The sequence below is a fragment of the Pseudonaja textilis genome, chromosome 16 (assembly GCF_049901715.1).
Source record: "Pseudonaja textilis isolate UNSWEBS1 chromosome 16, rPseTex1.2, whole genome shotgun sequence".
Lineage (NCBI taxonomy): Eukaryota > Metazoa > Chordata > Lepidosauria > Squamata > Elapidae > Pseudonaja > Pseudonaja textilis.
Genome location: NC_142005.1, coordinates 9,360,344 through 9,421,456, shown reverse-complemented (window position 1 = coordinate 9,421,456; position 61,113 = coordinate 9,360,344). Strand labels below are relative to the sequence as shown.

Sequence of the window (61,113 nt, the reverse complement as noted above, 5' to 3'; positions counted from 1 at the left end):
AGCAATGAATAGATAGGGTACCTATAATTTATTTTTAACACCTTTCTCATTAACATTAATTTCAGCTCGATCCTGCCCTTGACCTGCCCATATTAGTGTCCCTTTGACTCATAAAAAAGATTAGTTAATCTGGTAATAATTTGGCATCAGGACAAGGCAGCAGTTTGTTCAGTTTTGGTGAGAATTTGCACACTAACATTGCTTCACCCGCAACTGAATTTAAAATGAATCACAAATCCGATGAACGTGTGTACAGTCAGGATGAAGCAAACGTGTTGTTCTCCATCTAGGATGCTGGGTTGGTATTGTTCCCTTTATGACAACAAGTTATTCCTACCAGTTCTTTGGTTTCCCCCAAATTTTTAATCCCCCCTGTTTAATTTTTTTTTAAAAAAAATTAGGTCTAAAAATTAATTTAGCTAAACCAGGAAAGAGACAACTAAATCCATTCAATGTAAGAAATTGTTCATAGAGGCATGTCAATCACCCAGGCCAATGGCAACTGGGCGCAACTGGAGCAAACTTTTGAATCATTCCGATGCTCATTCAAGTAATTTCAGCAGAATAGAATAGAGATGGAAGGGACCTTGGAGGTCTTCTAGTCCAACCCTGTACCATTTTAGACAAGTGGCTGCCAGTCTCTTCTTAAAAACTTCCATTGAGGGAGCACCCCATAACTTCTGAAGACAAGCAGTTCTACTGGTTAATTGTTCTCACTGTTAGGAAGTTTCTCCTTAGTTCCAGGTTGCTTTGGAAAATAAGTGGTCAGAGCAAAATTATCTAGGAAGAGAGTTAAAGAGTTGTTGGAATGTACCAACGGAACATCAGCAACGAAACCTCTCAGATTAACAAAGTGTAGTCCAGTTGCCATGATTCAATCTTTTGACACATTCACAGAGGTAATGATATTCTCTGGCTTACCCACCCACCCACCCACACACACACACCCCAAAAATATCTTGCAAATATGTATGCCGATCTCTTACATATCTGACTACATTTGGAAAGGTAGCAAGTTCTCCCTCTGTGAAAGTTTTCAAGAAGCAGTTGGTTGGCTCCGATCCCAGGTATTCTTTCGCCAAATCTCCTATGTTTTGCAGGTGCGCGCAAAATGCTTCCAAATCCAGTCCTCTCTGTTCTGAGGACTACAGTATCATAAATCAGTCCAGAGACCAATTAATGTCATATTCTGCTGTTCTCATTCAGTTTGTTGCATCTGATCTTTCCACTTGGTTATATTGTGATTCACCCTCATTTTCCTTCTCTACACTTGCCCCTCCCTTCTGAGACCTTTATAAAATATAATTAGCATGGTCAGTTTCTTCTGGGACAAAATACTTCATTTGCAACAAAACCAGTTTCTCCCAATATATTGGGGACCAAATCTGCAGAGTGTTCTCTTCCTCCTTTTAATCGGGAAGACGGTTTCAAGATGGTTTCCTGCTTAAATTCCACCAGCTTGGAGACTTATCAACAGTGAACATCTATACCACCAAAAAAACTTGCGCTAAAAGGATGAGGGGGGGAAGCATTTGATAGAGTAGAAATTAGACAGTGATCATGGCTTAGCTGTTTGGCCAGCAAACTTGGACAGTTGAAGTTCGTTCAAGAAACAGTGGTTTGGCTAACCATGGTTCAATCCATGGTGTTAACCTGGCCAGGTATTTGCATTTTGATAGGCCTGATCCAGAAGTCGTTTTTCTTTTCGCTGCTCTCGCGCTTGCAATCTGCTTAGCTTCCTTCCAAGAAATTTTAATATCCAATAAGGGATTCCTTTGATTATTTATCGGTTAGGATAAACAATACAGATAGCCCCCTGCCCCAAATCTTTTTCCTGCATTGAGTTTGTTTGTTGGTTTGTTTCGTTGCTAAGGAGGAAATGGGTGGATGGATGAAAAGAGGGAGGGAGGAAGGAAGAAGAAAGATTGAAATAGGAGATAATATCTATAATTAGGGTTGAACCGTGGAGTGCTATCTGAACCTGGCTGTTTGCTTGCAGACATCTCATTAACCTACTAGGTAACATCATCAGTGTGAGGGAGTGTGGGGTTTGCTCCCTGTTTATCTACAGTAGCTTATCCTACCAGTGTTGATGGAGGTGTGGTACTTTTTTTCTTGCTAGTTCCTCGATCAGTTTTCTGCTTGTTTGACTGGTATTAATCCTTGCTTATCTGGGTGTTGCCTGCTGGAGAGAATATGTTTGGTTCTTGTTGTTTTCTCCTTAGTTTATGTTTTAATTCTCTCTTTTGAACGGTATGTAAATGTAGTTTATCTCTATGTGTCTATTGATGGCTGGTTTTTTTTTTTTCTGAATGAAGAAGAATCCTTTCGTGTTTTGGGGATTTAATTTGGCCTAGGATGAAAGATAGTCTACCGAAGCCTTTAAGAGCTTCGGTTCCTGAAATCAAGATGGAATTGAACAATTGCTTTCTTTAAGATTGGGGATAGTCATAGAGAAGGAGGACAGTAGCTGCCATTGAAAGCAATCATTTCATTCTTTGCAAATGACAATGGTGAGTCAAAAGATAAAAGGAGTTCTTGATGGACATGTTCTGTAACTTGTTGACATTTGAATGTGGAAAGATGCCTGGCTTGTGAGCAACTTCCTTTCGATGTCAAGAGAAATCTCATATCCAGCTGGATATCTCCCAGACGCTATCTTTTGAGAGATACACCATCTCCACTCCAACCAGATGAACCATTTATGGTGAGAAGATGGAGGGAAGTAGACCAGGAGACCTCAAATACAGAGGTTTCCATATTTCCTTTTTCTTCCAGATCTTCTTCTTCTTCTTCTTCTTCTTCTTCTTCTTCTTCTTCTTCTTCTTCTTCTTCTTCTTCTTCTTCTTCTTCTTCTTCTTCTTCTTCTTCTTCTTCTTCTTCTTCCTCCTCCTCCTCCTCCTCCTCCTCCTCCTCCTCCTCCTCCTCCTCCTCCTCCTCCTCCTCCTCCTCTTTTATCACTTTAGTTATATCACTAGTTTTCTTCCAGGTACCAAACATTAAATCTAAATAGTCTATTAGGATGGGATGGAAATCTGCGTAGCTAGTTACCAACTTTTGAAAAGTATGAGCAGTGGGTTTATTTTTGTATCTGTTTCTGGCTGGGATTTATCTGTACATCATTCTAAAAGGGGTCTGAGCTGTTTAGAGAAAATGCAGAAATAAAAAGTTCAATCTCACTTCGAGTTTGTGAAAATAATTCTCACAGAACGCCGAAAAGATCTATCTTTTCCTGATAATGATAGCATAAAGAGATGGACATTGCAACCTTCTTCGCAAGCTCTTTCCCTGGGAATATTTTGGAAGGTCTATATTTCATCTCCCACACCCTCTCAAAATTGGTTCGGCTCCTCCAAAAATAGCGAAACACGTCAGCCTTTAAATCAGGTTTAGCAGCTAACTCAGCTAATAAGGTTCACCAAATTCCAGGAAATTCTTTAATATTTTCATAACTTTGAGTGGGATGGAGAATTAACTCTCATCCTGTTGCCTCTCTGTGTTTTTTTTTCCTAAAGAGCTTTTCATTTTTAAAAAGCAGCTTAGAAAAGAAAGATTGTTTTAAAAAAAGGGAAAAAAACCAGAAAGTGCAAAAGAAAAAAGAAAAAAATTAGAAAACGTAAGGATGTAGCAAAGAAAAGAAATACATTTGTTTTGTATGTCCAATATTATATATATTTCCACGCCATTTTGTAATGTCTCATTTTTAAATCCAGCCTCAGTTTTGCCATATAATACTTAACAGAATAACAGAGTTGGAAAGGGACCTTGGAGGTCATCTAGCAGGGGACTCTCAGGGAGCTCAAGCAGGGGACTCTTGTTCTTGTTCCATAACCTCTTTTAAACAGAATCTATTTAGAGTGAAAAATTAATTTCTGGGCCCATTGTTTTTAAAAATATCCGAAGTTCAAATATTTTCCTTCCTTTGTTCTGTATTTTACACTAATAGGATGAACGATCAGAAATACCAGCATGATTTAAAACAAAAAACACGCCAGCAAGTTAAAATTACCACCCATTATCGAATTAAATCACGTTGCGACTTTTCTGCACGTACTTTTCTCCCTCTGGAGCACAAAAACGCGTTCTTGCGAGGACATTTGCATTTTAAACTTCCTTCCTTTATTCAGTTGTTTCATCCTCACCTTATTATCTATGCTAATACATCTTAATGAGTGATCTTCTGAAAATGCTCCAGAAATTATAGGAGTAACAATACGCTTTTTTCATTGCTACTGCTAAAGAAATTCCTTTTTGTCTCCCCCGCTCCTTTTCATTTAATCATTTGCATTTATTATTATTTTTGGCCTATTAAATTTTCCTGGGGGGCGGGTGGAAAAGTTGGCAGATCAGCTGTTCGTTTTGACTCCAGGGGAAAATGATTGCAATTGTTTTACATGGAACTTTTAATGGTTGCCAGCTAATTAAATAACAAAGGGTGTTTCATATCCCCCCCTTAGGCTCCCAAGGAAGACATATAAGGACGCTAAACATATTTCACTAAAAAAAAAGATTCCTTCTTTCTGCGCTGAAGCTGGTAAGTCTGTTTGACTCATTTCTTTAACAACAACAAAAAAATCTTCTTTACGGGGCTTTCTACTCTTCGCCTTTTCTCTATCTATCCATTTAGACGGCTTTTTTTTTTTTTAACAAGTTTTTCCCAGGAATGTGTTCAATCTTTTGGAGAGCAAAGCAAATTTATTAAGCAAGCGTTGGTTGTCCTCCTTCCTTCTCTATTTCGAGGCTTTACCTCCAGTTGTGAAATATTTTTCTCCCGTCTGTGCTTCTTTTGGAAAATTAAAATGTCTGGAGACTTTGCTATCATTCATCGTAGGATGGATTCACTGCATCTTCATTTAAATATTTCTTTTTATAACAGATCCTTTAATTCACCCAAGGTGGGTACGGTTAGGATTGTAGCTCCAAAAAAAAAAAACCCACTCCACGAGGAATAAAACTCTTTGATTTTAAGAGGAATGTAATTCACAGATAAATAAAGCTACATTGACGAACCCAGCCTTGTAGAGGGTAGCACCTAACAATTCTCATATAGAACATAGAATCATAGTGGTGGAAGGGACCTCCGGAAGCATCCGATCTGGAGACCACCAAGAGATCCAGACTGGGAATTCCAATTTTAATTGTAAGTTAAAAGAAGTAGAAGGAAAAAAGGAGACAGAGGGGGAAAAACCTTCTGCCAGGAAAAATGGACAGTTGTGTCTGTGAGACGAGTAATCAAACGCAGCTATGCTTGATGTCCTTAGAATAGTTTAGATTACTGTAGGATCATTATATCCCTTTTAAATATTACCTTTGAACATTAATCCAGTTGGAAACTTTTGAATATAGGGGGCTTGAAGGACACGGACAATAGCTGGAAAACAGCCCGGTAAATGATGGTTGTAATGGAAATAAATCTGTGAACTGTTTGAACAAATGACTGACTTTTGTAAAAATTCAATATTCAGGTAGTAAATATACAACTGTTAGCCTGATTTGTCAAGACGTGGAGAGAGAGAGAGAGACAGAGAGATAGATAGAGATATATCTACAATTTCACTCTATGTTCAAGTTACCCAAATTGGCGCATCTATAAATAAATGAACCTAGATATAGATATGTGCAATGTAAGTTTATTTATTTATAGATGGGCCAATTTGGGTGACCTGGACATAGAGTAAAACTATAATACATGTGCAAAGCCATTGAAACATCTCAGAATTCCTAGGAGGTGGAATCTAATTGTCCACAGGTTTTCTAAACAACTTTTGAAGGCTTTTCTCTTTCCACGGATGCTTGGAAACTGGTTCGGGTTGTTTTCCAACATCTGGTAAGTTGGCAACATTTTTTTAAAAAAAAAATGTTTCTCAATTAGAATTACCCCTCCCTTCCTTCAAGGATTTCATGAAAACACGTGTGGTTTCCAAAAGCTCATATGCCTTTTTTGGAGTTGTTGCCAAGAAACATGCCCAACTGGCTCAATCTATGAATTCTTGGGTCGTAGTAAGACAAAATGAAAAAAAAAAATTAATTAAATTAACTTGCTTCTTCTAGTCAGTTTAGGAGCGCCACGTTCCAAGTCTTTGTTTTGCCTTCTTGGCCCTCCAAGACAAAAAGTTGGAAAGGAAGAGTGACCAGCAGAACAAAGATCTCTAGGACAACAAAACACCCCAAAGCAATTGACCAAGCCAGGGATAGGGCTGCCTCTTTAGCCGAGAAGGAGAAGAGAGAACTAAAAATAATTCCTGACAGTTGGAACAATTAATCAATGGAACGACTGGCCTCCTGAAGTTGTGAATGCTCCAACGTTGTTCTTAAGAAGTGATTGGACAACCATTTGTGTGAAATGGTAGAGTCTATTCTATTCTACTCTACTCTACTCTACTCTACTCTACTCTACTCTACTCTACTCTACTCTACTCTACTCTACTCTAACTCTAATGCTATTCTATTCTTTATTCCAGTATTCTATTCTATTTTCTTAAAAAATCTATTCTATTTTCTATTCTATTTTATTCTACTCTACTCTACTCTATTCTACTCTACTCTACTCTAACTCTAATGCTATTCTATTCTTTATTCCAGTATTCTATTCTATTTTCTTAAAAAATCTATTCTATTTTCTATTCTATTCTATTCTATTCTATTCTATTCTATTCTATTCTACTCTACTCTACTCTACTCTACTCTACTCTACTCTACTCTACCCTACTCTACTCTACTCTACTCTACTTTATTCTACTCTACTCTACTCTAACTCTAATGCTATTCTATTCTTTATTCCAGTATTCTATTTTCTTAAAAAATCTATTCTATTTTCTATTCTACTCTACTCTACTCTACTCTACTCTACTCTACTCTACTCTACTCTACTCTACTCTACTCTACTCTACTCTACTCTACTCTGACTGAGTTTTTCCTAGTGCAGAATTTGTGAGATACCCCTATTTCCTGGAAAAAGTGGTAGCCACTGACCTATTTCTCAAACAGCAACTTGAAATCTTGTAGGCGTGATTGGGAGAAGGCAGTAAGGAGATCTGACCAGGTCAAATTAAGGTTGCTGAGGAAGAGATCCATCAACCACATTTGCATAACTAATTTGCTTATTGAATGAACCAAACATGGGCGGACTTGACACAATCATACACTCGTGCTCTTAACACCTCTGGATCGCCCACGAAACACATACCTGAACGGAGAGGTGCCCTCTGTTTCCTCATGCTAAGTCAGGAGAGAGATTAAGTCAGTGGCTTTCAACCTTTCTGCACCACAACCCCCATTAAATACCTTTTGTGGCCACAGATCATGGCCACGGACCTGCCCCCGAGACATAAGATTTAAATCATAACATCTTGTCATGCCTTTAAGAACTCCTTATGATAACAACATGGCCCTCTGAGGGTCCGTGGCACACAAGTAGAGAACCATTGCTCTAAGCCATGGGAGAGACCTCTTGGAGATGAGGTAGGTCTAGGGTTCTCATCTGCCATGGTCTCCAGTTGGCTTTTCTCCATCAGGATTTGACCACGCTCTATTCCCGTCCTTCCATCTCTTTGATCCAAAGGGTTTGTGGGTGGTGCCCAGAAAGGAAAGGAAATAGATGAACAATATGAAGCTCACTTGATATGAAATCCTGTCTTTTCAGGTCTATCCCTGCTTCCAGGAACATGAACTTCTACACTCAACCAGAATCCATTGACTCTTCTTATCTTCCATACTATCTCTCGTGTTATCCACCGTGTAATGCTTCTTGCTATCCCCAGTATGGTTATGGCACTGGGACCAGCTACGGTGACCCAGGCAATGGTTATAACTATGGTTATCAGCCATATGGCTATGGTTATGGGGGTTTAAATACATGTTCCACATCACCTTGTAGTTATGGTTACCGATACACCCGCAGAGGAAGCTGCTACGAACCTTGGAACTACCGGATGGGCTACGGAGCCAGGCGCAACTTCCCATCCAGGAGATATGATAGCCCCAACCCCTGGTAAACTCCAGGTGGAGCTTCCAGAAGATTGCAGATACAGCGACCATCACAGGTGGCTACAGAGGACCTGGTGTTTCTGAAAAGCTGAAGACAAGCAGCTCCCTCGTCCCTTTTTAGATGTTGAAGTGTGGCTTCTCCAACTTGGGGACAATGGGTTGTGAGTCAACCATGATGGGAATTGTAGTCTCAGTTTATCTAAAAGGCATCAAACTTGAAAAGGCTTAGTTCTTCTGATTGCCCAAAATGGCCCTGGTTCTTTCCCAGGATGAAAGGTGACCCAACCCCATGTCCCATTTTCGTCCATCTCTGTGGCCGCCGCATGTTTTCAAGACCGTATCTTTTCGCGAGAAGAATATGGCTTGGAGGAACAGGTCACATTTCACGCCACCTTCTTAACAATATCCAACAAGCTTAGTGAGGAACCAGGCACTCTTGCTGTAATCTTCTCCTGCAATAAAATCTCAACATCGAACCATCTCCTCTATTATTATCTTATTTATTGTGCATTGTTTTAATGACAACACTCTAGCGGGGATGTGGATCAGAGGGATAAACATTCATTGAAGCTCTGGACCGATCCCTCCCACCAACTGATGGGAAATTCCAGATCCCGTTGTCCTTTAGAAAGGCATGATTAAAAAAAAAACCTGGTTTCTACTTTGGCTTTTGGATGGTCGGGAGTTTCACCTGGAGAAGAAGAGAAATGATAAACCCCAGAAGCTTCTTAATTTTTTTCTATTCCATCTTAATGGGATTTTTCGGCAAGGTTTAAATGGGGGTGGCCGTATGACTTCCCCAAATAAATAAATAAAGGGAAGGAATGGCTTTGTAGGGGTTGGTATGGATCTTTGTTCAGACTGCCTTAAATCTACAACATATTTTACTTTGTTTTTATTAATTTGTCAAATTTAGATCTCTCGCAGAGCTATTCTGGATGCTTCTTCAATTTAACACCCTCTAGGGAGAATGCATGGTATGACCCATGTATATCTTTTTATATATATATATATATATATATATATATATATATATATATATATATATATATATATATATATATATATATATATATATATATGTTGAACATTGGAGTTTTCAAGAAGGGAGAAGTTATCCAATCTCAGTTAGGGAGAAGTTTTCCAATCCTTTCCTTGTAGCCTGCACAACACACCTCATATCTGCAAAGAACCACCTGTAAGGAGCCCTCAACATGTAATTACACAACCTACTTTACTCTGACTCATATCAGTAGTGACAGAAAGCCAACATGTTAGGTGGAAGCATACAGTAGTCCACTCCCCATGAGACATATACTCACGACAACCCCCAAATTACCGTGTAGGTTTGTTGAGTGGCAGAAAAACAGTGAGATAAGATAGGTCAATGCCTACTTTTGATCTTGTCTAATCTGATTCTATCTCAAGTGGCAGGAAAAGGCATCTCCCAGTTTTTCCAGCGGTGGTGCCAAAGATCTGAACCTCAAGCTTTCTTGTACATCACCAAAGAAAATCTCCGCAGCCGAACTGTGAAATTGCAACCAGATCAAAAACCGAGATGGCTAATGTGTCATTCGGTTAATTAACATCACAGAGCTATTTACTTTAAATATAACAGGATCTACGAGAATCTGCATATTGTGTAGGAGATAAGTAGCTTAAGGTTGGTCATGAGCCTCTTCTTATTTCAAATGAAGGCAAGCTGGACCCAAACAGAAGTTGAAGGACATAGAATAACTTCTGCCTACCTCCAAAAGTGTAAATGGATGACCTCGAATTCTCCCTGCTCCGATTCAACAACCCCATAACTCACATCCCAGCCCCCCCAAGATCTAGACAATTGTGCAGCTCAGTGATTTAGGATCCATATTTGATCCCAGTGTCCATCAGAGGGATGTTGAAGATGGGAATGTGTCCTGTTGAGCCTCCTTGAGTTGAGCCACAACGGCCTCCTGAAAGAGAAGACCATTTTTTGATTCCGTGTAGAGTAGACTACTGTTGGGAACAGAGATGGTTCAAAGACCATTTTTGGACTCAGTGTAGAGTAGACTACTGTTGGGAACAGAGATGGTTCAAAGACCATTTTTGGACTCAGTGTAGAGTAGACTACTGTTGGGAACAGAGATGGTTCAAAGACCATTTTTGGACTCCGTGTAGAGTAGACTACTGTTGGGAACAGAGATGGTTCAAAGACCATTTTTGGACTCAGTGTAGAGTAGACTACTGTTGGGAACAGAGATGGTTCAAAGACCATTTTTGGACTCAGTGTAGAGTAGACTACTGTTGGGAACAGAGATGGTTCAAAGACCATTTTTGGACTCAGTGTAGAGTAGACTATTGTTGGGAACAGAGATGGTTCAAATCATGCCAACGGAAGGTGCAAGAACGAACACCAGAGAAAAATGGGACATGGTACAAGGAAAATACCTTCAGAGTACCCACTTCTTGAACTACAGAAGTTGAAACAATTGGAAATCAAGAGTTTTCATGTTGGTTTCATGCCATATGCTAAGCTTTCATGTGTGTTTGAGGTGGGCCATGATAAGAAACCCGGTGCTATTTTAGGTGGCTGGTGAAGTTTCATTTTTTTTGTCCATACAGGGTTTTTTTTTTCCTTGCCTACATTCCAGAGGTGGTATTCAGCTGGTTCAGACCAGTTCTGGAGAACCGGTAGTGGAAATCTGTAGTAGTTCGAAGAATTGGCTAATACAACCTCTGACTGGCCCTGCCAACCCCATCTATTCTCCACCTCCCATTGAGTCCCAGCTGATCGGCTGGTTCTTCTTTGGTTGCCCTGCACAGGAGATCGGAGCTGGAAAGCAGGTTAGCGGGGGTGTAGAGGGAATGGAGATTTTGCAATATCCTCCCCCTGCCACGCCCACCAAGCCATGCCCATAGAACCGGTGGTAAAATTTGGAATCCCACCTCTGCTACATTCCAATTTGGCATTGGAGAAACATAGAAGATGAGAGATGTTCTTCAACTATAGATGTGTGTGCCAACCCAAAGATTAAAAAACAACAACCACGGAGCACGGAATTCGAATGCAAAAGAAACTTTAATCCAGAGAAATAGAGATACAGAAAAAAACAGTTTCAGTTTAAGATGATGAATACAAGATAGTTGTAGATATTTAAGCAAGGATATAGCTTGCCATGCTGGAAGAGACCTCAAAGAATCTTCTAGCACTCTGTTTCCTACAAGGCCCAGCCATATCCCTTCTGGAGATACGTACAAGGAAGGTGTTAAGATATTCCCCCTTAGTTAGTTCTCCAGGAACATCTATTGATCAAAGCAGACATCCTGCTACTGACCATAGAGGTAGAATTCTTAGCATGCTATCCCTAATTATATGTCAACTAGTTTAAGATCATTGAAAGCCAGGTCCAATCAACATAAGCGATGGAACTATCTATTGCTTGTCTTGAAAGTTGCGTGGTGTCTTCTCCATTTTTATTTTATTCGTTGCATCCTGTTGAGATTCTAAAGCGCCATCTCAGAAACTGCTGCTGGATCTGAAGGCTCTTCCTGAAGGGCAACCATAGAAAAACAAAGCCAGGAGACCAATAATCAGTCTTGGAGTTGTAGCAAGGAGAGGCACAGCGGGAACCTTGGAAAGGAGGTCACATCTGAAGCCAGGAGATCAATAATAGTAGCAAGGATAATAATAGATGATAGGGCAGCATCTGGAGCTACAAGCTGGAGGTCCCCACCTGTTCATGAAGGGAGGAGACCAACAGCAAGGAGGACAACCAGAGTCCATGGAGAGAGGAGGACATCTTAGACTGTGGCATCGAGGCTTACAGATGGGGCTGTAACAGGGGTTACAAGAACCACATGTGGAACAAGAAGGGTAGCAGGAGCTGCGGTCTTGAGATCCCCGTCTGGACATGGATGGAGAACCCCAACGGCAGCAAGGAGAGCAGGGTTTACAAGGGCCCCATTTGCACCAGGGAGGACAACACCCGGAGAAGGGATTTAGAGATCCCCGCTTCTTCATGAAGGGAGGAGACCAGCAGCAAGGAGGACAACAGCAGCCCGAGGCCATGGAGGGAGGAGGACATCTTAGACTGTGGCATCGAGGCTTACAGATGGGGCTGTAACAGGGGTTACAAGAACCACATGTGGACCTAGGAGGGTAGCAGGAGCTGTAGTCTTCAGATCCCCGTCTGGACACGGATGGAGAACCCCAACGGCAGCAAGGAGAGCACGGTTTACAAGGGCCCCATTTGCACCAGGGAGGACAACACCCGGAGAAGGGATTTAGAGATCCCCACTTCTTCATGAAGGGAGGAGACCAACAGCAAGGAGGACAACAGCAGCCCGAGTTCATGGAGGGAGGAGGACATCTTAGACTGTGGCATCGAGGCTTACAGATGGGGCTGTAACAGGGGTTACAAGAACCACATGTGGACCTAGGAGGGTAGCAGGAGCTGTAGTCTTCAGATCCCCGTCTGGACACGGATGGAGAACCCCAACGGCAGCAAGGATCGTAGGGATTACAAGGGTACCATTTGGACGAAGGAGGAAAGTATCTGCAGGAGGAGGTAGAATCTTGAGATCCCCGTCTGGACATGGATGGAGAACCCCAACGGCAGCAAGGATCGTAGGGATTACAAGGGCCACCTCTGGACCAAGGCGGACAATAGCTGGAGCTAGAACTTTTAGGTACCCGACTGCCCATGGAGGGAGGAGCAGATCTTGACCGGCCAGGCTGGGACCTACAAAGGGGGCTGTAGCAGGGATTACAAGAGCCACGTCCTAACCAGGGAGAAGAACAGCTGGGATCTGGGCAAGAAGGAGACCAACAGTGACTTTTGATATAGGAGGGATGACATCTGGACTGTGATCCACTGCTGGCACTTATGTGAGGACCCCAGCAGTCAGAGCTACAGCTGTAGGAAGGAGAATGCTGTCTGGTCTTATGATATAAAACGAAGCTCATGGGATCATTGGCGTAGAAATATTCAGAGGGGGAATTGTCGTCATTTTCATAGTTGATGTCCCAGCTGTCTAGGTCCAAGTATTGCTGAGGTGTGTAGAAGTTCATCTTGAGAGGATCAAGGTAGGTCTGAAAAGAAGGACACCGAATGAGGGGAAGCCTAGAGTCAGAAAAGCTTACTCAGAAGTGGATACGCCATCCAGATTACAGCTCTCCAAAGAAATCAGAGAAGACTTACCTGGACCATAGACAATGGACAGTATGAAGAGATCTCTGGAACCTCTCAGGATTTCACTGACCTTTTATAGAAATCCTCGGTGCTGGAAGGGAGCCTGGACAACTCATACATAGGAAGCCCAACATTACCACTGATTTATTTCAAGGAACTTTAATTCCCTTGATATCTTCAAAAAGTAATTTTGGCTCGTCAGAACACACCCTCATGCTGTTTAATTGTTAGGAATTAAGAGTTGCAGCTGCTCTGAGGATTCTCATGTGAGCCTTATGAGGTGGTGGATGAGCCGAACAAGACGTTGACTCAAAGCCATAGGGTGACCTACGGAATGACAAGATGCTATTGAGGGTAGGGAATGCATACCTAGAGCTACCACTGCAATCCATGTGTGTTCATCCAGATGCTTGCAATGGTCTACGAAGAAGACTTTGTGTGATGACCCAAAGCGGGGTGGCACAAAGGCAACACAGTCAGATAATCAGTAGGAGTCCTTTTATTAGCTCCAACTTTCCCCCCCAATGTCCTGGTTACCTTCTGGCTGGAGAAAAACTCTCCCAGGAACAGCTGTTGGCTGCAGAGATTCGAACCCAAAACGTGGTCAACAAAAACTGTAACTGTACGTCCAATCAAGGCAAGATGAGGTAATTAATCCGGCAGGTCAAGAGAAGGAATTCCAGATGTGAAGGAACGGCAGTAATTCAACATGGTTGGGAGGATGCCAGGAATGTAGATAATCAAAGTCAACACAATGTAAACTCACGTTTGTTCCCAGAAAATGCCGCACTCAGCTTGCATCTCTTTTAAACTCTCGTTCCCAGCTGTGGCTAATGAAGGGAATCAGGGCCCTTTCCTCCCCTGTAAGCCATGCAACCCCGTTGCTCCCTTCTCCGTTCCTCCCTGCGTGCCCTAGGATGAACCCTACCAACCCGGTTATTCTCTGTACATGGATCCTGCTAACAATTGGTTGAACATTTGTTCTTCTGACAATTTCTGGGCACCTTCAGAGTGACTTCATCCAACTTGTGGTCCTCACAATGTTGGATCGTGACCAGCCTGAAGAAATCTTGTTTTCCATGGTTTTGGGCTTCCTCATTTTCTAATGAATCTCATTTCTATGTCGGCGCAGAGCAAAGCGCCAGGGAAGACCAAGGGAAGAATTTTGCAAAATGCATGGCACACCCCTTGCAAACAGTTTTCCCGACATAATCATGTTTGGGATATTTTATTATTATTATTATTATTATTATTATTATTATTATTATTATTATTATTATTATTATTATTATCATCATTATTATTATTGCTGCTGTTGTTGTTATTTCCATTCACTTTCCTCCCCCGATGACATTTTGCGACTGGACCACTGCCTTTACCACTTTTGAAAGAGCAAAAATAGTGTAGCTTAGTTGCATTTAATTAAGCAATTAGTTACTCATTAAAACTGAACCAGCCTGATTTCTTCCCAAATCTCAGAACTTGGGTGGAGGGCATCTTCCGTTTTACTTTTATTTATCTTTATTATATCTTTAATTTCTAATTTGTTAGACAAAAGACTCTGACTTGCCTGCCAGTGGAAGTTTATATTTTATCCTAAGCTTATGATTATAACAATCCAGAAAACTATTTATAATCGTAACCTAACTTTCTCCATTATAATTTTTTTTTTTTGGGGGGGTGTGTGAAAAAAGTCACATTCTCTCCTAAATATTACCCATTTCTCACCTTTATGTCGACCACGTGTCCTGTGCATGATGGATTTTGCCAGTTTTTCAAAAACTAAAAGATGGTATCCATTTCCTGACTTTTCTTTCGTTACACAAAGTCCCTTTTTGGTGTCCGTTGACTTATTTGGAGCCCCATCACCCCAAAACATCTCAAGATGTTTCACCATTGAGGTTCCTCTTGGAAAAAAAAAACAGGAGTATATTCCTTCTCCCTGTATCTGTTTTTATTCATTTAGGAATTTTAGCCCATGCCATTAAAAAAAAAAGGCCTTTCTTTAATTAACCAGCACCCTAGGGTTCTCCCGGCCTAAAGCAAGACCTACAATGTTGTGATAAACCCAGATTTTAATTACAGTTTGTCGCACCTTCTGCTTTTTGGGGGGAAAATGACAGGTGACACCTGCTTCTTACCAAAGAGCCAAGGTGCTGTATTCTTCTTTGAAGAACGTCAGCATTTGATTCTCAATTTATTTAATTATTTTTATCCAGGAGGGATCTTGACTAATTGCCACCTCTCAAAGGCAAGCCCATTTGACTTAATCATGCTATGTAAGAGATCACAGCTCTAGCTCCAAAGACCATATTATTTTGTTAATAGTTGGGTTGCTGCTTTGGTACATTCCTATCGGGTTACGCCATAGACAGGTACGTCTCTACCACAATCCTGTCTAAACTATGCATGGATCAGGGTTAGAAGGGTGTTGGGCCTTCTTGGTGGCTTTATGAAGAAGACTTTCAATCCAAAGGAAAGATGGAGAAGAAATACACTGGTCCCTCAGGAGTCTTCAACGTTGGGCAAGGCTACACATTACACTGAAAGTTGGACTCAGTCCATTGTATCGAGTGGTCTCAATTCCCACTTGTAAAGTCATGACGGATGGTGGAATATTGCAGGCAACACACTTTCTGTTTGGTCTCCTGCCACAACTTCATCCTCAGTCTTCTCATTTGGTCAAAATCCCAAAAGCTTGGATAGAACAGTGCAGACCGAAGATAGAATGCAATGTGAAAAGCGGGTCTGATGTGGAGTTTGAAATGAATATTCTTGGAATCAACTTGTTGAAGATGGAAGAGAGGGAGGCAGGGAGGGAAGGAAAGGGAAGGAAGGAAGGAAGGAAGGTGGGAGGGAGGAAGAGAGGAAGATGAAGGGGAAGGGGAAGGAAAGAAGGAAGGAGGGAGGGAGGGAGGAAGATGAAGGGAAAGGGAAAGGGGAAGGAAAGAAGGAAGGAAGGATGGATGATGGAAGGAAGGAAGGAAAGAAGGAAGGAAATAAGGAAGGAAGGAAGGAAGGAAGGAAAGAAAGAAAGAAAGAAAGAAAGAAAGAAAGAAAGAAAGAAAGAAAGAAAGAAAGAAAGAAAGAAAGAAAGAAAGAAAGAAAGAAAAGAAGGAAGAGGAGAAGGAGGAAAAGGAGAAGATAGACCAGGAGAAGGAAAGAGAGAAGGAGAGGGAGAAGAAAGGGGAGAAGGTGGAGGATGCAGGATTTCTTCAATAATTCTCCCTTTGAATTCAGTGAAGAGACCATGGTCTGTTCCTAGGATCAGATCATGGCTGCAGTCTGTGCAAATCCAGGGCAGCAATTAATATAATAAAAAGCTGCTAACACATCACCTTTTCTCCTCTGACGTTAAAATTAGAAGGGTGTAGAAAAGCACAATGGACCCGACCTAAAAGTTGAAAATTACACGGAAGAGGAGAACGATATACAGAACGGCAGATTAGCAACCCGCTATCAAAGTAATTAAACTCATTTGTAGCAGGAGCACAACATCTGGAGTTGGGCATATAATTAGGTTCTCCCCTTTAAAGACTGAAGTCTTCTGGCTATGGGTGAGAACGTATATATAGTAAAAAAAAAAGGGAAGTCTTACTTGAACCCTCTTTCAAATTTGGCTCTAGGTAGGTGCTACGTGTCTCCTTTGGTTTGGCAAATGGTTCGTTGAGGGGGGTCTTTCAGCTGATGGTGGGGGAAGCAACTGATCTTAAAACCTTTTTTTTTGTGTGAAAAGATGGGGAAGAATCTGTGAATGTTAAGCTTGTGTTTGTAGGAAAGCGTTCAGCAGTAGAATAGCTGTTTCTATTTGATTTTAAGTCCTGTGTTTTAAATGGCATGTATGATAGAGATAGACAGATGACTAGATAGATAGATAGATGATAGATAGATAGATAGATAGATAGATAGATAGATAGATAGATAGATAGATAGATAGATAATATAGTTACTGTAGATAGATAGATGATAGATGCAGTAGATGATGGTAGGTAGGTAGATAAATAGATAGATAGATGATGGATACTGTAGATAGATGATAGTGATAGATAGATAGATAATAGATAGATAGATAGATAGATAGATAGATAGATAGATAGATAGATAGATAGATAGATAGATAGATAGATAGAGAAGGAAGGAAGGAGATGGAGTGAGGGAAGGAAAAAGAAGGAAGGAAGGAAGGAGATGAAGGGAGGGAGAGAGGGAAGGAAGAAGAAGGAAGGAAAGAAGGAAGGAAGGAAGAAGATTGAGGGAGGGAGGGAAGAAAGAAGGAAGGAAAGAAGAAAAAAGGAAGGAAGAAGGTGGAGGGAGGGAGGGAAGGAAGAAGAAGGAAGGAAAGAAGGAAGGAAGGAAGGAAGCAAGAAGATTGAGGGAGGGAAGAATGAAGGAAGGAAAGAAGAAAGGAAGGAAGGAAGAAGATGGAGGGAGGGAGGGAAGGAAGGACAAGGAAGGGAGGAAGGAAAGAAGGAAGGAAGGAAGGTTTTCTTTGTTGCTAATGAAATCTATTGACTATAATTTGCTTTTTCAACAAGATGATTTTTTTAAAATCCACTTCTTTTCAAAGAGACAGGTTTTAACTGCAAATGGCATGGCTCAATTTCAGGAAAGTTTAAAGTTTTCTCAACCCGGTTCCCCTCTTCATAATGGGAAAGTGAGATAAATTCAAATTCCTTCAAACCGCTCACTTCCCGTTTCTTAAATCGCTCCAGATCTAGAATGTCTGACTTTTTTTTTTAACTTTGTAATCCTCGGGTAATAGAGGATAACCATGGAAATAACAGCATGCGGATCTAACAAAGCAGCCCTTTAGAGATTGAGATAGACCGAGCTAGTGTTACACAGATGGGTAGATAAAGAGACAACCTCACGGTATCCGAAAAACAATTTCCACAGCTTGCTTACTCGGTTCATCCTTGCGACTAAATAGTGCTTCAATTTTTTTTTAAAACAGCACCTCAGAAAAAAAAAAAAGAAAACCACAAAGGCTTTCACCATCAGATTGTAAAACTCAGCATTCCCAAAACAAATCCTAGAGTGTCCCCAAGGCAGTTGAACTCCAGCCAACTTCCTTCTAATATTGAATCTGAGGCGCAGCATTCGCCATGTTGTTAAGGTGGTTGGGAACACAACGGAGAGGTGTTGTGGCCCAGGAGGAACAGTATTTGACCAGATGATCACAAAATCCCCCTTTAGTAAGATGTTTACGGCTATCTTTAAGAACCAACGTTAGGATCTGTGTTACCAAGAGGAAGAAAAGAGAAGTGGTGTGATTGAGAGGAGGAAAAAAGAGACACAGGAAGGAAAATAGAAGAAGGGGTGGAAAGATAAGGATGGAGGTCCACCACAACATGTTTGATATGCTGCATTTTGGCCCTCAGGGCTTGGCCTCAAAACCTGGTTTCCATAATTGGACCTACAATAAAACTCACCTCATCGATGATCTGAGGGTGGTTAGGAGAACCAACCTGGCTTGCATCACCAAGACTTGGTAGGACATCAGAAGGGATGGTTCTTCTCTCTGAAATATGACCTCCGGGATACTGAGAGTGGCACCAGCCAGGACTTCAGGGCAGGGGTTAGGGGTGTCGTGGTTGTTATTTGTGAGTCTCTGGTGGCCTTCAGGGACCCTGTCCTAGAGACCACCAGAAGCGAGGTGCTCTTCAACTTGGGAACCATTTTACGGTTGTTTTAGAGTTACTGGTTTGACTGTTGTTGTGAGCTGAGCAGAGTTGTTTAAGGTGCACAGCCATATGAAGTTTTTGAATAAATAAACCACTTGTGGGGTGAAAAGGGACCTTCTCGTCCTCATCTTACCTTGTGTTTTGGATTCCAGGGATCCTTCCATCCAAATATGATCGGCATTACCATCCTGAACAGTGATCCTTCTGGTGGCACCAAAGCCATCTATTACCCACCAACCATCTACAGGCCAAGTGCTTCCAATCCCAGCATCTGTCTACCCTACAGCTCCTTAGCTGGCACTGCAGCCAGGTGTTACATACCACGTAGATACCGCCATCTGTTTGGCCTTAGCCCGAGTTGCTACTTTTCTGACCCATCCATGGCCTGTGGCTATAGTTCGTCACCACTCAGTGATTGGAGAAGTGGCTATCAGCCATGTAATTATGCATACCTCTTCAACAATAATCAAGGCTACTATTATCCATGCACTGGTGGGTACCTCTCCAGCGGTGTCCAAAGAAGCTCTGATCCATATGGATTGGAGTATCTCTATAGCTATCGTAGAAGATCATCTGATCCACGTGACTATAGCTATTCTCCAAGCTATAGTAGAAGATGCTATGATCCATGCATTTATAACTATCCATCCAATTATGGCAGAAGCTCTTATCCTTCCCATGGCTACACCTATCGCTGTGGGTACAGCAATGATCCTTATGGCTACAGCTCTGCTCCTTGGTCCTATCAGCCATTCTATGCAGAACGCCGACGCTACAGCTGTCGACCTGTTTCTTATGACCCTTACCGATTCTCTTCCGAATCGCCCTACTCTTCGGGATGTTGGAGACGCAGCTCTGATTATTGCAATGATTGCGGCCTTTATTAACTCGCTCTTGTCAGGCCCCTCCAAGCTAAGAAAGACGTGTAGAGTTACTACTATGCAGCTTCTTTTGTTGTCGGTAGACAAAATCTTGCCAAACTGAAGTAACTGCAGACATCAATAGAGATATACACTGAAATTCTCTAGGGAGGAGCCACCTTAATACTCTTCCTTCCAACTAAACTGCCACTGCCTCTTGGTCTTCTGGAATGCACCCCCTCCTTTCTGGGAATCCAGACCACATTCCACCACACTGTAGAAGAATAGAACAACCAAGATCCACCTTCTCACGCGTGCTCACAAAAACTCTCCTCTCTTCAGTGCAATCAAACTGATATGGATGGGTTATCCAAGAGATTTTTGGAGAGCACGAAGGACTGGTTTTCACAAACTTTTATCAACTTTTGCTAGCTCCATTCTACATGCCATTGTCCCCATTTTCTTCATCTCATCTAGCTAAATCTGCCTTTGTGTTGGGTGTTGTCATATTCTTTATTTTCACAGCAAATAAAGCTTGTTCTAAATTGCTGATCATTGTTTGCGTTCTCTCTCGGATCCTTTCAAGTTGACTGGTGGTGGGAGAAATATTTATTTATAAATTACAAATAAATAAAACTTGGAGCCTTCTCGTACAAATGTGGGAAAGGGATATGACTCAGTTTGAATACTTGAGTTGTGTTGGAAGATCTGATTTCATCTAAACATTTGCTCCAATTCAGAAAATCAGATTGATTAGAGTGAGGTCTCCAAATCAGACCAATTCAGACTAATTAAATTTCTAATTGGAATCAAATTGATCCAGTGCTGGACATCCGGTCTTTTGAGTTCAAAACTGCCCACTCTTCATCAAAGACTCCTTTCTTTATAACTTTTAAAAAAACAGATAAAAGATCAAATTAGATTTGTTTCCCTGGGAAAAGAATATAATGAACCAGACAATACTAAACCTTAAATAAACCGCTATAGCCTTCATACTGACTCCTAAAGCAAGCTTGTCCAACCAAATAAATAAACATCATGGTTTAGAGTGATTTATGAAGGTGTAATTTACCGAATGTAGTAATATTATTTTCTGATTTAAATAATAATTTAACAATAATATATGAATTGTGAAAACTGGTGTGGTGGAGTGGTTAAGGTGATGAATGAAGTTTATCGAGATCCAGAACTTCAACCATGGATGTTCCTTGGATGACTTTGGGCCAGTCCTTCTCTCTTGGCAAGGTGAGAAGTTTTGATGTCCTTCACACTTCCCTTGTGAGAACTTTCTGTTTCCAAGGAATGGAAGAGAATCAGAGAGGTCTTTAGTCTATCTAATCTAACCTCAACCTTCCTCCTGTTTCCTTATTCTCATGTCCTCTTACTCTCATGTTCTCCATGGCTTTCCATCAGGATAAGTTTTGAACTACAAAACCCAATCTCAACCACAAGTTGATAAATAACCTCCACCTATTTCTCATGTTTGCAGCAATTAGTTGGGATCACAATCTTGTCTTAAGAGGAGGTGCAGGGTTACACCCTGCCTTTAATCTTAGCTGTTTTTGAGAAGACTAGGAGGAACAAAATGAGTTCCTCCTGGACTTGTTCTCCATACAGCAAAACTTGCAGGTGTCTCTAAGTGGGATGGACGCTCTCTGCTTCTGAATGATGCGGTTGGATATCGGTGTGGCCACCTCAGCGATGCTTTCCAAACATCTTGACTTCAGGCTGAGTTTACTTTTGGTCAACATCTATTTGGTCTACTGTCAGACATAAAGCAGAACAAACTCATATTACGTGAAGGCATCAACTCAGCCAATACACCATTTTTGATGGAAGAAATAGATGTTGATCCAAGGTAAGCTCAGCCTAATATCTTTGGTCAACCTCTATTTATTCCATCAGCAGATCATGGCTTTCCTTCATACATGTTGAACCATCTCAGGTAAAGACTAAGATGGTTGCATTCACACAATATGAGTTTGCCTGGGCTAAATCCTGGCCTGTTTTGTGCCTCTCCCCAACATGTGAGTGGATTACTATGGGCTGACATTCCAGTCTTTTTAGTTTATGATCCAGGATGGTATGTGAATTCAGATGGGCCACCACAATAATCACATCCAATATTCTGTGATAACACATACGTTTCTAATTAGGGTCAAATATTCCCCCTTTTAAGCTTCCCTTTGAAGGCCCTATCTCAAAAGAATATAAATCATTCCTATGCCCTTTTCCGAGTTGCCATAAGAAGGACGGGGGGAAGGCCTGAGGGACCAGTGCAACAGATGAAGGCCGGAATCACATTCCACACTTATCTTGTGGAGATTGTAGCCTAGGCTACTGGATCGTCTGCCATGAAAATCCTTCACGGGAGAGTGCGATTGATGACACCCAACCCATGAACGTGTTTCATTGGAGAATCTGATTTATGGCACACCCAGGAGGATGGGGGGAAACATGGTCATAGGCGATAGTATCTCACAGTTGGCTTCATATGGGTTGATGCCAGACATGTTGCTCCTAATAAACTTTTTGTATTCTTTTGAATCTTGGCTCATGATTTAATTAGGGCAATCGTCGGAATCCTGACATATAATTCTTCGTATGGATTTGTCCACTCCGTCTGGACTCCCATGTAGAACTGATACCAGTGCACCATAAAAGTCTAGTTTTGGTCTTCATCTCAAAAGACCAACAGAAAGTAAGAACAGCTACATCTTGGACCAGGGATGTTCCCATCTAATCCCACGCGACATAATATATGGTGACTAGTTTCAACTTCCAAGGCCTTTAGACTTACTGGTTTGACATGGTTTTTACATTTTGGGGGGAGAGCCATTTCTGGTGACAAATCTGGACCCTGGGACAGAACCCCCAAATATGGTTGTCTTAGGCTTCCATTCTCCAATGGTCAGATTCCCATCTTGGCTCTTGAACCTTACCAAGTCTTGCTCAGAATTGGGATCACGTCTGTTGAGGTCAACAGACCTCAATGTCATTTTTGACACTGGAAACCACTGGATGTGCGGATGTGTCATTTTTCTTGCCTTCTCCACATGTCCCATCACCTTTTTGAAATGGCCACCTCAGAGTGAGGCCAATCTTAAGTGGATTTGTCTCCCTGGGCAATCTCTGGGCATCGTAGGGATTATTTTGAAGTAAATAAGCTCTTTGGAATGTCGTGTAAACAAGTAACATGACTGTAAAAAGAAATTAAGGGTCCAGAAAGAGCTAACCTCACTTCCTTGATGTAAACATCATTAAGGCTCCATGGGATTTGCTCTTCAGGAGGTGACTGGGAGGTTTCAGAATCCAACTGATTGCTTCATTTTGGGAACTCAAGTAAAGGGACTGGCCTCTGGCTTTGAATAAGCCAATGCCTTCATCTAATTAAAAGTGGAAAACCCTTGCCTTGATGTTCCCTTTTGAAAGACGTCAGTGGATCCAGAAGAACATTGCTTGTCCCCAAAATTGGGTGTTTCCAGAATAACCCTCCAGCAGAAATGTCTCGGCCAGAATTCACACCCGCCCTTTTCTCCAAAGCGTCTCCTATTTCCCCTTAAATATGGCAATTATGCTTATTAAGGATTCCTGTTTCTTCCACAGTTCCTGTCATCTTTGTCCAACTTAAGCTGCAAAGAGTAGCAGTTCTCAACCATGAGGACCAAGATGGAGAACCATCTCTGTGTCCGAAATAACACGGGAGAGCAACTGGTCATGGTTTGTTCAGGTTTAGGCCCCTCCCACAAAGATCAGAGAACTGAAATGTCCGGCATGGTATAGGGTTCTCCTGCTTGACCGGGGGGTTGGACTAGGGGACCTCCCAAGGTCCCTTTCAATTCTGTTCTTCTGTTAGAATGAAGGAGAAATTCCCTGACATTGAGAACAAGCCTTTATACTATTTCAGATAAATGGTTGTCCAATCTCTTCTTCTAAAATCTCCAGTGTTGGACTACCCACAACTTCTGAAGGCAAGCTATTCCCTTGGTTGATTGCTCTTGTCATCGGAAAATTCCTCCTTAGTTCGAGGTTGCTTCTCTCCTTGGTTAGTTTCCATCCATCGTTTCTCGTCTTGCCTTTGGGTGCTTTGGAAAATAGTTTGACCCCCTCTTGTCTTTGTAGGAGCCCCTCAAATATTGGAACGGCGTTATCATGTCCCACCCAGTCCTTCTTTTCATCCGACTAGAGTTCTCCAAACTTTAAGACTTGTGGAGTTAAAGTCCACAAGTCTCAGTTGCCAAGTTTGGGGACCCCTGGACTAGAGAGATATAAACTAGATATATCTTTTTTTGCAGCCTCTGTTTGGCTTCAAGAAAACAGAAGTTGGATTTGGGTTTGGACTATTTTTTGATCCAGAAATTCCCTCCTCCTCAAAGTTTTTGTCCCGTTCCCCCCGGCTTCTGTCCAACTTCAATCTCAGATGGTGATGACTCTAGAGCCACGGAGATGCCCTCTTCCATAGAACAAAAATCTCCAAAAAAATATTCATTAAAGTTTTATGAATGCAAAACAGCTTATGACACAGGCTGACACGCCTTTCTGATGAAGCTATCATCAGAGGTATCACTTCACAAGTTCCGGAGCCACCCGTCCCCCCCCAGAAAAACCAACTTCTGCCCATGTAAAGAGTGCGGAACAAAGCCTTGATGATCAAGAAGAGGCTCCCAAGATTTTCACACACATTTTTTGTCGAGCAAAGCACATCATCACCCTAACATGTCCATCGACTTGCCAGTAACAAAAGTAATATCGTTTCATATGTTCCAGAGCACAACCGCAAAGTGTTAAAACTGAGTCATGGTATTTTTTTTTTTTTTTGCTGTTGTTGTTAATAGCTGCTGACACAGCCTGGAACAGTCATCATGTACTCAGCATTTGGTCAAACATTGTTGACAGCTTTTAACACCACGATGGCAAGCTTGCAAAAACACTTCAAAAAAAAAATTCTCCTTTTTTTTTCTCACCTGTCTTTTCCCTCCCTGACCACAAAATGTAATTATCCTGATTTTCACATTGATGAAAGCTGGAAGTTTAGGAAGTCCAGAAATGGGCCTGTTTCCAGCTTCCGGAGAGCCTTCGGAGTCTGGGGAGAGCAAAAACGCCCCCCACACACACATCGTAGTGCAGGAGGCCAACTAGGCCACGCCCACCATGGCCACGCCTATCCAGCAACTGGTCAGAGAACCTCTTGCTACAATGTTTGAAGCTGTGACGTCTTGCGAAGTCAAGTTTTTATTAAAACTGAACTTGACTTTTTAAATCGACGGCCAGGTCCCCCTTCTTTCATTTAGCAGTTCTCAAGAAGTGCTTCAATCGTGCCTTTCTCGCTCTTTCTTTCTTTTTTAAATCCAGGCTCACCTAAAAAGGTCTGGATTTTTTCCTTTGGATCTCCCGAAACCAGGTCGCAACAAACTTGAACCAGGTTTAGCTTTCTGAGATTAGCTGAGGTGGAATATGAAATCATCTGGATTCATTCTCAAACGTTGGGTTGTTCAGTGTCCCTTTGAAGTTCTACAGGAACAGTTCAACCATCAAGCAACATTCATTTGGAATGACTGGAGATGCTCAAGAAGAGATTGGACAACCATTTGCCCAAAATGGTCTAGGATTTCCTGCCTGAGCAAGGTCTGGACTAGAAGACCCTTCCAACTCTATTATTCTGTTATTTGGAATTTACGGCGATTCGCCCTATCGCAAGAACAGAAAAATGAAAGTACAGAGTGAAAAAGCTTTCAGCCTCATTTTACACAAGGAAGGAAGGAAGGATCTGCAAAACTCATTTTTAAAATAACTAATAAACTACTGCCTTCTTGTGGAGAACATTAGTACTGCATGAAATAGTAATTATTCCTGCCCTCTATTGGAGACTTTGGGGAAATATTTAAAGTATCAGATTGATTTGACAACCTGTACAGAATACCTCAGATTGATCCTGAAGTTTTTCATCCCTGCATATATATATATTAATATATATTAATTTTAAATGTTTGCTCGGGGTCTGAAGGAATTTTAAAAGAATCAGACGCAAAGATTTAGGTCTGTATGGTTTTGGACAAATAAAAAAAGAATGCTTCTTCCTTTTCTTTAAAGAAAAATTAATAGTTACAGTCTCGTCCAATTTAATTTTCTTTTTCTGGATCGATTGCAAATATTCAATATTCTGAACATCTGCACTGAGGTTCAGTTACACACCTTAGTTTGCCCACCCATGCTGAAGTTTCCAAAACTTTGGTGCTAAAAAATAAAGGGGAAAAAAAAAACCCTTTAAAATAACCGCACACAGTATCTTCAACCAATATCAAGCAGGACGGTGTGGCCCTCTAGTACGAGAGCAGAGTATTGCAAGCCCTCAAACAGGTTGAAATCCGAGCCTGATAAATTAGCATATTGGGCCATTTCATTCAATGCTAACAGTAATTTAAAGCAGTGGATTAAATCTTGGCGTGGCAAAGAAGAGAAAGCATGTCCAGAACTGCGCTAAAAATAAATAAATAAAGGAAAGGAAATTGGAAATTGGAAAACGGTAACAAATAAACCAGAATGGATTAGATGATCTGTATTTGTTTACAGCTCAACAAGTATTCAATTTCTTAGCAGTTTGAACCCGATCAATTCCTTCAATCAACTGAATCTTGAATTCCCAGATAAGTTTGGGGTATCGCATTGGGCCCCTGCCTTGATCTGAATATTCGAAGGACAATTATCCAAAAACAGACATGGCTTCTGGCGGACACAAATTCCAGATCTGTTTCAACCCAATTCTGTTGAATTCTCCCATTGGAACCACACCTGATGGGCCCCAGTCCCATTCTTGGCGTTTTTAAAAGTCTCACCTCCCATCTTCACCAATACATTGAACCAGAGGTGGTATTCAGCAGGTTCTGACCAGTTCTGGAGAACCGGTGGCAGATATTTTGAGTAGTTCAGAGAACCAGCAAATGCCACCTTTGACTGAAGATTTTATAGTATCCTTCCCCTGCCAAGCCACACCCACAGAATCGGTAGTAAAAAAAAAAAAGTGAATCCCACCACTGCAATGAATGGTAATGAATTAAAAACAGTCTTTTCTCCTTGCTTTCTCGCTGCTTTGATGAGGACCTAACATTTAATGTACCTATATGACTGCAGTGGTGGGTTCCTTCGGAGGCTGTATGATATTCCAGAGCTTGGACCTCTCAGATACTTCAACTGTCGAGAGGTTGACAAGCAACCGTATTTTCTTGTCTTCTGTTTGGGAAACCCTTGAGCCGTGGAAAGAGTTTCTCTTGGAGTAGAAATCAGCTCTTGGTGCGAAGGTATGTTAATTTGTGAAAAGTACATGCAGAGACATGACGGCTTGGCATGGAAGCATGGACGAGAAGAAGAACAGGACACACAAGTGCAGACGTTGAAGGAAGTCATCACAATGAAGGGAAAAGAAGGCACCCTATAAACACCTGGGAGAAAAATAAGCATAGGTTGACCTGCTGTAAATCAGAAGTCTGTTTACTTACTCTGCTTAGCTGATCTGGCTTTTAAAATATAGAAAGACTCACATCTTACCTGCTGACAGAAGAACAGTGTGGGGATTTCATCAAAACGAACTTCGCCAAGGAACTGGTGGTATATTTATATACTTGCTCTAAGCTCTTCTGAATAACTAGAACTCCGACCTATGCAGAACCTCCAAATTGCTCAAAATTACTGCTTTCCTCTGCTTAATAATAGTGAAGTCTTATTCTCCACCCAATCTCTTCATCCCCTCGGCACCAAGGCACCAACTGAACAGTGTGTATCATTCCAAGAAGTTGAAATGCAACTTATGTATGACCCAAAGCTAAATCTCAAATATGTGTTGGAGGACAGGCAGATGGTTTTAATATCTCTTCCCCAGATTTTACAACCGTAATTATCTGGCTTTGTTTCCAAAATAGTAGCCAGGTTTGGAGATCCACCACAAGTGAAGTGAGCTGTGGACCTCGTATCTGGCCAGTTCACACATATTGAGTCCAGCCTGTGGAACAGAACCAAAGAATGGATTTATATAATGGGTTGACCTAGACCTTTGGTGCTTTCAAAGTGCAAGATCAGAAGACATGGAAAGATCTGGTCCATAGAATCAGATATGACTGAATGGATAACATCATCATAATAGCAGAACAACAGAATAATAGATTTGGAATAGATTAATAATAATAATAGATCTGGAATAATAGATTCTGCTGAAGCAGAAGACCATGCACCATTCTGGACAAATGGTTGTCCCATCTCTTCTTGGAAACCTCTGATGATGGTGCACCCACAACTTCTGGAGGTCACCATCATGATCTGGAGCTTTGGACTTATACGATGTACAATCTAGTATCTAATTCAGTATTCCTCAACCTTGGCCATTTTAAACTATGTGGACTTCAACTCCCAAAATTCTCCAGCCAGTCTTCACATCTTACAATGGCCAAAGTCAAGAAACAGGGCTCTAATGCTACAACAAATGACTATTGCTTGGTGGTACAGATCTGACTCCGTGACTCTCCTCAGGTAAACCCTAATCTCAAGAGAACACTCATCTGAAGGCTAGCTGTGACTCAGGATGTCATCTGTGTCCTCCCAAAATTGGTAGTTACACTGTTGGTTTCCCCACCTCTCTTGTCCCCAGTCTGCAAGAGAAATATCCTAAATTTTTTTGACAAGCAGCTGACAGATTAGAGGTCTTTCCAAGAGCAACAGGTGAAGATGAAATTATGAAGTGAGGGACTTGCCTAGAGGTCTCCTTTTCAATAAGGAAATATGACACATTTCCACCAAAGTTTACAATCTCCACACCTTCCTCCAGTTTTGGAGACAGTGTACAGGGTTGTTGTTGTTTTTGCTTGGGTTTCCTCCTTTCTTGAAATTTCTGGAAGGGAATAATGCCAAACAACCACTCTACTCCAACCTCTTCCCTGTAGCTTCTCTTCAGAAGATACTATCCCTGATTGACAAGGATTTTTCTAGTAGAAAAGAGACCAGGCCCTTTAGAAATTGCCTTCTGTTGCCTGAAGGACTGTAGTTAATGAAAATTTGAGACGGGTGGACTTATCAGATTACGATTGTTGGAGTTTAGGAGGTTGAGTTTGGAAGTTGTAGACGGGATTCTGAACATCTTGAATTAAACAATATAAAATGATTTTATTTGTGAGCCAAATTTGTGAATCAAAATGACAGAATAACAGAGTTGAAAGGGACCTTGGAGGTCTTCTCATCTGACCCCCTCCTCAAGGATTTCAGACAAATGGTTGTTGTGCAATTTACAAGCCCAGTTTGAAATTCCTTCGCAGAAAATCACAGTCATCTAACTAGAGTTTCCACAGAAACACTTATTAACTAAGCCTGGCAGTGTTTCCAAATTATCCTGATTGTTTATCTCTTCTTTATGACAAATCTCTTGGCTCACTCATCTTCTGGAAACATTTCCCAGGTGCCGCTCCAGCGGGCAACTTTTTTAAAATAAAAATCATTAAAGGATTGACAGTCCTAAGTAAGGTATGGTTGCTCTCCCCTGCTCCGCTGAATGAAACTGGATTCTTCCGATGTTTTTAAAAGAATCTTTGAGTGGTGGAACAAGGAGAGGAGATCAGGCCTGTGGTCGCTGGGCTTGTTCACGGGGTTGAAGTCCTCATGCATTTTCAATTGGACAAGATTGAGAAACACTGATTCAGAGAGTGGAAGGTTGGCGTTTTCAAGACATGGTTGAAGGGGTGGAAGAATTTCCAAAGAGGAAGGAAGAACAATAAGAATGTAACTATCTGTGGAAATGAAGGTTGAAAGTCATCTATATGTTTCTTAATTTTGAGTAGGTGGAGAAGGGAAGAGGGAAGGGGGAAGAGGAGGAGGAGGAGGAGGAGAAGGAGAAAGAAGAAGAAGAAGAAGAAGAAGAAGAAGAAGAAGAAGAAGAAGAAGAAGAAGAAGAAGAAGAAGAAGAAGAAGAAGAAGAAGAAGAAGAAGAAGAGGAGGAGGAGGAGGAGGAGGAGGAGGAGGAGGAGGAGGAGGAGGAGGAGGAGGAGGAGGAGGAGGAGGAGGAGGAGGAGGAGGAGGAGGAGGAGGAGGAGGAGGAGGAGGTCGTCAAGATTGGTCACTGGAGTGATGCAATTCTTCCCAAATTGGTCAACAGAAGCTCTGGATATATATCTTTTTTGGGGCAAGGAGTCATTTATGCAACACATTTATCTGAAGATGCATCTAAGCCTCACCTCTCTATTTCCCCATCTCAAAATGTTGGGATCTTAATGCTTCTTTGATATATGATCTGATTTAAGATCCAATTCTGGATCTCTGGACAGTTGGTGGACTCAAAAGACTTGGCTTCCCAAAGACAGTTGACCACAAGCATTGTTGAATTCTGGTCACACTTTTTCAACTTCTACAACAAGTTTGCCCCATTGAATTTAGAGGATGTGCTGCATGGGAGGTCAACCACAGTCAAATTTGAGTTCACCTTCACTGCAGCGTTGCATCCCCATAAATATAATTCTACTTATACTGCATGAACAACTCAACCAATTCTTCTCAAGTTGTTGGGCTCAGAAAATGAAGGATTAGTCTTAGTTCTCCCAGCTGTCTCCTGTTCCACTTCCTTTTCCTAACCCTTTCCCACCAACTCAGAATAAAATAGAAATAATAACCAAATCTACGCTGATCCTAATGTGAACATATTGAGAGGGTCCTTCCTTAACTTTCCATTACATTTCTCCTTCTTTTTCACCAGAGCTTAAAAACAAGGATGGTCATAAAGACAGAAGACCTAGAGAGGCGTTATTTTTGTGGGGCATCTCTAGAACTTTGGATCAAACCTGGCCAAGCAAGTTGACTTCATCGTCTTGATTTCCTATAAGGACAGCAGCTCGGGTGAAGTTAGTGTAAGTCTAAGTAGCTAGTTTAGGGTTAAACTAGGTCACTCATAGCTAGTCGGTGAAGTTAACCAACCCATTCTTGTTGCAGCAACTCACTGAGTCAGTTAAGAGGAAGCCGGGTTGCAAAGATTGAAGATACAAGACGTCGGGCCATTCTTTTAAAACCCAAGTTCTTTGCACTTTTTCAGCATTTATTTTTTTAATGATCAAATGAAAGATTTATCTATCCAACCCCTCTTCTAAGATTCTTGATTTCGAAAATGTATCCCCTTGGACGTCTTGGCAGAAAGGTGTTTTCAAGATTCACAACCGCACAAACAAAAGAATAGGTGGATTTTTAATCATGTGAAAATCTTTCCCCAGGGCGGGTGCATCTTCTCTGAATTGTGCCAGCCAGCACAATTCAGAAGCCCAACTCCATTTACATACCAGTACATGCAAATACCTCGTTGCCATTTGTTCAGCTGATTACGAGGCAACATTCCTGATTTTTGAGAAGAAGGAGGAGGAGGAGGAGGAGGAGGAGGAGGAGGAGGAGGAGGAGGAGGAGGAGGAGGAGGAGGAGGAGGAGGAGAGTGTTTGCCAAGATGTTTTGGATCAAGGAGGAGACAAACAAGAAATGGTTGTGCGGGAACTTTCCACAGGGAAGGCGTTTGCTGAACCGTTGATCTCCGGCCCTTCCTACGATGATTAGATAAGGTTCTAGTTCTCATCGCAGCCTTCCAATATTTGAGGGGGTGCCCCAGAAGGGAGGGGGAGTCAAGCTATTTTCCAAGGCACCCGAAGGCCAGACAAGAAAGAATGGATGGAAACTGACCGGGGAGAGATTCAACCTGGAAATAAGGAGAAACTTTCTGACAGGGAGAACAATCAACCCGTGGAACAGAAGTTGCCTTCGGAGGTTGTGGGAACTTCATCCCTGAAAGCTTTCAAGAAGAGACTGGACTGCCATCTGTCAGAAATGGTGTATGGTCTCCTGCTTGGGCAGTGGGTTGGACTAGATGACCTACAAGGTCTCTTCCAACTCTGTTAATCTGTAATCTAACCAAATCATATACAAAGATGGGAAACAGTGCAAATTAGATGAGTGGGAATGGTCTCATTCCTTTTTCCACACTTTTTATTATCCTTCTCTCTGTCTGGAAGGGGAAGATGGAACTTCCTGGTAGTCTTAATGAAATCAAAGTCAAATCCCACTTCTACCACCAAGCAGACATTCACAAAAACAATTGCTATTTTGAAATGCTCAAGTGCCTCATAGAAAATACACACTCCTTTGCTGAACTCATGGCTACATAATAAAAAAGAATCCAAGGAAATTAAAACAAAAAAAAACACCAATTAAGCATTCCAGCAAAATAAATTAAAAAGATCAAAACCAAATGGTTAAAAATAAAATAAAACAGACCATAACGTGTTCGGTAAAATCATCATGCACTTGGCCTTCTCATAAGATAACAGAACGATAGAGAATAACAAAGCAGTAACAGAATAACAGAGTTGGAAGAGACTTTGAAGGTCTTCTACTCCAACCCTCAAATGGAAGACCAACTACCATTTCAGGCAAACAGCTATCCAATCTCTTCCCATGATGGAGGACCCACAACTTCTGTTCCATTGATGACAGTTCTAACTGTCAGGAAGTTTCTCCGTAATTCTAGCTGTTTCTCTCTTTATTAGTTTCCATCCACTGCTTCTTGTCCTTAGGTCTTCAATATCATGGCAATGTTTCCAGACATCTGTTTGCTTTGCAAAACTCCAGAAGTTGTTTCAATTGGGCTGTTCCCGAGATGATTTTGGGGGGGAAGTCGGAAGCCCAGCAATTTTCAAAGGAGGGTCTCTCCTTGTGTGGTGAAATACACAGAAGGTTCAAGAAGAACAAAGAGATAGAAAGTCATTCCTTGAGAAAACTTGGGTGTGACACCAAGGAAAATGTTGTTCTTAGCGGTTAAATTAGGAGTTCGTGAAAAACAAACGTATCACCCACTGAGCCATGGAAAGGAGGTATAAAAGGCTATGAAGTCCAGAGCAAAGGACCTTGAACATCACATCACATTGCTGATTAACTGCAGAACTTGGTAAGTTTAGCAGAAGTTCCTGAGAACTTGGGCCAACCTTCTTAGCTATTACATAGGATTCGAAGGAGATTTTGGGTGAATGGGTGGATCCATCGTACTCCTAACTGTCAGGCAACCGAGAATATTGTATGACTTGCATCACAATTGGATGTTCTTCCTTGAACCTGGTGTTCATGCCTTCCTTCTTTTCCATCATAAGCTAAAATTCTTGTTGCAACTTGCAATGTGGCTTCTGAAGTTGCAGGTTGCTGATACACGTTCAGGTTTCGGCTGCAATTAGTTTGATTTCTTGTTGAAAAAGCCACCAGGTTAAAAAATAATCTGCGTATGACTGTTGATGTGGGTTGGTTTTCCAAATTCTGCCTCAGTTGGATCGCCAGACTGCGGGGTGTGAAGTCCGTATGCGATGGGATATTCAATAAAATCTTAAAAAACTGGAGGAAAGTTTACTCTTAGATTGTTGAGCCTTAGTAAAAGGGTTGAGTAGAGTACATCAGGTAATTGGACACGTAAAAGCTACAAGATTTTGGAAAGCAGAATATGTTTAACTGATTTATGAAGTGAAGAGGAAAAATAGTCAGGCAATTGAATAAAAACACAGTAAAAGAGAATGTCAGAGCTTAAATATTAATATATTAGCCAGTGGAGCATACCAAGGAAAGATCTATCCAGACAATATCTGCTATTTGTCCTTACCTAATCTAGAAATACAAGCAGAGTTAATCTTTGGTTAGTCCAAAGCTGTTCTGAACTTCACCATTTCTAGTTTCCCAGGGTTGAGGAACCATTTCATTTCTATTACCTCTTTTTCAAAGTCAGAGCTATGGTTGCGTTGGGTTGTCTTTCCATGAACCTGGAAATGAGAGGGCCACCATCTTCTTCCTGGAAGTAAAAAAAATGGGCTCCCAGGTGTAGGGAGGATTAGATGATTCCCTAGGATCCAGAGAAGATGCTCACATCCCCGTTGCAACGTTTTCAGAAGAGGGCTCTTCTAAATAACGTTGAAAGGGAGCGGTGGGTATTTGGATTTGTCTTCTTCTGCTGCTATTTTCTGCTTTTTCTCCTCCCCGACCCCCCTGTCATCTCTCTTAGCTCAACACAATGCACGCAGGACATAGTATGTACTCCGGATGGGACCACTGCTATCCCAACTGTACACCAATGACCATGATGGTTCAGCCACCTCCTCTGACCCTTGGCATCATGTCACCGGCTCATTATTCTCCAGGCCACCCCGCCTGTATCACGTCACACAACCCTTGTGCTCCAGTTCACTGTTGGGATGGAAGAAGCCACTACGATTACCACGGCCTGACCCATGGTGCAGCTCCCTGTATTACCTCCTCTTCTCAAAAGTGTTTGCCCAGGAGCAAGAGTGGATATGTTTCTTGTCATACCTGCTGAGCTCAAGAACCACCGACGGCAGACCGAGAAAGATCCACAACTTCCATAACGCCAAGGCATGTTTGAAGCAAGGAGACGATGGACCTGTGATCTAAACCGTGGATGTTCAAGGAGGACAGTTCTTCAACTTGTCCTTGCCTGTTGGGTATCCATCCTCAAATGCATGTCTAGGCCACCCAAGTAAGGAATCTACGGCTGTCCTAGAGACTGCTGAAGCTCAGTTCCCAGATGATTTGGTCCGTGGTGATGGAGGCTGGGTGTGGTACTTCAACAACTCCTGGAGATCTATTGGATGCTCCCTCCAATCCAAGGAGATTTTGTATGCTTTAGTGTTCCCTTATTTGAACTGAGAAGGTGTCTCAAAATAAGCACGATGGCTGAGTTTCCACCATACGATTAACCAGAGCAGATGAAGACCTAACACACACGTAGTAGCACAACATACTGAACCAAGTTGTTTCTCTTTTGAGGGGTTGTGTTGTGACTCACAGTGTTGGGCCAATCCAGTTTGGATTCTGCAGACCCAGGAAATGGGTTGATTTAATAACTGGGTTAAGCATTTTGTGGGAATGCAGCCAAGACTAGGCTTATATCACTGAAAGACCTTTCAAAGCAACCTTCAGGCACCATGGATGATCCTGCTTCAGCCACTTGTGGGTCCATCTTTTCTGCACTTGACCAAACAGCCCTGTCGTGTTGTGTCCTCTGTCCTGCCTTATACATTTGAGCTCCTTAATAAAATCCTATCCTGCATCAGACTTTTGTGTTTCTCTTTAATTACTTTAAACTCCAATTTAAATAATTTTGATAATTCTGTCATGAGGCATAACTATTTCAAGCGTCCTTGGGTTAACACTCCATGAAGGCCTGATCTCCAGTTGGCTCTGCCCTACATAATTTACTGCTCACCTATGACCCTGTTTCCACCCCCTCCTCCCAGGGTATGTCATAAATCACATTCTCCAATGAAGTACTTTCAACTGCTGTAGAAAACACGCCTCGCCAGCTGGTCTTGGTAACTTGAGAGACAATCTGGAGAAAGGTATGCGCGGAACGTGCTTCTGGTCATAGCAATGAACTACTCTATCAGATCTCTCCCCTTCCTTCTTATGGCAACTCCAGAGCCAGCCAGGAATGCTTTGCAAGTCCCCGTCCGTCAATGAATACTGGGAGGGAAATACAGCTAGCTCTGAAGAACCATGCCTGAAGCTAGCTTTAATCTTGTGGAAAGACAAATGTATGGAGATACCGTTCAAAGAATTAACGTGTTCCACCTAAAAATGGTTAATGATTAACCTTAAGACTCGAAACCACAGACTACGAGGCTGAGTGTAGGAACCCAGGTAAAAAAAGTCACTTCAGGAAGGTTGAAAAGAAAGCAGCTATCCTGATTGGCTCTGGAAAAAAAAACATAGAAAACTTTCTTGCATGATATGCTTAGAGAAGAAACGTGACTTTCATGGAGTCACACCTCAATGATTGCGTGTGTTGCATCCACTGGGAAGCTCCTAGAATGAATGCACCCAACATGTTTGCACATGGAAACGCAGAATGTGTTTGCCAGACCTATTGAGAACGACCTGGCCTTCCCTTCAGTGCTTTGCAGAAGAAAACAAGATCATTTTGAACGTGTAGAACACTAGCACCCGTGCTTCACTGTGAAACTCAGGCTTAGCTTTTGGGGAGGAAAATAAGGGGGTAAAAAATTGTGCCTCTGTCTCCCAGCATCCATCACTGTTCATCTGGCTAGCGTCCTGTCAGTGTGAGAGAGAGTTGAGGGTTGTCTGGAAACTGAAAGAGTATTTGCTGTGTGAGCACGAAGGAGACAGCAAGGAGCCTGGGCGTGGCTTAACTCAACTGTTCTGTACTGAAGCTGCTTGGTGCTGTGAAACTAAAACTAAAACTCCTCTGCTTGTGTTTTGCATTTGAAACAGATTTGTTTTCAGGTGGGGAGGGGGAGTACAGCGTGTTAATAATCAGAGCGTATTATTATTATTATTAGTAGTAGTAGTAATAATAATAATAATATAGGAAACACTCTAAATGCTCTGGTGGCTATTTTGAAAAATCCTTTCTTAGTGAGCCCCTAGAAGCCAAGAGGAACCTACGAGCCAAATTTCAAGTTCGTAGGCTTTACGGTTCTGGAGATTTTGTGATGATGCATGAGGGGCCTATTTCGCTTTTATAGAGAGAGAGATATAGAACATAGAATAATAAAGTTGGAAAGGACCTGGGAGATCTGGACCAACCCCCTACCCAGAAAATAAGGGGATTTTGAATGTATAGGCTAAAGGGCGACAGGAGACACCTGTCTTAGGTCTTCCCTTGAAGACTAACTCATGGTTGAATTTTTAAGGGGAATTATATTCACCGATAGACACTGCAGAGGTATTTACAAGAGAGACTTATGAACTTTGGAAATGAGAGGCAATTGTTTAGAAAATTCCCAATTAAAATCCTAAGGAAAGGTTAAAATAAAAGGAAAGTCATCTCTATTGTGAATGGGGGAAAAGGACCGTTGATTTCCCACGAAGTTATTCACTACAAATTATTCACTACAAAAGTCACCTCCTTCGTTCCCTAAGAATAAACTCTTTTGAAGTTCTTTTGAGGGCGAAAGATCATTTTAGCGTCCTCGGAATTACAGATCTGCAGAAACAGGACCTTAGTGGGACAAATAAGGTACCATGTTTGAGTTTGCACACTGTGTTATCCCAAACAATACCTAACACCTCCTGCCTGCAAACATTTATTTAAAAACAACCCCAAAGAAGATTGGACTGAAGTGGTATAGGTCTGAAATGATATAGGGTTTCCTGCTTGAACAGGGGTTGGACTAGAAGACCTCAAAGGTCCCTTCAAACTCTGTTCTTCTACTATTCTGCTTTCCTTCCTTCCTTCCTTCCTTCCTTCCTTCCTTCCTTCCTTCCTTCCTTCCTTCCTTCTTCCTTCCTTCCTCCCTTCCTCCTTCACTCCCTCCCTCCCTCCCTCCTTCCTCCCTCCTTCCTCCCTCCCTCCCTCCCTCCCTCCCTCCCTCCCTTCCTTCCTTCCTTCCTTCCTTCTTCCTTCCTTCCTCCCTTCCTCCCTCCCTCCCTCCCTCCCTCCTTCCTTCCTTCCTTCCTTCCCCATCATTGGAGGCTTTTAAGAAGAGACTGGACATCCATTTGTCTGAAATGGTATAGGGTTTCCTGCTGGAGCAGGGTGGTTGGACTAGTTGATCTCCAAGTTCCCTTCCAATTCTATCCTGACCATTTGTTTTTCACTGACCCAACCTGAATTGAAACAGGGGCATTTTATTTTGGCGAACCATCGTTGAGAAACAGCCAAGATTCAGATAACCACGAGCAAGAGACAGGAAGTTTGAATGCAATAAAGATTTTATTGGAAGGGGGTGCGGAAGAGAGAAGCTAATACTCCATAGGTTAAAGCAGAGGAAGCAGTCCCGTCAAACAAGGGTCGAATTCAACAAGAAACCGCGCAAGCATAAATCCCAATCCCCTCCAGGGCGAGTGAAGAATCATCGGAAAGGCCAAAATGCAGATCCATCCCAGATCTAAAGGGCTGGCATTCCCCAATTAGGGTACAACTGAAAAGTCCCTCAGAAAATTTAACAAAATTCCACGCAGGGGAGAACGATCTTGGAGGCTGGCATTTGGGGTTCTGAACTTCCTGCGATGTTCTTCAGCGGCCAAGAAGTTCTGGGTTGGTTCAAGCAATCGGAACGTTTTTTCACTTCAGCTGGCCCGTCCTCCATCTTCTACCCTGGGGTGTGGAACGTCAAGACTTAGAAACGTTGTTGAAATTGCTGCTGCTGCTGCTGCTGCTGTTGTTGTTGTTGGGACCTCTGGGAATAAATGCTGGCTGCGCTCGATGGGAGAGGTAAGCTTCCACGAGAGGGCAGAGGAACACAAGGGTTGCACTGTTCAATGCAGAGAGGCTGGTCTGGGCAGTGGAGAGAAGGGCCCGGAATGCTGAGGCAGAAAGCGGGTGGCTGGATGGTCACGGTGGTGGGTGGGCAGTTGAAGGAGCAGACATCCCATCTGGAGGCCATCTTTGTTCAAAGGCACGGGTGGGTCTAGAGGCAAGAATCAAGAGAAAAAGGATGGCGCAAAGCTTAGTAAAATTTGAGCTACCCCAAGTCTTTATGATCTCTTTTCCAACCATTGTTTTAAGAATCTCTGACGCAGAGGACATTTTGAGCAAAGAATGAAACACAGACTCTACAGACCTTAGTAAAGTCATGGTGGGAATCCATAAAAACATAGTTTTAAGAATCTCTGATTCAGAGAACATTTTGAGCAAAGAATGAAACACAGACTCTACAGACCTTAGTAAAGTCATGGTGGGAATCCATAAAAAACATAGTTTTAAGAATCTCTGATGCAGAGGACATTTTGAGCAAAGAATGAAACACAGACTCTACAGACCTTAGTAAAGTCATGGTGGGAATCCATAAAAACGTGGTTGGAAGTTCTTGAAGGTCTTCTGTTTTAATTCCCTGCCCAGATGGGACTTCTCAGACCATCTCAGACTTTGCTTGAAAGCCTCCAGGAATGAATATTCCCAAGTCTGAGAAGTAGACCGCTCCACTCCTGAATAGCTCTAGTACAGGAGTCTCCAAACGTGGCGACTTTAGGACTTGTGGACTTCAATTCTCAGAATTCTTCAGCCAGCAATGCTGAATTTATGGGAGTTGAAGTCCATAAAAGTGGCCAAGGTTGGAGGACCTCGCTCTAGTAGATCGTTGAGTTTAGCGTTCCCTCTGAGAAGCTTCCACTTGTTGGGGAAGTTTTGAGGAAAAGCCCACACCCTCTTCCCAGTGACAGCTCGACATTTGTTTAATGAAACAATACATGTTGAATTAATTAAAATATATACATATTCATGGCCATCTCTTTTCCTCCTCAGGCTCTCCCTGATGCAAACAGTTCATGCGATAATACAAGACTTCCTAAGGCTTCATCAAATTACCACTGGCGGATATTTGAAAGTTAGGTGCTAAAGGTATGTTGAGAAAACTAGAACCCATCCATTCATCTCAAGTTTGGTACGAAAAGTTTGGGGAGATCTCCTTCTCATTTTGTTGGGCTTTAACCCATCAGCAAGGGGAAAAAAATACCAAGGTTCGAAGCTAAAGACATTCTAACTCCCTTCTTAAGCATCATTTTTGCAAGAAGTAAACCGCTCGGACGCCCGTGCCAAGAAACATCAAAGCAAGATCCCCCAGCAGCTCCACACAAGTTAAAACATCTCAGTGCCTTACTTACCAAGTGATGCGGTGGAAACGGCTTGGAGTGAGTATCTCTCAGCTCTGAAGGAATCTGATACTCGACTGTGAATCTCCTGGGTCTTTTATACAGCTGAAGAAGGGGGTGATGCATTTTGACTTTTCAAGGTCCTAATTAATTGCTCATCACATTCTTTTACTCCAGGTTGTAACACCCAAGCAGTTTCAGCGGTGATTTCACTCTTCTTAAGCCTCCTTCTTCATTGTTGATGCTTCAATCCATAGGTGGGGTCCCTCCAGACAGACACCGGGGTGGGGTGAGGTTTTCCAGAGAAATATGAGACATTCATGATTGAGATTGCTTGTAAATCTCACGAGAAACAAGTCCGGAGAACATAGCTGGGGGAAGAAGATCAGAGAAGAAACATAGAATTAATAGTTGGAAGGCACCTTGGAGGTCTTCTAGTCCAACCCCCTGCCCAAGCAGGAGACTCTATACCATTGAAGAAAAATGGTTCTCCGGTCTGTTTTCGAAAGCCTCCAGATATGGAATCCCCACAACTCTCTATCTTCTTTGGATCTCCATCCTTTGTGGCAGTGAATTAAATTCCCACAAGAAGGTGGATCCTTGTCTTCCAAGCCATGTCTGCCTTCAGACAATCCAAAGAACTTAAGAAGAGCTCAGGCGAACCAAGTCAAGGTCCTTCTTAGTCCAGAGGTCAACCTTTATGATGCTTGAAAACTGATGTCACAGAACATAGAATAGAAGGTAGAATAATAGAGTTGGAAGGGACTTTTGAGGTCTTCCAATCCATCCCTTTGCTTGGGCAAGAGACCCTATCCCATTACAGATAAACGGATGCCCACTCACTTTTTTGAAAGCCTCCAGTGATGGAACCCACCACAGCTTCTGAAGGCAAGTTTTTCCTCTGCTCTGACCATTAGGAAATTCTTCCTTAATTCGAGGTTGCTTCTCTCCTTGGTTAGTTTTCATCCATTGTTTCTCATCTTGCCTTTTGGTGCTTTGGAAAATAGTTTGAACCCCCCGCTTGTCTTTGTGGGAGCCCCTCAAATAAGGAAAAACCAAAAGAAAATCACTTTTTTCAATGTTGTAAATGTCTCTACATCAACTGTTGTTTGTTGAAGATTTCCTTTATTTTGTGAACACAGCAGAATTGACTCCCCACCTCCCCCCGCCATTTTCAGAACTATCTCAGCTCCATCTTGGAAAGAACAGAAACATAATATTTTCTGAGGGATATTGCCAAAACTTCAAGAACAAACATGCCCATATATTTTGTTTCCAAAAAAAATTGGCCACATGGTTGGCCTTCTAAACCAATGTGACTTAAATAAAGGGCTCCTTATTTAAGTAACAACAAAACGTGTTAAATATTCCCAGGAAATTAGGAATTGATTCAATTAGTGAATTGGTCGAATTAATTAAGTTACTTTAACGAAACTGTCAACTGTCAACTTTTTTTAAGAAAAGGAACATTCGGATTATGAAAAAAAATGTAACAAGACCAATTTGGAACATTTATATTCTTGTTTCTGGAAATTCCTTGCGGGAAGATTAGAAAATGAATTTTCTAACTTTAAACGCTGTTTTTTCTAAAGGTCATTTAACAATAGAAATATGAAAATATAAGAATTTAAACTGGGACAGTAAAAAGTTTCAACTTGAACAGGACATTAAGAGCTTCAAATTAGTGCTGACCAATTTTTACGGCTTCAAGATGAAGATTTTAGGAAGTCTGGATATTGTCTCTGAACACGTGAAATTTGTAACTCCTTTCCGTCAAATATCACAATTAAATTGCACCCCACACAGGTTGTTATTCCAAGTAAACATCAGCAAATTATACTCAAAAGCTGAAAATCCATCCACAACCGGATAGCAAAATTGTTTTAACCATTCTTGAGTCAGTCCTTTGTCCTTTTTTTTTTTTAACCCCCCAAAATTATTTTGGGAACATTTCAGCCAACCGTGGAAGAAAGTAGGCATGAGGATAGACAGTTGCAAGGAGCAAAAATCATTCCTTGAGAAAACACAGGTGTGACACCGGGAAAACTGTTGCAATTAATTAAAAGCACAACAGCTCTTAGAATCACTGAAAGAATTGTATAAAATCCTTGGGATTTGGGAGAAATAGCATCCAGCATCCAGACACTCCAACAGAATCCACTTCTCTACAAGAGCTGGTAAGATTTACAGAAAGATTTTATTAATTCGGCTGAAGTCTTTCAGCCAACTTTTCCCTGATTCTTGTTCTTGAGGTCTATCCTTGGTTAATCGGTTGTCAGCTTCAAGAACAATCTGGTTCTTGAGTGCCAGACCCAGAGATCTAAAAAAAATGACAAGGATAACTCTTTGAAATGGATTTGCATGAAATGGAGAAATGGACCATTGCTTTATTGTGGTCCTTTTCTATCCAAGATGGCCAGGTTCCTCCTCATACATTCAAGGCCTACTTGACTTGAAGAAACATCATCCATTTGGGAAATGCATGATGTCCTCTTCCCCAATATTTAGTGTCAAGGCAGCCCTGGTGGAAAATTACTTCCCCAAGGTCAATAGCTTTCTCCTGTTGGAAGCTACTGAGATGTCCTTCAAGATCCATTTTGGTGGAGTGGATCCTAGATGTGGTTCAGGTTCAGGAAGAAAAGGCATATGACGGAGAGGAGGAGTACACAGGCGCAATAAAAAGAGCTCTGGTAGATTTCCAGAAATTATCTCATTCCTCTGTTGGTGTCCTCCCATCGCTACCTTCTTGGGATTTCCATGCAAATATATTGGATGCTATCCCCACTCAATCACATCCTTGTGTTTTAATTCCCAACTGCTTCTTAACACCTCAACAGTTGTTCAACAATCCCAGCAGGTAAAAAATCCAGAATGCTAATTTGAAGCAAATTCCATTCATGTATGTATGCATGTACGGGTGATTTTATCTCTCAGCTCTCCCCACTCTTGTCTTCCCGTAGATCCACCACCTCTTCTCATCCACCATGTCTTACGGATGGAACAACTGCTACCCCAACTGCACCCCTGTGACCGTCACTCTGCAGCCACCTCCATTCAGCATGAACATCCCCAGCACTTCGCTCTGCTGCCCTGACCAGTATGCCTGCGTTGATCCCTGCAGACCCTGCTCACCCGCCGTCTGTTCTCCTATGATCTGCTCGCCCGTGTGTGGCCCTTCTGTGTGTGGCCCTAAGGTCTGTGGTCCTGCAGCCTGTGGTCCAGCACACTGTGGTCCCATATCATGTGCTCCTGTATCGTGTGCTCCCATATCATGTGCTCCCATATCGTGTGCTCCTGTATCGTGTGCTCCCGTATCATGTGGTCCCGTATCGTGTGGTCCTGTATCATGTGCTCCAGTGGTGTGTGGTCCTTCATTCAGCCGCAGCAGATACAACTCCGGCTTCAGTTCCTGCAGCCTTCCTTCTCGGAAATGCCTTCCCAGAGTCCAGGCCATCTGTGATCCTTGCAACAAATACTAAGATGGGGTAGAATGAGGAGCCAGCTCTTCGGGTCAACTATCCTTCCGGATGTCGGTTTTCATCGGCTTCGTCTCTTGAATTAATGTCTTCATCTTTTTTCTTTGCAAGCTTCCGCTTTGTTTCGTGGTTGGTGATTTAACTCTTTGTGGCCTTAGAGGCCTTCTGTACTTGCTGAAATCAAACTGCAGAAAGATAAATATATGCTTTGCTTCTCATGCCAAATAAAGCCTTGATGGTATTGAAAAAAAAAACTCATGGTTTCTTGTTCTGATGGTTTTGTGGTATTAACTTTCCTCTCCGTTGAATTGGACGATGGTGAGATGGATGGAGGGGCAGAGAGAAAAAAGAGAGGGAAGGAAGGAAGAGGTGGGAAGGGAGGGGGGGGAAGGAAGGGAGACAGGGATGGAGGATGGGAAGAGGGAGAAAGAGAGAGAGAGAGAGACCGGCTAGGGAAGATGGAGGAAGGGAGGGAGTGAGAGAGGCAGGATGAAATAGAGAGAGGGAGGGAAATCCAAAATCTCATTTTAGAAAAATAGCACTCTATCTGTGACAACTAAATATCAATAAGTAAATCACTAAAATTTCACTAACCAAGTAGTTGAGACATGTGAATCATGTTCCTCTTCTATACTGACTGGTCAGATTGGATTATGTCCAGATCTGGTTGTGGCGAGGGACATCATAGGAGGCTTTCAAGCAACGGTTGAAGAACCATAGGTCTGAGATGACCTGAGGATTCTTCAGCAAGGCATTTGACAAAGTAGACCACAATCTACTTCTTGGGAAGCTAGAAAAAAACATGGGAAAGATAGCACCACCACCAGATGGACTCACAACTGGCTGGCAAACTGTACTCAATGAGTAGTCCCTAATGGTACTACATCTACATTGAGGGAAGTAAGCGATGGGTATCACAAAGTTCCATCTTAGGCTCAGTACTCTTCAATATCTTCATAAACGACTTAGATGAGGAATAGAAGGGGAACTTACCAAATTCGTGGATGATGCTAAGCTGGCAGGAATAGCTAATACCCAAGAAGATAGGCTCAAGATCCAGATGGATTTTGACAGACTAGAACACTGGGTCCTATCCAACAAAATGAAATTCAGTGCAGAGCAAAGGAAAGTGTTACACTTAGGCAAGAAAACTAAAAGTACACATACAGACTGGGTGAAACCAGGCTTAATAGCAGTAATTGTGACAGGGATCTTGGAGTCTTAGTGGACAATAAATTAAATACGAGCCAACAGTGTTCAGTGGCAGCCAAAAAAATCCAACACAATCCTAAGCTGCATTAAGAGAGGGATACAATCAAGATCAAGGGAGGTACTAATACCACTCTATAAAGCCTTAGTAAGATCACACCCAGAATACTGCATCCAGTTTGGACAGCTCCTCAAATATTGGTCCTTCTCTTCCTTAGACTAGCCAGGCCCAGTTCCTGCAACTGTTCATTGTATGTTTTAGCCTCCAGTCCCCTAATCATCCTGGTTGCTCTTCTCTGTACTTTTTCTAAAGTCTCGACATCTTTTTTATAATGTGGTGAACAGAACTGGATGCAGTACTCTAGGTGTGGCCTTACTAAGGCTTTATAGAGTGGTATTAGTACCTCCCTTGATCTTGATTGTATCCCTCTCTTAATGCAGCTTAGGATTGTACTGGCTTTTTTGGCTGCCACCACACAGTGTTGGCATATATTTAATTTGTTGTCCACTAAGACTCCAAGATCTCTCTCACAGTTACCAGTCTATAGGTATACTTTTGGTTTTTCTTGCCTAAGTATAAGGCTTTACTTTTCTTTACATTGAATTCTGTCAGATAGAGCCCAGTGTTCAAGTTTGCCAATATGATAAATGCCAAAAATAGAAATAGACACAAAGAACCGTAAAAAGCTTCAGTTTATTTAATGGATCATTAACAGGTTCCTGCTAGGTCAAAATGACCCAGTTCCTCCCACATGTATCCGAACGTCAAGAAATACAACCCCCATGTTCCAGCCACAAAGCTGACATTTTACGTTAGAACCTAACAAGTTATAAGACAGTACATGTTTATCAGGTATAGTTATATAATTCTCCAATAATCATGGCATAGTTCAAATATCGGATAAGCATGGCTTCCCTCTTGTTCTTCATTTTCACAGGTGTAACTCATAATATGTATTTTCTACATATCACAGTCAAGATCCATCTGGATCTTGAGCCTGTCTTCTTGGGTGTTGGCTATTTGTCTCACCTTAGTATCATCCAGAAATTTGCTAAGTTCCCCTTCTATTCCTCATCTAAGTCGTTTATGAAGATATTGAAGAGTAGTGGGCCTAAGATGGAACTTTGTGATATCCATTGCTTACTTCCCTCAATGTAGATGTAGTACCATTAAGGACTACCCATTGAGTACAGTTTGTCAGCCAGTTGTGAGTCCATCTGATGGTGGTGCTATCTTTCCCACTTTTTTTTCTAGCTTCCCAAGAAGTAGATTGTGGTCTACTTTGTCGAATGCCTTGCTGAAGAATCCTCAGGTCATCTCAGACCTATGGTTCTTCAACCATTGCTTGAAAGCCTCCTGTGATGTCCCTCACCACACTTCTTGCATTGTGGCAACCAGATCTGGACATAATCCAATCTGACCAGTCAGTGTAGAAGAGGAACATGATTCACATGTCTCAACTACTTGGTTAGTGAAATTTTAGTGACTTACTTATTGATATTTAGTTGTCACACACAGAATGCTTTTTTTCTAAAATAAGATTTTGGATTTCCCTCCCTCTCTCTATTTCATCCTGTCTCTCTCACTCACTCCCTTCCTCCATCTTCCCTCCCCAGTCTCTCTCTCTCTCTCTTTCTCCCTCTTCCCATCCTCCATCCCTGTCTCCCTTCCTTCCTCCCTCTTCCTTCCCCCCTCCCTTCCCACCTCTTCCTTCCTTCCCTCTCTTATTTCTCTCTGCCCCTCCATCCATCTCACCATCATCCAATTCAACGGAGAGGAAAGTTAATACCACGAAACCATCAGAACAAGAAACCATGAGTTTTTTTTTTCAATACCATCAAGGCTTTATTTGGCATGAGAAGCAAAGCATATATTTATCTTTCTGCAATTTGATTTCAGCAAGTACAGAAGGCCTCCAAGGCCACAAAGAGTTAAATCACCAACCACGAAACAAAGCGGAAGCTTGCAAAAAAAAAAAAAAGATGAAGAAGTTGACTCGAGAGACGAAGCCGATGAAAACCGACATCTGGAAGGGTAGTTGACCCGAAGAGCTGGCTCCTCATTCTACCCCGTCCTGTGCCATCTTAGTATTTGTTGCAAGGATCACAGATGGCCTGGACTCTGGGAAGGCATTTCCGAGAAGGAAGGCTGCAGGAACTGTAACTGGAGTTGTATCTGCTGTGGCTGAATGAAGGACCACACACCACTGGAGCACATGATACGGGACCACATGATACGGGACCACATGATACATGACCACGTGATACAGGACCACATGATACGGGACCACATGATACGGGACCACATGATACGGGACCACATGATACAGGAGCACATGATATGGGACCACAGTGTGCTGGACCACAGGCTGCAGGACCACAGGCCTTAGGGCCACACACAGAAGGGCCACACACGGGCGAGCAGATCATAGGAGAACAGACGGCGGGTGAGCAGGGTCCACAGGGATCAACACAGGCATACTGGTCAGGGCAGCAGAGCGAAGTGCTGGGGATGTTCATGCACAATGGAGGTGGCTGCACAGTGACGGTCACAGGGGTGCAGTTGGGGTAGCAGTTGTTCCATCCGTAAGACATGGTGGATGAGAAGAGGCGGTAGATCTACGGGAAGACAAGAGTGGGGAGAGCTGAGAGATAACATCACCCATACATGCATACATACATGAATGGAATTTGATTACATTGATTACTTGAATAGGGATAGCACCCAATATATTTGCATGGAATTCCTAGGAAGGAAGCAATGGGAGGAGAACAACAGAGGACTTAATGAATTTCTGGAAATTAACCAGAGCTGTTTTAATGCTCTTGTGTCCTCCTTCTCTCCATCTCATGTCACTTTTCTTCCTGAACCTAAATCATACCTAGGCTTCATTCCACCAACATGGATCTTGAAGGACATCTCCGTAGCTTCCAACAGGAGAAAGCTTTTGACCTTGGGGAAGTAATTTTCCACCAGGGCTGCCTTGACACTAAATATTGGGGAAGTGGACATCATGCATTTCCCAAATGGATGATGTTTCTTCAAGTCAAGTAGGCCTTGAATGTATGAGGAGGAACCTGGCCATCTTGGATAGAAAAGGACCACAATAAAGCAATGGTCCATTTCTCCATTTCATGCAAATCCATTTCAAAGAGTTACCCTTGTCATTTTTTTAGATCTCTGGGTCTGGCACTCAAGAACCAGGTTGTTCTTGAAGCTGACCACCGATTAACCAAGGATAGACCCCAAGAACAAGAATCAGGGAAAAGTTGGCTGAAAGACTTCAGCCAAATTTTAAAAATCTCTGTAAATCTTACCAGCTCTTGTAGAGAAGTGGATTCTGTTGGAGTGTCTGGATGCTGGATGCTATTTCTCCCAAATCCCAAGGATTTTATACAATTCCTTCAGTGATTCTAAGAGCTGTTGTGCTTTTAATTAATTGCAACTGTTTTCCCGGTGTCACACCTGTGTTTTCTCAAGGAATGATTTTTGCTCCTTGCAACTGTCTATCCTCATGCCTACTTTCTTCCACAGTTGGCTGAAATGTTCCCAAAATAATTTTGGGGGGTTAAAAAAAAAAAGGACAAAGGACTGACTCAAGAATGGTTAAAACAATTTTGCTATCCGGTTGTGGGTGGATTTTCAGCTTTTGAGTATAATTTGCTGATATTTACTTGGAATAACAAATTTTGTGGGGTGCAATTTAATTGTGATATTTGACGGAAAGGAGTTACAAAATTCACGTGTTCAGAGACAATCTCCAGACTTCCTAAATTTTTCATCTTGGAGCCATAAAATGTGGATCAGCACTGAAATAATTCTGAAAATGGGGTGAAAAACTCTCCGAGTATGAAGTGAATTCTGCTGTGTTCACCAAATGTGTGAAGTCTGCTTACTCCCATTGTACGAACTTCCCAGCCACTGTTCTTAAGTGAATTCCTGCCGTCATTCAATTAGTGACACGGTTGTTAAGTGAATCTGGCCTCTCCATTAAGTTGGAAGGTCAGAAAAGGGAATCACATGATCCATGGTGACCATCATAATTATGATCCCATTGCCAAGCGTCTGAATTTGGGTCATATGACCTGAGGCCGGTCATAAGTTTGAAAAATGGCCATAAACCACTTTTTTCAATGTTGTTGTAACTCTCCCTAAATGAACTGCTGTAAGTTGAAGATTTCCTGTGTTTTGTGAACACAGCAGAATTCTCTTCACATGTAGAGTTTTTTCCCATTTTTTCAGAACTATTTCAGCTCCATCTTGGAAATACCAGCTTTTTTTCCCTGATGGATATTGCCAAAACTTCAAGAATATACATTTTCTTTAAAAAAAAAACTGGCCGCACAATTGGCCTTCCAAACCAATGTGACTTAAATAGAGAGGTCCTTATTTAAGTTATAACAAATGTGTTAAATATTCCCAGTAAATTAGGAATCGAGTTGATTCAAGGAATGAATCGATTGAATTAATTAAGTTACTTTAACGAATCTGAAAAGGAACATTCTGATTATGAAAAAAAATGTAATAAGACCAATTTGGAACTTTTCTTGTTTCTGGAAATTCCTTGGAGGAAGATTAGAAAATGAACTTTCTAACTTTAAATTATTTTTCTAATGATCATTTAACAATAAAAATATGGAATTATAAGCAATGTAACTTGGAAAGAAAAGAGTTTCAATCTGAACAGGGCAGGAATTTTACTTAACCAGGTATTAAAGGGTTTAAAATTAGGGCTGACCCACTTTTTATAGCTCCAAGATAAAAAATTTAGGAAGTCTGAGGATTGTCTCTGAACACGTGAATTTTGTAACTCCTTTCCGTCAAATATCACAATTAAACTGCACCCCACATGAGTTGTTATTCCAAGTAAACATCAGCAAATTATACTCAAAAGCTGAAAATCCATCCACAACCGGATAGCAAAATTGTTTTAACCATTCTTGAGTCAGTCCTTTGTCCTTTTTTTTTTTAACCCCCCAAAATTATTTTGGGAAAATTTCAGCCAACCGTGGAAGAAAGTAGGCATGAGGATAGACAGTTGCAAGGAGCAAAAATCATTCCTTGAGAAAACATAGGTGTGACACCGGGAAAACTGTTGCAATTAATTAAAAGCACAACAGCTCTTAGAATCACTGAAAGAATTGTATAAAATCCTTGGGATTTGGGAGAAATAGCATCCAGCATCCAGACACTCCAACAGAATCCACTTCTCTACAAGAGCTGGTAAGATTTACAGAGATTTTTTAAATTTGGCTGAAGTCTTTCAGCCAACTTTTCCCTGATTCTTGTTCTTGGGGTCTATCCTTGGTTAATCGGTGGTCAGCTTCAAGAACAATCTGGTTCTTGAGTGCCAGACCCAGAGATCTAAAAAAATGACAAGGATAACTCTTTGAAATGGATTTGCATGAAATGGAGAAAAGGACCATTGCTTCATTGTGGTCCTTTTCTATCCAAGATGGCCAGGTTCCTCCTCATACATTCAAGGCCTACTTGACTTGAAGAAACATCATCCATTTTGCAAATGCATGATGTCCTCTTCCCCAATATTTAGTGTCAAGGCAGCCCTGGTGGAAAATTACTTCCCCAAGGTCAAAAACTTTCTGGTTTGATCCTCCTTTTGGAAGCTACAGAGATGTCTTTCAAGATTCATGTTGGTGGAATGAAGCCTAGGTATGATTTAGGTTCAGGAAGAAAAGTGACACGTGATGGAGAGAAGGAGGACACAAGAGCATTAAAACGGCTCTGGTTAATTTCCAGAAATTCATTAAGTCCTCCGTTGGTGTCTTCCCATTGCTTCCTTCTTAGGAATTCCATGCAAATATATTGGGTGCTATCCCTATTCAAGTAATCAAAGTACTCAAATTCCATTCATGTATGTATGCATGTACGGGTGATGTTATCTCTCAGGTCTCCCCACTCTTGTCTTCCCGTAGATCCACCGCCTCTTCTCATCCACCATGTCTTACGGATGGAACCACTGCTACCCCGACTGCATCCCTGTGACCGTCACTCTGCAGCCACCTCCATTCAGCATGAACATCGCCAGCACTTCGCTCTGCTGCCCTGACCAGTATGCCTGTGTTGATCCCTGCAGACCCTGCTCACCCGTCGTCTGTTCTCCTATGATCTGCTCGCCCATGTGTGGCCCTTCTGTGTGTGCCCCTAAGGCCTGTGGTCCCGCATCCTGTGCTCCTGTATCATGTGGTCCCGTATCATGTGGTCCTGTATCATGTGGCCCCGTATCATGTGGTCCTGTATCATGTGGTCCCGTATCATGTGGTCCTGTATCACGTGGTCATGTATCATGTGGTCCCGTATCATGTGGTCCTGTATCACGTGGTCATGTATCATGTGGTCCCGTATCATGTGGTCCTGTATCATGTGCTCCAGTGGTGTGTGGTCCTTCATTCAGCCGCAGCAGATACAACTCCAGTTACAGTTCCTGCAGCCTTCCTTCTCGGAAATGCCTTCCCAGAGTCCAGGCCATCTGTGATCCTTGCAACAAGTACTAAGATGGCACAGGACGGGGTAGAATGAGGAGCCAGCTCTTCGGGTCAACTACCCTTCCGGATGTCGGTTTTCACCGGCTTCGTCTCTTGAATCAATGTCTTCATCTTTTTTTTTTTTTTGCAAGCTTCCGCTTTGTTTCTTGGTTGGTGATGTAACTCTTTGCGGCCTTGGAGCCCTTCTGTACTTGCTGAAATCAAACTGCAGAAAGATAAATATATGCTTTGCTTCTCATGCCAAATAAAACACTCAGATTGCGTTGAAAACAAATCATGGTTTCTTGTTCTGATGGTTTTGTGGTATTAACTTTCCTCTGAATTGAATTGGAAATGGATGGAGGGGCACAGAGAAAAGAGGGAGAGGGAGGAAGGGAGAGAGAGAAGGGGAAAGAAAGACAGGGAGGGAAGGAAGACGGAGGGAGGGAGGGAGGCAGGTATGAAGGGAGAGGGAGAGAAGGAGACAAATCCAAAGCCTTATTTTAGAAAAAGCACTCTGTTGGTGGCAACTAATTTCAATAAATAAATCATCACTAAACTTTCACTAACCAAGTAGTTGAGATACGTGAATCATGTTCTTCTTCTACACTGACTGGTCAGACTGGATTATGTCCAGATCTAGTTGCCACAGTACAAGAAGGCTAGCGAGGGACATCATAGGAGGCTTTCAAGCAAAGGTTGGAGAACCATAGGTCTGGGATGACCTGAGGAATCTTGGCCCTGAACAGGACATCAAGACCTCCAAGATCTTTGCTAGTTCCATGGTTCTCCACTGCTGACTTTAACTCCATAAGGTCTTCCTGTTAGCCAAAGGAAAACACAAATGGGTTTTGGAAATGGACAATTAGAGACAGAAAAATATCCCTCATATTTATACCTGGGACAAAACTGGTAAGACTTCAAGGTCTTGTACCCTTTTTGTATATCCATCAATTTTAAGGCATTGGGTGATCCCAGTTCATAGTTTCTTCATTAAACCACACTGAAGGAAAACATAGCTTTCCGTAATATGTGCCCATCCTTGTTTTGTTTTATGTATACAAATGTCCACATACAGAAACACAAGAGACACAGAACAGAATAACATAATTGGGAGGGATACAATGAAGGCATATGCTAGACGCTTGATAATACAAGGGAAAGGAATACTAGGAAAAGGCAGGCCTCTAAGGCTCTAGAGGATGAGCATAAAAGACTTGAAAAAGAGCTACAGAAAATGTCACAGAAAAAGGACAACAAGCTAAAAATGGATATCATTAAACACAAAATGGGTCAAATAGAGAAAGAAGAATTAGCACAGAAAATTAGAGGTGCTAAACAGAACTACTTCGAAAATGCAAACAAACCAGGTAGATGGATAGCATATAAACTGAGAAAGGAGAAAGAACCAAGGAAAATATTGCAGTTAATAGATGATCAAGGCCAAGTTTTCCATGGCAGTAAAGAGAAGAAGGAAATCATTCGAGACTTTTATGGGAAATTATATAAGCAAGAGAATATTGATGAGGAAAGAGTTAAGCAGTATTTACAGAATGCTGAATTTCCCCAAAATACCTAAAGAGACTGAAACAATGTTAGAAAGCAATATAACTATGATGGAGTTAACTGAAGCACTCAAGAAGCAAAATAATGGAAAGGCACCAGGCCCAGATGGACTTCCGGCAGAACTTTATAAAACATTACAAGAATCGTTGAATCTCCCTTTGCTAGAAGTTATGAATGAAGTTACGTTAAAGAAGAAGATACCCAAATCATGGTCAGAAGCCTTTATCACACTTATTCCAAAAGAGGAGGCTGATCCATTGCAAATTAAGAACTATAGACCTATTTCACTATTTCTGACATCTGGTTGTCCAATCTCTTCTTAAAAACCTCCAGTGATTCTGGTGGCAAGTTGTTCCACCGATTAATTGTTCTATCAGGAAATTTCTCCTTAGTTCTAAGTTGCTTCTCTCCTTAGTGAATTTCCATCTTTTGCTTCTCGTCCTGCCTTCTGGTGCTTTGGAGAATAGTTGACCCCCTTCTTCTTTGTGCCAGCACCTCAAATATTGGAACTGTGCTATCATGTCACCCCAGTCCTTCTTTTCACAAGAGATACCAAATTCCTGCAACCAGTCTTTGTATGTCTTAGCTTCCAGCCCGCTAATCATCTTGGTTGCTCTTCCCTGTACTCTTTCCAGAGTCTCAACATCCTTTTTGCATCCTGGCAAGTCAAAACAGTTTACATATTTTCTTATTTATTTAGTCAATTTATATAGTCACCCGTTTGATACGTGACTCAGCGCAGCAGTTAAATAAAACAACAATAAACTTTAAAAAGTAACTATCACAACGTAGAACAATCTTCTGACTGCAAGCCAAGAAGAAGTCCAACAGTTTAAAAAAAAATCTTTCCTTTTAAAATAAAGGGAAGCTATAGTTCTCCATGAGTCCAGAAGAGACCGCCGATTAAAAGGAGAAACAATACAGAATGAAGAAAGGGTACTCCAGACTGATTCCAATTCTCCTTGGTTTCTGAAGAGTTTGTGCTAAGTGGGCATTGGTTTCAGTAGATCCCATGGATTGAGAGATTTGTGAAGATTCGGGGCTGGGGGTTGGGGGGTTGGCTTGTAGCTGAGTTTGAGCGCTTTGGCTAAAAACCTGAAGTTCTCCCTTGAGGGCCTCCAATTCTGCAAGTGATCCCACTCTGGTCTGCCTCTTCTGTTGGGAAAAGAAAGGGATGGAATTGAGACCACCTTGAGACCCGGTTGTGATGGGGCTTGGAGTAACAGAGATTCGGAGACAAGGAAATTACAAACGCCAACATCTTATCTTGGCTTCTCGTCAGCCCTTTTCCTTACCCCGCCTCTTGCCTTCAAGCCATAGTGATTAACGCCTGGCTGTCTCATCCTACCTTTAACAGGTGGCAACACATTTACACATGTTGTAGAATTACTGTAATTATCCTGACACATTTTCTGAAAGGAGATGTTTATTGAGTAGAAGAAACAATGTTATCCCTCAAGGCTCCGTTTCCTGTCCGGTAAATCAGCCATGGTGGTGATAGAGTCCAGTTTAGACACACAGGGCATAGATGGGAAACACGTGGATCATCTAGAATTCACATTATTAGTTCAAGAAGATGGAGGCCCCACAAATAATTATCCCTATACAGGGATGTTCATTTATAATGACCTGGCTGGGATTCTGAGGGCAGTTTCAGACATGCTTTCTGGTCTTGACTGGACTAATTATCTGGCTGTACATTGTGAGCCTCTCATGAATATTTGGTTGATTCATGGTTATTTCAGTAGCCTGGATAATCCACCCAGACACATCAAGGTATTCTCACCCTAATTCCATAATACCATATTGTTTTTGTATTTAAAGTATTTATTTGGGGGGGGAGGAGTTGAATAAAATAACCAATAAAATTACATTCTTGGAAAACATGGATTTTTCTTCAAGATTATACCCCCTTCTTCTCCATGTCTTCTTCCTCTTCCTCCTAGTTAGGTCCCAGAAATCTATCTTCCAAAATCAAATTCCTGTTCTTTCTACTGACCATCAGCACTGACCATCAACCTGTCTAACTTTTTTTCTAACTATGTCTGGAAATGCTGGGGTCAACGTTGAGATCTTCTGGGCTTTGGGTCAACCCAAAATGATTCATTTGCTAATTTGATTCCCATTCTGGTCTATATTATTTCTTGGATCAACTTCCAAAATTGTGACCAGGATTGTCACTGTGGAATAAAATCAGAATGTAGGTAGGGAGAAAATGGTTTTATGGAATCGAAAGGTACTATGGGGTAGAAACATTGACTAGAATAAATATGTTCTGAATGGAGAAGACCTCACATTGTCATGTTGGTGTATTTAATACTGCGTGGAACCCAAGTAAGAAGACAATATTGAATTTCCCTGTATGAAATCTTTCCAGACATTGTCACTTTACCCACTGGGGGACGTCCCCAAATTGATTGTTGGTCTGATGCAGCGTAACCCATCTTATTGGTCCACTATTTGGTAAACTTGAGGAAAATCTCCCCACTGTTGATGTGAGGAACCTCAACAGAATGCTTCTCCAATTCTGCTATCCCTAAAGTTTCATCAGCAACGCTGGTTATAAAACCAATGTTTGAAAGACATCATCCGTTGTGATTTTCACTCAAAGGGCTCCACCTGTGGATGAAGCACCAAGAATGCAGAACGAGGTGCCATGCCTTGAAAGTGAGTGATACAAACAGGAAAACAACAATGAGCAATTAATTAGAAACCTAGGAATTGGAGGTATCACCCATTCTGCAACCATATAAAAGGTCCAGCAGATCCCGAAGTCTAACATCAGATCTGTTCAGCACTGAAGAACTCAGTTTGAGCTGCATTCACCACTGACTCTTGTAAGTTCTACCTTTTCTGCTGGGGATTCTTTTAAAAGCTTGGTCTTATGGACCAGAGGGAGCTACCTGTTGCAAGATCTGTTGGCTGGTTATGGCTATCTTATCCAATTTGTTTTACCCTTTGTGTGTGTGAGTATTCAACCTTCTGGAAAGGAGAAGATGGACACTGCACCCAGCTTTTTCATTACTTGAGGAGTTCTCCAAGTTCTGGAAGCTGGGTCTTCATCAATGTATCATCTTCAAAAATGGAAGGTGTTAAAATCTAACTCCATTGCTAGGGTCCTTCTACATACTTTGGAGTCCTCATTCAACGATGGTGTGAATAAAACAGGAAAAAATAAGGATCTGACTTTTATTAACTCTTCTAAATTTTTTTTGTAGGTCCACCAACTCAATCCAAGCAAGATGGCATCTAGATGCGACCTCTGCTCTTTCAGCTGCCCTCCTACCTCTGTGACCATCCAACCACCACCATTCACCATCACCGTTCCAGGACCTTCTCTCTTCTGCCCCGACCAACCTCTGTGCATTGACCAGTACAACCCTTGTGTTCCACAGTGCGGAGGCTCAAGCTACAGCCGACCTCGCCCACTCATTTTGGCCAGCACTTCTTCTCAGAAAACGGTGTCCAAATTCTAGAAGGGCTGTAGAACTTGCAAGATGTCCCAAAACCTTGAAATTATCCTCCGTGGGATGAAGATGACAAAGAACTGGAGACTTGAGACATCCAGATCTTCTAGCCCCCCACCCGCCACCTCCCCAAAAATCTATTCATGCAATATTTGAACTCTACCCTCACCCTTTTCAAATCAACTCTCTCCATGGACAACAACCTCCCAGAATCTCTGTTAGGTCTCTCCAACAGGAAAGAACTTAAGGAAGAGAACTATACGTAGAAGACCAGACCAGAAGCCTCATCATTCAGTCATCGGGTATAAGAAGACACTTCATCCTTTCTGTTTGAATCCCATCTTCAATTTGCTTAAGACTGTGGGAATCTTCCCTTCTCGGCCATGTTTGATCTTGCCATGCTAATCCAACTCCTATAAAATCCCCACTCCATATTGTATGTTTCCCTCTAAATAAAACTCTTTTCTGCATTGAACTTCTTGGTTTCCTGTTGTGTTCATGTTGTTCTCCATTAACAAAAACAATTATATATCTTGGAATATTGATCAAATGGCTTTCCCTCCTTCCTTAAAAGTCAGTGGGGTCAAGGGTCAAGGGAGGCAGTAATATCCCTATGCAGAAATTAAAGGATGTAGAGCAGCAAGCCCAGTCTTCTTTGTCCTTGGGGGAGGGGGAATCAACTTTGATGAAATGACAGCTATGGTAGCCCTAAAGCAGGGGTCAGCAACCCATAGCTCTGGAGCCACATGTGGCTCTTTCATCTCTCTGCTGTGGTTCCCTTTTTGCCAGTCAATAAAAGGAAAAAGGGCACCGTGCTAGGAGGAGAGACTATGGTGGGAGAACTGGACTTCTGGTCAGCAGAGGAAAAAGGACACCATGTTAGGAACAGACTATGGTGGGAGAACCGGACTTCCAGTCAGCTCCAGAATTGAATGGGTAGGACCTTTGTGGCTCTTTGAGTGTTTAAGGTTGCCGACCCCTGTCCTAAAGAATTAATTTTGAAAATTTGAAGGTACACATTTCCACAGACTGAAAGTTCACAAGGAGCAAAGATCGAAAGCAGATAGAGAACTGGAACTAAGAAATGGTCTGAACTTTTGATGGACAAGCCAAGTTCCCGTTTCAGAGGTGAATGACAACGATGCTTGGGAGGAATCTTGACTTAGAGAGAGAGAGACCGCTGAGCTTGGTTGGTTGCTTGCAGTCCAAGGTGGATGGAGTGAGGGAGAGATGCGGGAATACAGGGAGGAAAGGAGGGATGGAAGGATGGAGGCAGGAAGGGAGGGATGGAGGGAAGGATGGACAGAGGAAGGGAAAGAGGGAGGTAAGATTCCAGTAGATAATATTTGTAGCTCAGGATGGAGCTGGGAATCTTTGGTGCTCTCTGAGCTTGGTTGTTTGCTTATGGATATTTCATTACTCAACTAGGTAACACCAGTCAATCAATCAATAACTAAATAAACAAATAAATAAACAGTGAGTGTGAATTTTGTCCTGTGTTTGTATACATTTGCCCTGCCCTGCCAGTGTTCATTATCGTGTGTTTTTTTTCTCCTTGATATTTCCTCGATTGGGCTGTTGTTTTCTGCTTGACTGTTTGTCTGGGGTTAATCCCTGCTTCTCCAGGCGCTGGCTGCCAGACAGGGTGCATTCTGGTCTTTCTGTTTCCTTGTTAGCCTTTTTAATAAATCATGTTCATGACAGCCCTCGTCTGATGGGCGCAAATCCTGTCTTTATGCATCTACTTTCTGGATGCTTGACACTCCTTTGACGAAGCGCAGGACGGACTTTGAACAATATATTTTCCCCATTGAAAGTCAACACCTAGACTAAAAATGGACCTTGTTGTGTTTTTTGACTCTTCCAAGGTTTTCATCAACCAATGTTGCAGCTAGAAAAGTTCAGGTTTTATTGAGATCATCCCAAATCATTGCTCTTCTGCCTTCGACATCTTGGTGTTGAAAAAGCTGAATTCTTTGATAGGTGTCACAGTCAGACATAATCCCAAACAAGAATCAGCAAGAAAAATGGAGGTGATTACAGCTATTCTTACAACCCACAATTGGGACACAATTTTCATTGCAAAGCAAGATGGTTACTAAGTGAATCCTGATTTTACAACCTTTCTTGCCCTATTGTTAAGTGCATTGTTGTAGTTGTTAAGTGAAACACACGATCATTAAATTAATCCAACTCCCTCATTGTCCTTACTTGTCAAAAAAATAGCTGGGAAAGTCACAAGTGGTGACCACGGGATGCTGCGACCATCAGAAATATGCGCCATGTGCTAAACAATGTAATTTGTGTGAGAACCAGCGATAAGTCATTTTTTAAGTGCTATTGTAACTTGCTAAACAAATGATTGTAATTTGAGGATCACCTGCATCCACAGGGGGGGGAAATTCACATAGATGCACAGGCCAAGTCAACACGGAATTCTCCCCAACAGTAGGAGAAGGGATGGCAGAATTTGGGGTGGAGTGAAAAGGAGACTCAGCCTATAATACTTACGTAGCCACAAAGAACAAAGTCAAAATCCCCCCTTGAGTGCTATTGACCCTCATCCAACTCTAAGCATATGCCAGTCATTAGCTGAGAAGATTCTGTGTTTAGGCTTTCAACAATAAATCAGTGTGATTTAATTTAATTGGTTTAATTAAACCTTCACCTGTGGGCCTGGTCTTCGTCACTTGACACCAACTTCCTTCTTCCGGCAATGAATAAAACCAAAGGGGAATGAATTGGTACCCCCCCTAAATCGGAAGCGTTCACTCCAGTTCCTCCTCTGGGTGTTTACACAATTGGTGGAGGAGATGACCAGGTTGAGCCCAAGGGAGGGAGAGGCAAACGTGTCATAAGTCACGAGTCCCTGCACGCCCATAAGAGATCTAAGCTTTGCACTCATTTGAGCTGCCCGAATCTCCTGATTTCCCGGGCGCTTGACAATTTCTCAAGTATCATGACCAAATGGTTTATTGGTCCTCCTCCAATGAGCTGTCAGCATGGTTGCAATTTGTGTGTCATCCAAGTTGTTTCAAGAATGAACTCACACTTTGTAACGACCCTTCCTCACTTGTTCATCCGGTTCTCTTTTCTTTTTCCCATAGGTGGAGACAGTCTGTCTAGCAACTATTATGGGGCAAGTGCATCCCAAAGTCATTTTTTTTCTAGAGCTGAGTCAAAATCCCAGGATTAGCTCCGGATTGGCTGACCAATTAGCTGACATTTCTTCATCATCTTATTAATGTTTCAGTGGGGTAGGAAAACCATTCATTTGAAAGGAAAAAAAACATATATTTATTTATTCATTCTTTCAATCTCCAGAGCCACCCATGTCAATCAATTGGCTCTGGGTGACTAAGAATTCTATGTATTTTCATTTATTCATTTATTCCACATAATAAATCTATTTATTTTGCCTTATTCCCTTTTCTTATCATTTTTCCCTGTTTTTTTTTTTCCTTTTGGGTTCAGGATTTGTCTTGCTTTTATACCATTGAAATGTCCTTAATAAAATTATACATCTATTACAAACAATAAATTGCTTACTGATTTTAGTGATCATGATGATAAAAGTTGATTGATGGAAATAATCTTTATCTAAACCCACCTTTCAAAGGTCACTGATTTCTCTTAAACCTGGGTAGAATTGGCAAAATAAATTATTATTAAATGATTTAATAATAATAATCACTATTACAATATATATATTATATCATTAATTAATGATTTAATTAGTAATAATAATTACTTGGGAGACAAAATAAACCCACCATACTATCTTAATGTCTTATCATTGAGAAACATTTTAATTGTATTAAATTCTATTGATTAAATTATATTGCATTAAATTGTGTTGTATTAAGCTGTATTGCATTAAAGTATATTGTATTAAATTCTATTGCATTAAATTGTATTCAATTAACCCATATTAAATTCTATTGTGTTAAATTGCATTGTATTAAACTGAATTGTATCACATTGCACTGAATAAAGTTGCACTATATTAAATTCCATTGCACTGAATTATATTGCATCAAAATATATTGTGTTAAGTTGTATTGCATTGTATTAAATTGTGTTGTATTAACCTGTAGCATATTAATTTCTATTGCATTAAATTATATTGCATTAAATCCGATTGAATTATGTTGTGTTCTATTTCACAGTATTGAATAAACTTGCATTGTATTAAATTCTATTGTATTAAATTCCAATGTATTAAACTCTTTGTAACCAACCCTGCTTAGTTTGTTGAGATCAGCCAAGGGTATAGTTATATGCATTGTTCATTTGCAAGCTCGATGAAAAGAGATTCCCATTTTGTGAGCAAAATGCGCACCCTTCCTCACAACTCGAGTTCTTTTCCTACGTAATCAGCAAGAAAACGGTGATCAAGTGGAGCCAGAAAATTGGGGATCAGCCCGACGTGACCCAGAAATCTTTAGCAGCTGCCAGGAAAAAGAGAACCTCACCTAAAAGCCAAAGAAAAACAGATGGGATGTATCACTTGCAGAACCAACCAGGGTGTTTCACAAAGTTTACTCAGTTAATTAGAACTTTTTAAAAAATTGAATTAATCATCCTATTTCTGAGGGATAAATGGTATAAATACCCAGGAAAATCTCAGAGCTCTATCACTTGGTTGAGTTCCTCCAGCTTGAGATCTTCCTTCTTGTGGCAGAATCAGGTAAGTTGAGCTGAGCTACTTCTACCATCCTTTAGAAATTCTTCCCCAACTTCTCTCTTTATATATTTGTGAGTTGTTAGAAAATATGAGAAAGCTTCTCTTTCTCCCTTGTTTGGTCCACATTTCTAATTTCTAAGCTTCGGTTCCTCTTTAAGCATCTACTGAAACTCTGTAAATATTTGAGCAGCTTGGGTTGAAGGAGAAGGCTCACTTACAACCTTTAGTAGACCAGTGAGGAACCTCTTAACCTGCTGGTGGTGGATTAGGAGAACCCTACAGATTTAAATAAAGAAAAGAGCTGTTGGGTTGAGTTAAAGTTGGCCTTTCAAATATGGTTCTCTGTCCATTATCATGGAGACTGAACATATTGTATGAATCCAGATACTCCTGCCTTGAGCAGGTGGGTTGAACTAGAAGATCTCCAAGCTCTTTCCAGCCCTATGAGCATGCCTTCTTGTGTCAAAGATTCAAAGGGCATTGGGAATTAGAATTTGAAGACTAAGAGATTTTGAGTTGGTCAACTCTTCCATTCAACATCTATTTTCCTTCCTCGTGTTCCTTTAGATCCACACCAGCTCATCTACTATGTCTTGTGGAAGGACACCGTGCTATTCCAGCTGCCCTCCAGTGACCGTGACGATTCAGCCACCACCTTTCACCCTGAGCATCCCAGGCCCATCTCTCTACTGCCCCGATCAACCTCTTTGCATTGACCAATGCAACCCTTGTGTTCCACCACTGTGTCCTCCCATCCCCCGTAGAAGCTACGCCAGCTCCGTTGTTTCTTCTCCCAGCCCTGCTCAGAAGTCTCTGCCCAGGAGTCAGAGTGAATGGAGTTCCGTTAGCCAGAGATTCTAAGATCAACAGGTCAACCTTCACGCAACAGAGATGAAGAAACAGGAGAAGTCGAGATGTTCTG

The 61,113-nt window shown here is 41.8% G+C and overlaps 3 long non-coding RNA genes across 3 annotated transcripts; 2 read left to right on the top strand and 1 right to left on the bottom strand.

The window, feature by feature from the left end:
* The first annotated feature begins 2,626 nt into the window (after positions 1 to 2,626).
* On the top strand, positions 2,627 to 8,461 carry LOC148124588 (uncharacterized). Its single transcript, XR_015739715.1, has 3 exons — positions 2,627 to 2,707; positions 4,458 to 4,534; positions 7,643 to 8,461. It is a non-coding gene; the product is annotated as an uncharacterized LOC148124588 (long non-coding RNA).
* A 28,946-nt stretch (positions 8,462 to 37,407) lies between these two features.
* On the bottom strand, positions 37,408 to 39,480 carry LOC148124587 (uncharacterized). The gene is made up of 2 exons (XR_015739711.1): positions 39,316 to 39,480; positions 37,408 to 38,123 (listed from the first exon to the last, which is right to left on the bottom strand). It is a non-coding gene; the product is annotated as an uncharacterized LOC148124587 (long non-coding RNA).
* Positions 39,481 to 54,650: 15,170 nt separating this feature from the next.
* LOC148124586 (uncharacterized) lies at positions 54,651 to 55,979 on the top strand. Its single transcript, XR_015739657.1, has 2 exons — positions 54,651 to 54,874; positions 55,256 to 55,979. It is a non-coding gene; the product is annotated as an uncharacterized LOC148124586 (long non-coding RNA).
* The last annotated feature ends 5,134 nt before the right edge of the window (positions 55,980 to 61,113 follow it).